Source organism: Argentina silus (assembly GCF_951799395.1).
Source record: "Argentina silus genome assembly, chromosome: Y".
Classification (NCBI taxonomy): domain Eukaryota; kingdom Metazoa; phylum Chordata; class Actinopteri; order Argentiniformes; family Argentinidae; genus Argentina; species Argentina silus.
Window position 1 is genome coordinate 18,262,285 of NC_139654.1, and position 72,089 is coordinate 18,334,373.

Genomic DNA, 72,089 nt, shown 5'->3' on the forward strand with positions numbered 1-72,089 from the left:
GGTATTGATAACCATCTCTCTGCTAGCCAGGCCATGGACGTTGCAGATTTGCAAGCTAAGTTCGCGGACGTGTTCTCTCCCCTGCCCGGTCGGACTACGCTTATCGACCACCACATAGAAACGCAGCCGGGTTTAACGGTGCGCACGCGTCCCTATAGGTTGCCGGTACACAAACGAGACATTGTGTGCAGGGAATTGGAAGCCATGCTGGAGCTGGGTGTGGTCGAGGAGTCCCGCAGTGACTGGTGTAGCCCCATCGTGCTTGTCAACAAGCCGGATGGGGCTATACGGTTCTGTGTGGATTATAGACGGGTTAATGCGGTCTCCAAGTTCGATGCCTACCCGATGCCCCGGGTTTATGAGCTCTTGGACCAGATTGGCACGGCCAAGTATTTCACGACGTTGGATTGCACGAAGGGATACTGGCAGATTCCACTCTCGCCGGTATCCCGGGAGAAAACTGCATTCTCCACTCCGCTCGGGCTATTCCAGTTCACGGTGCTCCCTTTCGGGTTGTTCGGAGCCCCAGCCACTTTTCAGCGCCTCATGGACCGCATTCTGCGGCCGCACTCTGCCTATGCTGCGGCCTACCTGGATGACATTGTCATTCACAGTGACACCTGGGCGCAGCATGTGCAGAGTGTGGCTGCTGTTCTGCGGTCCCTGAGGCAGGCGGGGCTGACGGCCAACCCGAAGAAGTGCGTGATCGAGGGAGATCCGGTATCTGGGCTATCACTTGGGTCGGGGGGAGGTGCGGCCGCAGATTGAAAGAACTGCGGCCATCGCAGCCTCTCCGCGGCCCAAGACGAAGAAGGAGGTGAGGGCCTTCCTGGGGCTGGCTGGCTATTACCGGCAGTTCGTGCCGGGGTTTTCAGAGCTGGCCAGTCCCTTGACGGACCTCACCCGGAAGGGTGCCCCGGATCCGGTCCAATGGTCGGGCCAGTGCCAGGGGTCGTTCGAGGCCCTTAAGGGAGCTCTTTGTGGAGAAACGGTCCTGTATGCGCCTGATTTTAACCTCCCTTTCTCCCTACAGACGGACGCGTCGGATAGAGGGCTGGGAGCAGTGCTGACCCAGCGCGTGGAGGGGGCTGACTGGCCGGTGCTGTACCTGAGCCGCAAGCTGTCGGAGAGGGAGGGCCAGTACAGCACGGTGGAGAAAGAGTGCCTGGCCATCAAGTGGGTGGTCGGCGCCCTCCGCTACTATCTGCTGGGTCGCGCTTTCACCCTCTACTCCGACCATGCTCCCCTCCAGTGGCTCCACCGCATGAAGGATGTGAACGCGAGGATCACCCGGTGGTATCTCGCGTTGCAGCCCTTCAACTTTTCGGTCGTGCACAGACCGGGGGCGCAGATGGTCGTGGCAGACTTCCTCTCCCGTGCAGGGGGGGGAGAGTAGGTTGTCGGCCGTCGTGTCCCCGGCCTGTGTCGGGCGGTGGGGGTATGTGGGGGGACATGCAGCGTTCGGCCTGTAGAGGGAGCTACAGGACCGTGGCCAGGGTGACGTCGGCGAGGCTCCATTGCACACCTGTTGCAAATGAAGCCTCGTTGACTAGATGGTTTAAGATGTGTGTGCCTCGGCGTTCGAGGAGGAAGGAGGACGACTGGAAAGTCGCTGAGTGGTTGGGTTTCTACGAATGGAAATATATATATTACGAACATTTTAGGAATAAACGGGATTTTCCCAGACCACACCACCTCGACTCCGCCTCTGTGTCACGAACTTGTTACAATATGACTTTAGTTAAATGAACACCAACACATCTGTAAGAAAAGTAGTTCAGAATATAGTTGTTGGAACATACAAGGAGGAATAGAGATATTTTATGCACCAAGAAATCGGTCATATATGAAGCTAGCTTTAGTTCAGACAGGACACTTTAAGTTGAACGGTGCAGCTGTCCGTCAGCCCCGACAGGACAGCTGGTTCACACGGATGCAAAAATATCTTCAAAAAAGAAGGCTTAAGAGCAGTTTTACACCCCACCATAGTTAAACAGTGTGTACTGGCTATGAGAGTACATTTTGTGGAGTTGTCCCACCCATCACCCCAGCCTCCACCTGCTCAGTCGCTCTGTATTTAGCCTACCTACGAGGGGTTTGATAAGTCCTAGGCTCCCTGCCATATTGTTATTTGTATGTTATGGTCGTTTAAACTCCAGGCAGGGAGCTACACAGATTATGCCAAGCATAAATGTATTACCATTCTCATTGAATAAATGGTAAAAATGACGTGAGTGTCATGACTGAAATGGAAACAAATGCAGTAACATTTACATTTGACATTTAGCAGACGCTTTTATCTAAAGCGCCTTACAACCCGCCTTACAAGTACATTTGTCTAAAGTAAGTGAATCATCTACACTCACCAGCCACTTTATTAGGTACACCTTGCTAGTACCGGGTTGGACCCCCTTTTGCCTTCAGAACTGCCTTAATTCTTTGTGGCATAGATTCAACAAGGTGCTGGAAACATTTCTCAGAGATTTTGGTCCATATTGACATGATAGCATCATTGCTGCAGATTTGTCGGCTGCACATCCATGATGCAAATCTCCCGTTCCACCACATCTAAAAGGTGCTCTATTGGATTGAGATCTGGTGACTGTGGAGGCCATTGGAGTACAGTGAACTCATTGTCAAGTTCAAGGAACCAGTTTGAGATGATGTGAGCTTTGTGACATGGCGCGTTATCCTGCTGGAAGTTGCCATCAGAGGATGGGTACACTGTGGTCATAAAGGGATGGACATGGTCAGCAACAATACTCAGGTAGGCTGTGGTGTTTAAACGATGCTCAATTGGTACTAAGGGGCCCAAAGTGTGCCAAGAAAATATCCCCCACACCATTACACCACCACCACCAACCTTTGAGTTACTGTTGCCTTTCTATCATCTCGAACCAGTCTGCCCATTCTCCTCTGACCTCTGGCATCAACAAGGCATTTTCACCCAGAGAACTGCTGCTCACTGGATATTTTCTCTTTTTCGGACCATTCTCTATAAACCCTAGAGATGGTTGTGCGTGAAAATCCCAGTAGATCAGCAGTTTCTGAAATACTCAGACCAGCCCGTCTGGCACCAACAACCATGCCATTTTCAAAGTCACTTAAATCACCTTTGTTCCCCATTCTGATGCTTGGTTTAAACTTCAGCAGGTCGTCTTGACCATGTCTACATGCCTAAATGCATTGAGTTGGTGCCATGTGATTGGCTGATGAGATATTTGCGTTAACAAGCAGTTGAACAGGTGTACCTAATTAAGTGGCCGGTGAGTGTATACATCAGTCATCATACGCAAAAATCTAAGCTATGACCAGATGCCATTGGCAATCACAATGCTAGAAGAAGGAAGGATTACTTTTTAAATGTTTTATTATTAACAGTAGAGGAACTATAGAGAGGGGTAGTGGGGGGTGAAGAGGTCTTTAGGAGGGACAGTCAAGATGTAGCCTGAAGGTCTTCAGTCTATGGTAGAAGATAGGTAGTGACTCTGCAGTCCTGACAGCAGTGGGAAGCTCGTTCTACCACCGGGGCGCCAAGACAGTGAAAAGTGACTGAACAGCGTGACTGCTGCATCCTCGTAGAGGCGGAAGAACGGAGTGATCGGGCAGGGTTTTGGGGGCTGACCATTGCTTGCAAGTAGGGAGGGGCTGTTCCCTTTACCGCCCGGTAGGCGAGCACCAGGGTCTTAAATCTGATGCGAGCTGCTATCGGGAGCCAGTGAGGGGTGTGGAGGAGGGGGGTGACATGAGAGAATTTGGGGAGATTGAACACCAGACGGGCAGCAGCATTCTGGATGAGCTGCAGAGGTCTGATGGTGGAGGCAGGGAGCCCGGCCAAGAGTGCGTTGCAGTAGTCAAGGTGGGAGATCACAAGTGCCTGGACCAAGAGTTGTGCTGCTTCTCTCATGAGGAATGGACTTATCCTGCGGATGTCATAGAGGAAGAATCTACAGGAGCGCACTGTCGCTGTGATGGTCATGGTTGTCAAGGATCACCCCAAGATTCTTGGCTGTCTGGGAGGAGGTCACAGGAGAGTTCTCAACTGTGATGGAGAAGCCTTGGAGAGGGCAGGTTTTCCCAGGAAGGAAGAGCAGCTCAGTCTTGTTAAGGTTGAGCTTGAGGTGGTGGGCTGACATCCAAGCAGAATAGTCTGCAACACACGCAGACACACGTGTCGCCACCTGTGAGTCAGAGGGGGGGAAAGAGAGAAAGAGTTGAGTGTTATTAGCGTAGCAGTGGTCGGAGAAACCATGTGAGGAAATGACAGAGTGAGGAAAATGTGGAGAACAAGTTCAAGTTCAAGTTTATTTGTTACGTCTCAAACACAAGTGCAGGGAGTAAGACTCTTGGGCTCGGTTCCTTGACAATGCAGCATACAATACAAATAATACAAATACGCAGTAGTGCAATGAGGTAGGACAAGATAAGTGACAGTGCAAGATAAGTGAGACAAGACAATAAGTGACATAATACAATCTAAGTGAGACGGTTGGACAGTGACGATTGTTGGGGACACAAGACAATAGACATGACACTATTACAGTATAAATAGTAGAGTAAAAAAGTAAAGTGGTTCAGTGGAATGTCATTATTATTGCACTGTGCTGTTGGTGTAAGAGGTGTTGTTAAAGTGACTATGTGCTGGTAGAGTCCATTCTGTGGGTGTGCTGGGGGTAAAGTCATGGGTTCGGGGTAGACTTGTTCATGAGCCTGATGGCCTGGGGGAAGTAGCTGTTGGAGAGCCTCTGAATTTTCGCCCTGAGGCTCCGGAGGAGGCTCCGTATTTTGGACGGCAACAGTTCAAACAGGCTGCTGGGTCTCTGATGATGCCCGAACCGCCTGCGCACATCTGCTTCGGTGATGACCAGGGCGCTGGCAGTGCTGTCCGCGGTGTGTGTCCTCTCTGGTGGGATGGCATTGGAGTTCTCGAAGCAGGCGTAGAAGCTATTCAGCTCGTCCGGGAGAGAGCTAGCTACAGTAGCTGTGCAGCCAGGTCTCCCTTTGAAGTCTGAGATGGTGTGTAGCCCTTGCCACATGCTGCGTGGGTTGTTGCTGCATAGTTGTGACTCTATCTTATTGCTGTATTCCCGTTTGGCTACCTTGATCACTCTGCGGAGGTCGTAGCGGGCTTTTTTTGTCGCTGGTGGTGTCACCGGATTTGAAGGCTGTATCTCTCGCAGTGAGTGCAGCTCTGACTGCACTGTTTATCCACGGTTTCCGATTTGGAAACAGCCGGACAGTCTTTGTGGGGACAACTTCCTGAATTCCAGGTTGTATGAATCCCATGACTCCTTGCGCGTACCATGTAGGTCGTCATTTATCTCGCGGTAGATTTCCCAGTCCGCGTTGTCCAGGTAGTCTTGTAGAACAACCTCTGTCTCCTTGGACCAAACCTAGACCGTTCTCACGGTGGGTGGAGCGAGTTTCAGCTTGTGTCTGTTGGCGGGCAGAAGCAGGATGGAGGAGTGGTCTGATTTGCCGAACGGAGGTCGAAGGAGGGGTTTGTAGGCATGACGGAAGGGGGTGTAGCAGTGGTCAAGAATACTTCCGGCACGTGTGTTTACATCGATGTGTTGGTAAAGTTTGGGAATTGCTTGTTTCAGCGATGCCTGTTTGAAATCGCCCACCACAATGAGAGCGGCCTCTGGGTGCTTGTTTTCTGTGTTATTGACAAAGTCATAAAGTTCGCTAAGCGCTGTACTTGTGTTAGCTGATGGTCTAATGTACACCGCTATTGCCACAACGACAGTGAATTCACGGGGTAGCCAGTGAAGGCGACACAACAACGCTCGGTATTCTATCTCCAGGGAGCAGAAAGTCTTTAGGGTATGAACACTCTCTGGTTTGCACCAAGTGTTATTGATCATAAAACACACCGCACCTCCTTGGGTCAGAGGCAGAGGATTGAATTTTGGAATGGTAGTAAGAAGCTTTAGCAGCTGATGCAGAAGAGGTGTAGTTGAGGAGGAGAGAGAGATAAGGTTTTACGTCATCAGGGAGGCTGGTTTTACTCCAAGGAGCACATAGGATCATGCTGGCCTTGTGGTCAGTGGACAGAGAGAGTCAAAGGATGAGGAAAGAGTGGACAGGAGGGTGGAGGAGGCTGCATCAGTAGATGGGAGAAGGATTCAACAGAGGGTAGGGAGGATAAGATAGAGGAATACAGAGGTGAGGGAGAGGGTTCGCAGGTTGCGACGAGTGGATACAGTATGGGTAGAGTCTGATTGGGAGATGATTTGAGGGGAAGGGAGAAGGATTCAAAATGATGGTCAGAAACTGGAAGAGGGGTAACAGTAAGGTTGGAGGTATGGGAGGATCTGGTGAAGACAAGGTCGAGCTGATTATGAGTTGGAGGAGAGTGGGGAAGGGTAAGGTTGAACAAGGAGAGAAGGTTAAGAAGGCCAGACGAGTGAAACTTCTCTGACTGGATGTTCACCCAGTGGTGTGAGCAGTGTGCCGTCCTCAGGAAAGAAGCTGAGAAGGACATCCATCTCTTCCAAGAAGTCACCAAGCTGACCTGGGGGACGATAGATAACAACAATGTGAAGTTTGACAGGGAAGGTGACAGAAACAGCATGGAATTCGAAGGTGGATATGGACAGGTGTGACAGGGGAAGGACATTATATGATCACTTCGAAGATCCCTGTGCCACCCCCTCGACCAGAGAGTCTAGGGGAGTGAGAAAAGGAGGAGGCATCATAGAGGGCGGCCGGAGTAGTTGTGTTTTCCCTCCCACTGGCAATTGACAGTGATTGGCTTCAAACACAGTGTATTCTCAACAGAAACTAGCACCCTAGGCTTCTGGCAGGATAACTACAGCAACACACTGAGTTTAAACAAGATTAATTTAATTTACTAGTGTTGAGACAGATGTTCATCACTAAAGTCAAAATGTACTTTGTAGTAACAATACCATTGTCAATTGTAACCCTACCCTGTAGTTACTTCTATACCTACATTGGGCCCCAAAGCTTAAAATTGAAGAGGTCTCTTCCAGTTAGTTCAAACTCAATACCTTTGGATGCAGTTCACAATAAGCACACAGCATTTCTGTTCCAAGTATCTCAAGGTCTGAGGCAGATGTTTTGTGTTCCCTGTGTTTTGTTATACTTGTCTTCCCATGTAAAGACATTTAAGCTTTTCCAGCAAACACAACAGCCAGATGTTAAGATAAGATAACAAAGCGGTCTTTAGAAAACATAAATACTGTATCCTGCCTCCCTAAACTATCTCTAACATGTTGAATTTGCTGAGAGATTCATTTGTTTATATGAAAGTAATAAGATATCATAACGGTTCAGTAATTTCTTTGGAAATTGTTCAACCTGGCATGTTTCTGTGAGACATTTTGTTTTTGGGAGATTACAAGCTGTTCAAAGACTATGACAACATACTAAGGTATGTTGGTTTGGAAGGCTCATGTTTTTCCACAGCAGTACATGGTATTGTAGTTAATTCCCATTTTTGGCACAGATAGTATATCTGCTGCTGAAAAACATCTCTTCATTGCCAGAAGCTGTTTATTTTTGGTGAGAGCTGTTACCCAAAATGGATATTCAGCTACTGCGGTGTCCATGTTGTCCTAACCTGGACAGTTTAAAGACTAAACTTTAAAACATTATTACATAAACACAGAAAAAGAACCCACCCACACACATAATGTGATGGGGTTTGTTTGATGCAATGTAATGGCAGGAAGGTATACTAAGAGCAGAGCCGTTGGAGGGGGGTGGGGATTTTGACCCATGCTCACTGACCACCATGACACTGACTAAGTAGTATGAAATTAGGTCATAGTGCAGTGTGTGCTTTTCTGACATGACATCTTACTGATGGCACTACTCCTGTGATGACAAACAGTGGCTTCGACAACACTTTTAGTGGGTCTGCTCTACGTGACACATTGCACAGTAAGTTAAAGTGCTTTTCAAAGAACAGAAATATATATACGTATTTGCTATTATCTTCATGGATAAGGCTATGCCCTCAAACAATACAACAATGTAGAAAAAACATTTACAATAATAGTCAGTGTATCAGTGTATTGCACCTTTATAAACAAAAAAGAAATTGTGTTGCAGTGATAAAATGTCCTTATTCAGGTAATCATTTAGCTTTCAGTACACACAGACAATGGTGTCAGAAAATATTGCATACAGCAGGGAAACACAGTGGAGAGGGTCTAGAGTGTGGGTGTCCCTGTGAAAGGTTAACGCTTGGCTCAGAGCTTTCATTTCCTGTTCTGTTTCATCTGAACAAACAAGGCGGGTGACCTGACCACCTAAAACCAAACAGAGAGGGAGAGGGAAAGAGGACAAGCAGACCACGTGACGGTGAAAAGCCTGCAGGCTGCTGTGCTGGAAAGGCAAACATCCCCCCTTATTGATGCTGCCGCTTCAGCACAACACCAGTTCTGGGAAATGGAGGCTGTCCGTACTGTACCCTAAGTACTCCCATTCAGAATCAGAATCAGAATCAGAATTATTTTATTTGGCCAAGTATATTTGCACATACAGGAAATTGACTTGACAAGAAATTTACAAAATAGCAAAGTATGAACAAAAACAACAAATTTACAAATTTACAAAAAAGAGCAGCAGAACAATACATCTTGTAGGCACAAGAGGCTGTGAAATGGTTATGGGGTATGTACACTATAAATGAGAATCATTTTAAATAATTATAAATTACACTGTCAGTGCGTTGTTTGTGTGACAGGGGGGGGGGGGGGGTCAGAGAGAGGCAGGGGGCTTGGTTGTGAGCCCCAATGCCATGGGGAAGAAATTGTTCAGGTGGCGCGATGTTTTAGTCTTGATTGACCGGAACCTTTTGCCGGATGGAAGTCCCTGGAAGAGCTGATGACCAGGATGGGAAGGATCAGTGATGATCTTTCCTGCTCTCTTACTGGTCCTGGAGTGGAACAGGTCCAGGAGAGATGGCAGGTTGCAGCCGATGACCTTCTCGGCTGACCGAATGATCCGCTGCAATCTGCCTTTGTCCTTGGCAGTGGAGGCAGCAAACCAGACGGTGATTGATGAGCTGAGGATGGACTCAACCATCACTTTCTGCGGCATGTTGAATTTCTTTAGATTAGATTAGATTAGATTAGATTCAACTTTATTGTCATTGTGCAGAGTACAAGTACAGAGACAACGAAATGCAGTTAGCGTCTAACCAGAAGTGCAAAATAGCAGAAAGTGCAATGAACAGTATTTACAGGTAGTGCAATATATGATCAGTAGTAGTGCAGTATAATATAGTATAGTATAAGCAGTATGTATAGCAGTGCAGTATAGCAGTATGTGAGTAGCAGTAGCATTATAGCAGAATAAATAGTTACAGTATGAGCAGTGTAGCAGCATATGAGCTGTATAGGTAATGCAGTCTAGCAGTATATATGTATTAACAGTAACATGAGGTAGATGCAGAATAAATATAAATATGGAATGCCGTATAAACAGTATAAACAAGTATCTACAGTATGTGCAGTAGTATTAAAGAAAATATAGGATATGTGCATTATGTGCATTATGAACAGTATGAACAGTATGGACAGGTATGTACAGAAGAGCAGTGGTATTGAGTAAGAGTAAGAGCAGGGGAGGGGAGTAATAGTGCAATAGTGCAATTGTCCGGGTGGGGGGGGGGGGGGGGGGGGTTGCGGGGGTAGTAGGTTGTCAGGTAGGTGTAGTGTTCGTGTTCAGCAGGGTGACAGCCGCAGGGAAGAAGCTGCCTCTGAACCTACTGGTTCGGGTGCGGAGAGACCTGTAGCGCCTCCCGGAGGGGAGTGGGGTGAAAAGTCTATGGTTGGGGTGAGAGATGTCCTTGACGATGCTGCGTGCCTTACGCAAGCATCGTTTGCCCTGGACAGCCTCGATGGAGGGGAGTGAGGAACCGGTGATGCGTTGGGCAGTTTTCACCACCCTCTGCAGTGCTTTCCGGTCCGATGCCGAGCAGTTGCCATACCATACTGTGACACAGTTGGTAAGGATACTCTCGATGGTGCAGCGGTAGAAGTTCACCAGGATCTGAGGAGATAGATGGACCTTCTTTAGTCTCCTCAGGAAGAAGAGACGCTGGTGAGCCTTCTTTATCAGGGTGGAGGTGTTGAGGGTCCAGGAGAGGTCCTCAGAGATGTGGACACCCAGAAACTTGAAGCTGGTGACTCGCTCCACCTCAGTCCCGTTGATGAGGATGGGGGTGTGTGCGCCAGCTTTAGACTTCCTGAAGTCCACAATGAGTTCTTTGGTCTTCTTGGTGTTGAGAGCCAGGTTATTGTCGTTGCACCACACTGTTAGGTGCTGGACCTCCTCCCTGTAGGCCGACTCATCGTTGTTGCTGATGAGACCGATCACCGTTGTGTCGTCTGCAAACTTAACAATGGTGTTTGAGCCATGTACAGGTGTGCAGTCGTAGGTGAAGAGGGAGTAAAGGAGGGGGCTCAGCACACAGCCTTGTGGAACGCCGGTGTTCAGGGTGAGGGTTGAGGAGGTGTGGTTGTGAAGCCTAACAGACTGCGGCCTGTTGGTCAGGAAGTCTAGAATCCAGTTGCAGAGGGAGGGGTTGATGCCCAGTTGCCTGAGTTTGGAGATCAGTTTGGAGGGGATGATGGTGTTGAATGCTGAATTCTTCAGCTGCCGTAGGAAGAACATCCTCTGCTGGGCCTTCTTGATGGTGGAGGTGATGTTCTCCGCCCACCTGAGGTCCTTTGAAATGATTGTCCCCAGGAATCTGAATGACTCCACAATGTTAACTGGGGAGTCACACATAATGAGGGGGGCGGTTGGGGCTGGGCTTCTCCTGAAGTCTACTACCATCTCTACAGTTTTTAGGGCGTTCAGTTCCAAGTAGTTCTGGCTGCACCAGGAAGCCAGGCTGTCAACTTCCTCCCTGTAGGCGGCCTCATCACCATTGGAGAGTAATCCAATGAGGGTAGTGTCATCCGCGAACTTCAGGAGTTTGACAGAAGGGTGGCTAGAAGTGCAGCTGTTGGTGTAGAGGGAGAAGAGTAGAGGAGAGAGCACACAGCCTTGTGGGGCTCCGGTGCTGATGGTCCGGGGCTCCGAGACAAGCTTGCCCAGCCGTACCTGCTGCTTCCTGTCTGTCAGAAAGTCAGTGATCCACCTGCAGGTGGGGTCAGGCACGCTCAGCTGGGATAGCTTATCCTGGAGGAGAGCTGGGGCGATAGTGTTAAATGCAGAGCTAAAGTCCACAAACAGGATCCTGGCGTAGGTGCCGGGGGAGTCTAGGTGCTGTAGGATGAAGTGAAGTTCCATGTTGACTGCGTCGTCTACAGACCTGTTGGCTCTATAGGCAAACTGCAGTGGGTCAAGGAGGGGGTTGGTGATGGCCTTGAGGTGGGTGAGCACGAGGCGCTCAAAGGTCTTCATTACCACAGAGGTCAGGGCGACTGGTCTGTAGTCATTAAGGCCTGTGATCCTCTGCTTTTTGGGAACTGGGATGATGGTGGATGTTTTGAAGCAGGCAGGTACCATGCATTCAGCCAGTGAGGTGTTGAAGATGTCCATAAACACTGGAGACAGCTGGTCTGCACAGTGCTTCAGTGTGGAGGGGGAGACAGCATCTGGTCCAGCTGCCTTGCAGGGGTTCTGTTTCTTTAACAGTTTGTTAACATCTCTCTCCTGGATGGAGAGAAGTGCGACAGGGGGGAGGGGGCTGTAGAGGTTAGTGTCTCTGTCCAGGCTGGGAAGGAGAGGTGTGATAGCTGTGGGGGAGGGTTGGTTTTGTGGGTCAGAGTCAGGGCTGCTCCATTGTCTGTCGAATCTACAGTAGAAGTCGTTCAGGTCATTTGTAAGTCTGAGGTCATCCATAGAGTGGGGGGATTTGGTTTTGCAGTCTGTGATCACTCGAAGGCCTTTCCAGACTGACAAGGAGTCGTTGGCTGCAAACTGTTGTTCTAGCTTCTTTGAGTACTGTCATCTGGCCTCCTTAATCTCCTTGCCAAACGTGTACTTAGCTATTCTCTCTCTCCATCTCCCTCTCTTTATGTTTTGCTTACAAGTCCTCTTCTTGCTCTCATCCATGTGCGCAGTCTGAGAGAGAGAGAGAGAGAGAGAGAGAAAAACAGGAAGGCAAAAAAAAAAAACAGTAAGAGGAAGAGAGTCAGAAAAAAACAAAGGGATAGAATTAAGAGATAGACAGGGTGCTAGGGCAAAAGCAGTCTCGACCAGAAGTGCTTAAGACATGGTGTGCATTCTCCCAGGAGGCCTGTCTGTGCAGTCTATAAATGGAAATAGCAGAAAAACACCAGGCTTCCCTCGCTCACCCAGGACTAGGTTATGCCTTATGACAGTGTCTACTTTCTTTATCCTAAAAATGCAACTCCAATGTAATCTAGTCCACATTTGCTGCAAGTATCACTATTCAAATTAGTTCATACTATAAGTGACATGACCTACTTTGATTGGTTCTCTGGTTTTCATCCTGGTAATGCCTATCCCTGTTGTAGACGTGCCCTAGATTGTCTCGTTGTGCTGTGGCGTTCACCGCATATCTAGGACAGCCCATATCTGACAACAATGACACCTAATGCAATAAAGGTCTTTGTATCTTTGTGAATGCACATAATGTATAACATGTCCTAATGTGTTCAAAACTTTAATAAAGACCTGCAAATAATATATCAGAAGATTCAACCTTCGCTAAGGAGAAGATATGTTGATACTGAGATGTTATGCTATTGTTATCATAGCACAATCTGATAGTTCATTGAAGTCATGGTGTAGTTGTCATGTCAAGTAGTTGTCATGTCTCTGTGTTGTATTTGTTTTAAAATGTAAATGTGATCTAGAAACGTAAACAATATATGTAAACAATAAAATTCACATATCTTGGTATCACCTGCGTAAGAAGCACTGGCCCTATATTAACAAAACATTTAATTAAAACAGAAACAGTCTGTCTGGTGTGAATGGCGGCTCTCTCTTCCCCCCGTTGAACAGGTGACTGTGCTGAGTCCATGCCTGCCCATACCTGTGTGATTGCATCAGCCTCAACATAGCCTTAGGGCCTGAGGGCTTTGGGGCGTCCATCACTGGCACCACACCACCTGCTAACCTCATCCCCCACCCAATCTGCCCACCTGCTCCAATGGTGAGCAGACACACCCTGCTCTCCCTCCCTCCATTCTGCAGCTAATGACAAGCTAGCCTAGGCCAGGACCACAGAAAAGACACAGAGACAGAGCTCCAGCATTCCTGGCCATAACACAAGGAGGAATCGACAGCACTGCAGGCCTTTTGTTTAGCTGCCGGTAACTCCTGTGTTTTGTTTGGTCGTTTACCTCTTCCATCTCTCTCCTCTTTCAGGGTTAATTCTAGAATGTGTCCTTTGAGGCAGTAGTGATTTTATCTGAGGAAAGAAAGACAACAAATCTGAGAAATACGTGGTTTTGAGTGTCTTGGTAAAAACATACAGAGGCCCTTTGGCTATTGTTGTAAGGTTTAATGAACATTTCAGGAGGGATTATGAAAAGAAGAGTGAGAGAGGCAAGGAGCCACACCTCTGCTGTAAGGACTAAGTCTGTGCTCATCTTTGTCATCATTGTTTTGGTCATGATACAACAGTATGTGTTTATCTGGAGCTCATGTCCTCTTTCCCTTAGTGACAAAAAAATATTTGATTCTGGATGTTTCCTGGTCTGTGATTTCTGATTTCCAGGTTTGTTATAATATAAAAATATATAATTTAAGATTGGCAAAACCTAGCTAGAAAATAATATGTAGGTCTATGCTTTTTTTTCACATCCGCATCTAAGAAACTTTATTTTCATACTCCAAACTTAATTTCAAGAAGATTGTTACCTAAGAGAAATCATTTTACTTTAATCTGTACAGGATTTTTGGGTAATTACTGCATCCTACATATCCCTCTATCAGTGGCAGAAAGGAGTATGTAATGTAATGTTGGGTTAAGTAATGATAACAGCTATAACTTGGTCTGCATTTCTCTCTGGGTCTTTATTTGTTTTCCCTACGGTCTAAGGTGAGTAATACTGGCTCAGCGTTGAGTAAACAGCCTGGTTGTTCTTGTGCTTAAACAAGGCCCACATAACAACCTGCTGCTTGAGGTGGAGGTCTGTTTTTCCCTGCGGCATATCGGTCACCCTGAGCCAACTATGAATCCTTACAGTCAAAACATATTGACCAGGTGACAGATTCTACACAACCACAAGTCAAACACTCCATGGGCTGCAAAGCTACACAGGTTGAACCTGAACTAACATGATGTCACTGACAGATAATTAACTTAACAAATTGAACTTGTTTCACAAAAATGTTGTCAAGAATGTTCTTCAGAGGCGAACTACACTACTCATGTAGACACAAGACTATGAGGAGGGAAGGAAAAGGTTCTGATCAGGGCTAAGGTATTTCTTTGATTCATCTTGACACTTTGCTTTCAGTAATTTGTAAAAGACTGCTGACCCAGTAAGGCACCACTGCACCATCATAACTCACAAAGAATGGGAGAAAATCAACAGAGGTCGTTCAGCAGGGTTTCAGACACTCAAGAAGCACGTGGAGAGGATTGTGCTGGCCTTGATGTCAGTGGACAGAGAGAGTCAAAGGATGAGGAAAGAGTGGACAGGAGGGTGGAGGAGGCTGCATCAGTAGATGCCCTCAAACAGTAGGGAAAAGGATTCAGCAGAGGGTAGGGAGGATAAAACAGAGGAAGAGACAGTGGTAAGGGAGAGGGTACGCAGGTTGCAACAGTGTGGGTAGAGTTTGACTGGGAGGGGGTGGATTTGAGGGGAAGGGAGAAGGATACAAAATGATGATCAGAAACTGGAAGAGGGGTAACAGTAAGGTTGGAGGTATGGGAGGATCTGGTGAAGACAAGGTCAAGCTGATTGCCTGCCTTATGAGTCAGAGGAGAGTGGGAAAGGGTAAGGTCGAACGAGGAGAGAAGGTTAAGAAGGCCAGACGAGTGAAATATCTCTGACTGGATGTTGAAGTCACCCAGTAGTGTGAGCGGTGTGCCGTCCTCAGGAAAGAAGCTGAGAAAGACATCCATCTCTTCCAAGAAGTCACCAAGCTGACCTGGGGGGACAATAGATAACAACAATGTGAAGCTTGACAGGGAAGGTGACAGAAACAGCATTGAATTCGAAGGTGGATGTGGACAGGTGTGACAGGGAAGGACATTATGTGACCACTTAGGTGAAACGAGGACCCCTATGCCACCCCCTCAACCAGAGAGTCTAGGGCAGGGGTGCCCAACCTTTTTTGACCCAAGATCTACTTTTCAAGTCGCCAACCTCCCGAGATCTACCAGTCCAGTGTCAACATCGATAACCCACACACATCGTTTCCAGCCTGCAGTAACTAACCTCACAACACTTTTTCTTGTTGTCACACAACCACTAGACATCACATCACAAACCCTCCCTCTCTCAAACACACACACACAGACAAATTCCTCTCACACAGTTGCCAGTTTGCATAGTGTGCTGTAGCACAAACCCGCTCTCTCTGCTCCTCTCTCTCTCTCTCACACACACGCCAATCTGCATGATGAGCAATAGCCATAACTGACCTTAATATGAACCAAACAGAAAAATAAACCAGATACAAAACAGGTAGATCTCTGTGTTACGACTCCAGATGAAAACTCGTCTACGTCTAGGGGCGGTAGAGGAGTCGCAACAAAAAGGTAGTACATCAGACTTATTGTAGGAATTAAACAACCACAAACCACAATTCAACTATGTACAGTTATTTATTTCCTCAGGGAAAACACAACACAAGACACACGCCAAGGAGAAAAGGGAACTACGAGCGGTGCCAAAGCAAAGAAATCATAAACAAAAGTGATGTCCTAAACTAGTGCAATAGTAAGCTATACTATCAGGGCTATGCTAAAGTGCTATGCTACACTAGATTAGGACATACATGGGGCGGCACCCACTCCTAACCTGGTGAATTGTAACAAAGGTGAGCCTGAGTGTTGGAAATGTAAACCCATGGGTCTCTTACCTACTCACCTTACCCCTATGGCGTACAATTAACAGACAGACAAATTATGAGAAAAACAATAAGTAAACAATGACGTAAATATAAGATAGATGTAAACAAGTACGTCGGAGGTTTCGATCAACCAGGCAACAGTGAGTCGACAGCAAACACAAGACTACGGTGAAAATGGGTTGACTCCCGAGGGGAAGTCCAGCGGAGCTTTTAAAGGACACGGACAGCCCTCTGATTGGTCAGGAACAGTGATGAGTGATGGGGACGAATGGCCAATTGCTGACGGACACCTGAATGTAGAGTGATAGGGTAAGGGAAAAACAGAAGGAAACACAAAACACAACAAGGATACACACACATGTAGGAGTGGGAACGTAACACTCTGAGTTTGAAAAAAGGAAATCACTTCCTACCTTAGTGGGAGACCTGGCACTGGGAGGAGGAGGCTAGCTTCTCGTAGTCAGGAGTGTAGGAGCTGGTTGCAAGGCGTAGGCAGGCTGCAAGGTGGTCATCAGTCATTGTTGATCTGTACTTGGACTTGATGATTTTCATGTGCGAGAAAGCAGACTCGCACAAATAAGTTGATCCAAAAAGAGCTGTCAGGTTCAAGGCACATCTTCTGAGATTGGGATACTTCTCCTCCACCAGTAGTTTCCAGAACACTACATGCTCTCCAGGTTGAGCGGATGTTGATCTGGCTTTGATCTCAATGTCATTTTGCAATGTCAAAATCTCATCCTCAAGAGCGGAGCTTTCCAAGTCGAAAAGTGATTTGACTTTGTCGGCAATGTCACCAACATCAATACTTGCACCAAATGGATAACACATATAGCTGGCTACAGGCTCGATGGATGCAAAGTCAGTAAAACGCCTCTCAAACTCTGACGAGATGCTCTGAACATGCTCCTCATAACGTGCACTGTCAAGCTGTATCACACCTTTACCTTGACGTTGTAGTTCTGCTTGCATGTGAGGGAAGTTGCGCAGGTTACCACGCTGCAGCCTGCTTGACATCAGCTGTAGCTTGCTTTTAAACGTGTTCACTGAACTCATCATGTTGACTACATCTTTATCCTTACCCTGCAGCTCTAAATTCAATTCATTGAGCTCGCCAGTGAGATCAGTGAGGAAAGATAAATCTAAAAGCCACTGGTGGTCCTCTAGCTTTGTATGGTAATCCACATGTTTTGAAAGCTTCAGGAAGTCCTTGATTTCAGGCAACAGCTCCGTAAATCTGGCCAAAAATGTACCTCTGCTTAACCACCTAACATCCGTGTGAAGCAGCAGGTCTGTGTGCTCAGCATCATTCTCCTCCAAGTGAGCACGGAAAAGCCTTCTCTGCAGACTCCTGGCCCGAACTGAACACACAATCTTCATTGCAATATCCATCACTTCTTTCATATTTGAAATCTTTCCACACAACGCTTGCTGGTGAATTATACAATGATAATTCAGGATATCTGGGAAAGATTCACTTTCTTTGCACAGTGCAATGAACCCACTGGTGCGGCCCATCATAGCAGGCGCCCCATCAGTTGTGATGGAGATCAGCTTGAAGAGCGGCAGTTTTGTCTCGCTAACAAATCCCATGAAAGCATTAAACATATCCTCACCTCTGGTGTGTCCTTTTAATGGCAAAATGGTGAGTAGCTCTTCCTTGGCGCTCATGTCTTCAAAAACCATCCTGATGAAAACACACAATTGTGCCACATCCACCATATCAGTCGACTCGTCAAATTGGAGGGAAAATGCTCCTCCACATCCACAGCCATTCCCTCACATCGCCTTGTAGTCGTATTGCGGGAGAGTTGCACTTCTTTAATAGCCTTCACGATCTCTGTTTTATTTTTAAAGTCGTCAAAAAGGCTATCCGCTGCCTCGAGAAAGGCTTCCTTCACAATATCGCCGTCTTTGAATGGCTTCTTGTGTTTAGCAAGGACGTGACTGACGCGATAGGAAGCAATAGTTGCGGCCTTACCCTGGGTCTTCGGTTTGGTGAAGATTGACTGCCGTGCTGCTAGCTGTGCTTTCAAATCCTGCACTTTTGTGGCGCGTAAAGGCGTTTTTGCAGGGAAATCCCTCTCTTAGCTCCCGTGTACCGTTTTAAAATGCCGCTCCAGATTCCCTTTCTTTGCCAACGCCACCGTTGCATTGCAGATCAAACAAACAAAAGGCTTTGAATGAGAATAAACAAAAAAATAATCTTCCTCCCATTCAGGGTGAAAATGGTAGGTCTTGGCTCGTTTCACCTCAGACATGTTAAAGTTTAGGAGTGCGTAACCGCTCTGATCGCTAGCTGCTAGCTACTGTTGACAGCTGTCAACTTCCTATCATGCATGTCACGCGCTACCGTAGGTTAACCGTGACCTACTTTTTTATTTTTTTTAATACTTTTGTGGACGTGTTTAAGAGACTGATAGGGTGCGCAGGCAAGGACTCATGATAGGCTGTAGTGTACATTTAATACAAAATATAACACACACACACACACCCACAAAACATATCCAACGACGCATAACTACAACAAAACAAAACATACAGTTACACATAAAAAAAACTTTTATTTTTTTCATTTTTTCCTACACCCCTCGCGATCGACTTGGGATCAGTCCGCAGTCTACCAGTAGACCGCGATCGACTGTTTGGGCACTCCTGGTCTAGGGGAATGAAAAAAGGAGTAGGCATCAGAGAGGGCTGCCGGAGTAGCTGTGTTATCCGGTGTAATCCATGTCTCTGTGAGAGCCAGGAAGTGGAGGGACATGAAGCAGGCATAGGCTGAGATAGCCTCTGCTTTCCGGACCGCTGACTGGCAGTTCCAAAGTACTCCCGCGACAGTGAGGTTGTGGTCAGTTTGGCATAGTGGGTAGACTAGATTTGATGCGTTGCGAAGGGGAGTATAACGTCTGTGTGTCCTCCTGAGGGATGAAATAACAGGAATGGGGAGAAAGCACATTGTGGTGTAGACGGATTTTGGTGGCACCAGCCTTGATTTCAATGTGTATAACTATTTACAGTTGAATGAGCCTGGCAGACATCCTGATGAAATCGCACCCTCACTATTTGTCAATTCCTTTGCGATTGTAATGTATCTCACACCTTGTCCTTTGTTGGGAATGATATTTAAGGAGAGGGACAGTGAGATATTCTTTGAGTTCACCCGAGTTAGGCCCACGGCCACCGGTCTCCCGTGTTGTTGGAACTTAGTCAAATGTTGCTTTGAAACTGTTAAATTGGTTAATTTGTACTTTATTCTCATTCTTAAAGGTTCTGTTAAAACAGCACGATATAATCGTGACCATAATCATGTTATCACAGAGTTTACCATTAATGTCTAATGTTCACATGCATAGTTAGCAACACGTAGACTCGAGTCATCACATCAGGTATTTGATCATGTGTAAACTCCTCACGATTTCTTCTGACTTAAAAGCATGGTCACAGCATATTGGGTATTCTTAATGGAATGTGGGAACAGATATGGTCGATTGTCTGTCACACCGGGATGAGCAAAGCATTATCAGCCATTATTAACCATGAAATATCTTTTGGAGTCAGATATAACGTAATGTTAACGTGTTGTGGCGCCCGCCCCGTGCCTAAGCCCATGCGCGAGTGTGGGAAGGTGGTAAATGGAGTGTATATCTCGCCTCGCTTTGTCTCTGCTGTCCCTCTCTTGCCCCGTGTTGTCTTTGGCAGGACCATGTATGGAGTTCCTGCGCCCCAAGGGGCCACAGCTGCAACCCGTGGAGATAATCACCGTATGCCCATACATGGAGTTCCTGCTCGTCAAGGCACAGCTGAAGGGCATCAGCAGGAGCAGCAGAGACCGTACAAAAGGAGCCAACGGAGCACCCAGTGGAGGGGAGTTGCTACGGCGAACCAAGGAGCAGTTGATGAGAGAGAGAGAGAGAGAGAGAGAGAGAGAGAGAGAGAGAGAGAGAGAGAGAGAGAGAGAGAGAGAGAGAGAGAGAGAGAGAGAGAGAGAGAGAGAGAGAGAGAGAGAGAGAGAGAGAGAGAGAGAGAGAGAGAGAGAGAGAGAGAGACCATTGTCCAGTGTATGACCCCTGACCATAGGAGAGCCCCATTTGAAGCCCGACCCCGAGAGCCCGCTACGTTGCCAACCTTCGCCTGTCTGACTACCCCGCTGCCGCCCCGACCTGGAACGTAAGAGGACCACCCACCGTGTACCGAACCCCCCTGCTATCTTCACGACACGACGCCTTCTCACCCCCACCCTCTCTCTATCATTTCCCTCTCCCCGCTAACCGAATAAATATCTTTGATTATAATTCTGGTGTGGACCTCTCTGCTTACACTGTGTTTGGGTCCGTGACGCGCCCGCACACCCCGGCGGCCGTCACAGTTGGTGGAGAATGCGGGCATAGCGACCCGGGACCCAAACGCAGTGAACCGCAGAGACACCAGGGGGCCAAGCACCGGGAAACCAGTCCAGACCCCGCCATTGCCACTGGTACGGATTTCCAGGCGCTGATAGCGCAGCTCGTGGACCTCAATGTCAAGCAGCAAGCCCGCCATGAGGAGCTCGTCGCTGGCCAAGGGCCAGCACAAGTCCGCCACTCCGGCCCAATTCCTGGTCAAACAAACGGGGGACGACGACGTGGAGGCGTACCTCCAGATGTTCGAGAGGACAGCACAGAGGGAAGGCTGGGCCCCCGATCAATGGACAGGCCTGGTGGCGCCATTTCTGTCAGGCATGGCCCAAAGTTGCTATCAGGACCTCTGCGCGGACGGGCTTGTGCCATACCCAACCTTGAAGACGGAGATCGTCAAGCGGCTCGGCCACACCCTTTTGACCCGGGCCCAACAGCTCCACGAGTGGACCTTCGACCCGGCCGCTTTCCCCCGGGCCCAGATGCACGAACTGACTCGGGTGGCCAACAAGTGGTTGGTATCTGACCCCCCTTCCCTGGGGCCGGTGGAGAGGGTGGTCATGGACCGATACATGAGGGCACTGCCCCACGAGGCCCGGAGGTATGCGTGCCAGAACAACCCCCAGTGCGCCGAGCAGCTGGTATCCCTGGTGGAAGGCTACCAGGCCGCCCAGGGCGTGATGAGGGTGGCCCGGACACCGAAAAGAATCCCGCCCCTGTTACCGACAAGTCGCCCGGAGGCGACGGCCGACCGGAGACGCTGTTTCTCCTGTGGTGAGGTGGGTCATCTGTCCTGGGCCCCACGCCCAGGAGGCGTCCATACACTCGGCGAGCTACCCCGGACGGCCCTGCGGGCTCCTGACGGCCTGTTGGGCTCAGCCGACGGGAACACCCCCGATCACCCCGGTGCGCATCAACGGGCAGGACGCCACGGCGCTCGCCCGGCCCCAGTACACCCAACGGCCCTACCTACCCGAAACCCTCGCCGTAACCTGTATCCATGGGGAGACCCGGCATTACCCCACTGCCCACGTCCGGCTCCAAACCACCCGGGGCGTCTTCCAGGGGACGGTCGGAGTCGTCCCGGAGCTGCCCGTGGAGGTGCTGATCGGGAGGGACACTCCCCTATTCCAGGAACTGTGGAGCCACATGACCCGAGAAGACCCGGCCCGGGGGGCCCACCGAGGGAAGAGAACCCCACGACCGCCCAAACTGTGCGCCGTGAACGAGGAGGGAGCGGGAGACTCCACGGACCCCATCTCCGAGGGCGCCGGCAGCGCCGCCGCAGAACGGGCCTTCGCGGAGACCCAAGCCGTCGTCACGGACAGCGACTCACCCTCCCCTGACGATGGCGCCGACTTAATGGGGATGTTCCTGGAGGATTCCGACGCCGCCCCACTGCCCGCCCGCCTGAAGGGGAGGTTCGGGACAGCTCAGATGGAGGACCGCAACCAAGCCAGCGTGCTGCAGCAGGTGAGCGTGGTTGATGGGCAGCGGATGGACGGGGTAAGGGACTTGCCAAACCCCCATTTTGCCATTAAGAACAGTCTAATGTATCGTATGAACGTGACTAACGGGGCCAGACAGGAACAGCTGGTGGTGCCCAAAGCCTATATTCCCTCAGTTCTCCAGATGGCCCACACCCACCTCCTGGGAGCGCACCTGGGGGTAGCGAAAACCCTGGATCGGATTCAGGCACGGTTCTACTGGCCCGGAGTGAAGAAAGCGGTGGAGACTCACTGTCGGCAGTGCCCCGAGTGCCAAATGGTGGCGCCCCGTCCCCATGTACGAAGCCCCTTAATCCCCCTCCCTATTATCTCTGTTCCTTTCAGCCGCATTGCGATGGACCTGGTCGGGCCCCTCCCCAAGAGCAGCAGTGGGTACCAGTACATCTTGGTGATAGTGGACTACGCAACCCGGTACCCCGAGGCCATTCCCCTCCGCACTATGGCCACCAAGGGTATCGCCAAGGAGCTGGTGGTAATGTTCACGCGGGTCGGCATCCCCAACGAGATCTTAACTGACCAGGGCACCCCATTTATGTCCAAGATTATGAAGGATGTGTGTCGACTCCTGCGCATAACGCAAATTCGCACTTCAGTATACCACCCCCAAACAGACGGCTTAGTGGAAAGGTTCAATCAGACACTAAAACAGATGGTAAAAAAGGTGATGGAGTTGGATGGGAGGAATTGGGACCAGCTCCTCCCCTTCCTGATGTTTTCCATACGGGAGGTGCCCCAGGCTTCCACGGGGTTCTCACCCTTCGAGCTGCTGTACGGGAGACGGCCCCGCGGACTGCTAGACCTGGCTAAGGAGGCCTGGGAGCGCCAGCCATCCCCCCACCGCACGATGGTCGAGCACGTGGAGGAGCTCCGGGAATGGATGGCCACCCTGTGGCCCCTGGTAAGGGAACACATGGAGGCGGCCCAGACCGCACAGGCCCGAACCTACAACAGGGGGACGCAGCCGAGGGAGTTTGTGACGGGAGACAAGGTCCTTGTCCTGGTACCTACCTCCGAGTGCAAGTTCCTGGCAAAGTGGAACGGGCCGTACGAGGTGATGGAGAAGGTAGGACCAGTCAACTACCGGGTAAGACAGCCGGGAAGGCGGCAGCCCACCAAGATTTATCATGTGAATTTATTAAAGAAATGGGTGGCCCCCGCCGCCATGCTGTCTGTGTCAAACCCCCTCTCCACACAGAAACCCAAGTCGGAGGACGTGCCATTCGGGGAGCAGCTGACCGAACGACAACGACACGACCTGACCGAGGTGGTCGCCAGGCACCGCGACGTCTTCTCCACCGCCGGGCGCACCACCCTGATCACCCACCCCATCATAACAACCCCAGGGAAAACGGTAAAACTCAGGCCCTACCGTATCCCCGAGGCCCGAAGGACGGCCATAAACCAGGAGGTGCAGGCGATGCTGGAGGCTGGCATCATAGAGCGGTCGCGGAGCACCTGGAGCAGCCCCATCGTGCTGGTGCCCAAGCCCGACGGGAGCATTCAGTTCTGTAATGACTTTCGCCAGCTCAACGCGATCTCACAGTTTGATGCCTACCCAATGCCACGGGTCGACGAGCTGATCGAGAGGCTGGGCAGGGCCCGGTACATCACCACCCTGGACCTCACTAAAGGGTATTGGCAGGTGCCCCTCGCACCTGAGGCAAGAGAGAAAACGGCGTTCTCCACCCCGGACGGACTATTTCAGTTCGTGCAGCTACCGTTCGGGCTTCACGGGGCGCCGGCCACGTTCCAGAGGCTCATGGATCACGTGCTCCGTCCCCACCGCGAATATGCGGCCGCCTACATCGACGACATCATCATCCACGGAGAGGAGTGGGGGGCCCACCTGAAACAGATGGAGGCTGTGCTGCAAGCCCTACGAGAGGCGGGGCTCACCGCAAACCCAGCCAAGTGTCGGCTCGGCCTCCAAGAAGCAAACTACCTGGGGTTCACGATCGGGAGAGGGTGTGTCAAGCCCCAGGTAGGGAAAGTCGAGGCGATCCGCGGGTGGCCCCGCCCCCAGACAAAGAAACAGGTACAGGTTTTCGTAGGGCTTGCCAGCTATTATCGGCGCTTTGTTCCCCACTTCTCTTCCCTGGCAGGACCCCTCACCGACCTCACCCGCGCGCGCATGCCGGATCGGGTCAAATGGACGCCGGAGGCGGAACAGGCGTTCGCAGGGCTGAAGGAGGCACTCTGCACGGACCCAGTGTTGGTGACCCCGGACTTCCAACAACCGTTAGTGGTACAGACGGACGCATCGGAGACCGGGGTGGGTGCCGTCCTTTCCCAGCTAAGAGAAGGCGAGGAACATCCCATCATGTATATCAGCCGTAAATTGTTCCCAAGAGAGAAAAATTACTCAACTATAGAGAAAGAATGCCTGGCCATTAAATGGGCACTGGAGTCCCTCCGGTATTACCTACTGGGGCGGCAGTTCACCCTGGTCACCGATCACGCACCACTGGTCTGGATGGCGAGGAACAAAGACAGCAACGCCCGGGTCACCCGCTGGTTCCTCTCCCTTCAGCCCTACTCCTTCGACGTGGTCCACCGAGCCGGGGCCGCGCATGGGAACGCCGACGCCCTCTCACGGCGGGACGCACTAGGAGGCTGGGCCGCCCCTCCCGCGAGGTCGGAGCTCAGGAGGGGGATATGTGGCGCCCGCCCGGGAAGGTGGTAAATGTGTATATGAGTGTATATCTCGCCTCGCTTTGTCTCTGCTGTTTCTGCTGTCCCTCTCTTGCCCCGTGTTGTCTTTGGCAGGACCATGTATGGAGTTCCTGCGCCCCAAGGGGCCACAGCTGCAACCCGTGGAGATAATCACCGTATGCCCATACATGGAGTTCCTGCTCGTCAAGGCACAGCTGAAGGGCATCAGCAGGAGCAGCAGAGACCGTACAAAAGGAGCCAACAGAGCACCCAGTGGAGGGGAGTTGCTACGGCGAACCAAGGAGCAGTTGATGAGAGAGAGAATAAGCCAAGTCACCATTGTCCAGTGTATGACCCCTGACCATAGGAGAGCCCCATTTGAAGCCCGACCCCGAGAACGTCCGAGAGCCCGCTACGTTGCCAACCTTCGCCTGTCTGACTACCCCGCTGCCGCCCCGACCTGGAACGTAAGAGGACCACCCACCGTGTACCGAACCCCCCTGCTATCTTCACGACACGACGCCTTCTCACCCCCACCCTCTCTCTATCATTTCCCTCTCCCCGCTAACCGAATAAATATCTTTGATTATAATTCTGGTGTGGACCTCTCTGCTTACACTGTGTTTGGGTCCGTGACGCGCCCGCACACCCCGGCGGCCGTCACAGTGTGTTAGTTGGTCATGTGACCACTTGTGTTGAGTTTGCTTCATCATGTCTTATGTTTGACCCGTCCTCTATTCTTCAGTGTTTTATTTTCATACTCTTCAGTGGTAGTTACAGGTATAGAGTTAGAGGGTTTGCAAGGCAATACGAGATGCAGGTAGCACTAAATACACTCAAGAGTAGCAAAAACAAAAAAACAAATACTTCTCTCAGGCCTTCCTCGATGGACTCCCGCAAGATTGACTCCTTGTAATGACTGTTGACCAAGGCAGAGGACTCAATCGCACGACTCGGAACAAAAGCTTAATCCAAAAGAATAATGCTTTAATTCCAGAAAAGAGTTCGGGACACACAGGTAGACAATTAGTAGGGAGGCAGATATCCAAAAAGGGGTAGACAAGGCAGGGTATGGTATTCGGGTAGTCAGTCAAATAGGAGGCAGATAATCCAACAGGGAATAGGCAAAAGACAAACTAACAACGATCAAAAACCAGGTAGACAAGAAATCACTAAGAAAATCACTGGGACGTTTTGACACTAAGGCACAAAGACGAACTGGCAACGAGACAGGAGAAACACACAGACTAAATACACAGGGAATGATGATGAGGAACAGGTGAATCCTATCAGGCCGGGGTAAACGATCACACAGGCGGGAAACACACAAGGGCAGGTAGTGAAGTGTTTGGAACGAGAGATAAGGTGAGAGACACAAAAATAATCAGTGACCAAAAATAATTAAACAAACATGAAACAAAGACAAACAAACTTACGAACAAGACATAACACTCCTTCATCTTTGTGTCAGGAGGCTGTCGCTCTTAGACAGTCAAGACAGAAGTACAGATTCTGTAATTGCTGATAACCCAGCAGTTGCAGCCCCTCCCACCCAACGATCGGTTAACAACCAGCTAGTCTAGAGACAGAGTTCCCCACTAAAGTCCAAATGTACTGTATTTGCTGCCAGCCACTGCTGCCAGCCACTTAAGTAGTTAACAAAGTTTTCAGCCCCTCCCATGGCAATTGACAGCAAATGGCTTCAAGAGATACAGGATAGAACAACAGCAACACACTGAGTTTAAACAAGATTAATTTAACTTAATTAGTCTAGAGACAGAGTTCACCACTGAAGTCCAAATGTACTTTGCCTCTTTGTCACTACAGCACATGGCAGCTAGGATTCCTGAAAACTAGGAGCAAAGATGGCGTCACCCCAGCAGTGACTCAGAGACAGAGAGTGTGCCCTGGCTGAACTTCCTGTTTCAGTCTGCGGCAGATATAGGGTTTCTCCAGCCTAGCCACACAGGAAGTGAGTCACACTTATTCACCAGCTATCTGAAGACTGCAGACTCCGCCTGCCCCCGAGTGACAGGCCGTGGAGGAGGCCCACTCCCCCCATGCCTCCCAATCCCTGTCCCCTCCTTTAGGGTAGTGTACCGTTTCAGAGCTCTTCCCTGCGGTTTTGAAAACACTCCACTGAAATCTCATCATGTCCCTTAGAATTCCTGACATACATTCTCCATCAAAAAACTGCAGTGTGTTAGACAGCTCTGGAACTGTGGCCCTAAAGGTGAAAAAATAGTCCTGGCTCACTGTAGTACAGCACTTTCCCTCATCCTTGTTATTGCCATTGCTTGCCCAACTGTGACGATGGGAGCATTTCCAGTAGCAATTTGCAATCACTTAAGACTCTAAAGGCAACACAGTTAAAGCAATTATCCCTTTGTGCAGTTTTTCTGATTTTAAGAGAGACTCAAATACAGAAAGTGCAAATATACTGTACAAGCTTATGCAACACAATTCATTCTAAAGCCAGAAACAGCTTTCACTGGGTAACTCCTGCCTTTTATTAAACAAATACAGTAGACCTATATGTTCTGCATTTCATAAATATTCCCATATGTACTGTGAGCTGCTTACTGAAAATTGGGGCTTCAAAATGAATAAGTAAAGAACAGAAATAACATTGAGAGAGGAATTGGAAGCTAGCTTGGAATTGGCCTTGATTTTCTGTTATCCTTCTATACTTCCTAACATCCTTTCTAACATACTTCCAGACCTGCATAGCTATTGACTCCATGGAAAAATGGATCTGAGAAGTGGAAATGTAATCCCAAAGGCCTGAACAGCCAGGAAGGGGGCTGGCATCTGATGAGAGGCAGGGAGGCGCTTCTACAGAACCTACCCACATCCTACAGTCGCACACACCCCAGAACCATTCAGGCTAATGGAAATGCACACATTTAACTGAATTAAAGGCAAAATCACACAGTATAATTAAAAACACAGTTGAGATAATTTTCCTCAAAAATATGCCAATATAAATAGAAGTAATAGTTTGATGTTACATAGAGTATGATCTATTTTGAGTGGTACTGTCGTAGAATTTAAATCATAGTATTTTGAAATAAAATACCGTTACCCAGAGCTGTTGATTCATTCAGAGACTCTATTCACAGAGAACGAAGCTGGGTCTGGTTTGCAAAGTTGAACCCCTTTCACTTCCGTTACCTGTCCTTTTATAAACATCACACAGGTCAACGCCCTTCATTCAAATTCCTGTCTACTTACACCAATGATATTTAAGAACTACATTTCGTCATCCAGGGGCTACTCCCACCTGACGTGGTGTCGGTCCGTCTGTGGAGAGATCAATTGACCTAGGCTGTTTACAACTGTGTTTATTACTCATCTATCCTGTTTCTGCAGCTTTGATCTATTGTACTCCATTGTGTTCATACCCACTAGTCAACCCCCACTTATCTGATCTCACCCCTTCTGAGTTCCAGGACCATCTGGTGTCCTTGTGACCTTTTCCCCTAGGTGTGGGATTACAACCCTTATATTGTCTTTAAATTTATCATATACTCCCCCCTTTGGGACTTAATAGTCCCACATCCTATATTAATAAGTTGTAAATGATATACTAATAAAACAGGTAAGTGATTTTAAGACAATCTACATAGGCAACTCACAGAAGTAAACATAACCTGTATGGCATCATCAATATGACATTCTATTAGCTCCTGGGGACACGCCTCCTTTACAGGTGGGGGCGAAAAACCCCAGCCTCATACATGGGAAAATTCCCCCACGGTTCTCACCTTATCCAATCATCATTGAGCAACCACTTTACAGGTCTGCAAATGAGCACCCGTCCCCATGAGCAACAACTTAACTACATTTAAATGACTACACAAATTGTTAAAAATGTAAAACATCACACAACACATCAACCTATAATGGGACTTTATGTCCAACACAGGGGACCATTCCCTGTCTCTGAACCATGGCCATCCCATTGTGCCTCTATGCATACATTCAACATGGTCATTCTATCAGTACTATACACAATAATTGTTACACATAACACTTTAAAACACATCTGTGGGGGGACATGCAGCGTTCGGCCTGTAGAGGGAGCTACAGGACCGTGGCCAGGGTTGTGTCGGCGAGGCTTCGTTGCACACCTGTTGCAAATAAAGCCTCGTTGACTAGTGCTTAACATGTGTGTGCCTCTGCTTTTTCAGGAGGTGGGCTGGGAACGACAGGGGTTTCTTCCGAGACAGACGACTGAAAAGTCGCAAGAACTTTGAGACGGGCTGAAAAGCCGATAGAGTGAATGTACGTGCTAATAAACGGGACAAAATCCCTCACTACGATACTGCGTCTGCCTCTGTGTACAACGAACTGTGTTACATTGGCGCCCAAACTGGGACACAGAAATGGAGACGCTGACGACGGCCATATCAAGGATGGTGCTCATACTAAAGCAGCAGACCATCCTGCAACAGAGCCAGCAGGCCGCGGTGGGGGAGATGACAGCGGCGAGGGCTGAGGACCGTGCCCTCCTCCAGGACCTCGCCAGGGCCATCAAGCCGGCGCCGGAGACCGGGTCGGCACAAGGTCCCCCCAAGATCCATCTCCAGAAAATGGGGGACCAGGACGACCCGGAGGCGTTCCTCGCGGTGTTTGAGGGGACGGCGAGGATCTCGGGGTGGCCGGACGGAGAGTGGGCCTAACATCTGCTGCCCCTCCTGTCAGAGGAGGCGCAGCTCGCGGCCCACAGCCTACCAGCGGCCGCCCAACGGGACTACCCGTCCCTGGCCCGGGCAATTCGGGACCGCCTGGGCCTCACACCGGAGGAGCACCGTCGCCGGTTCCGGGCCCTGACTATGGAGGAGGGGAGCCGGCCCTTCGCCTACGCCCAGCGGCTGCGGGACAGCGCGTGGCGGTGGCTGGACCCAAGGAACAGCTCGGCGGAGGAGGTCGGGGACCGGGTAGTTCTGGAACAGTAACTCACGGGGCTCCCGGCCCGAACCGCTGCCTGGGTCCAATACCACCGCCCCCAGGATCTCGAGGCCACCGTGGGATTAGCTGAGGACCATCTCTCCCTCCCACCGCGGGATCTGCGACGACCAACCCCGGCCCCGCGCCAGGGGGCGGGGGGCCGGCGCCCAGGAGGAGCCGAGGGACCGGAAGGGGAAAGGCCGGCGCCCGCCCCGAGGACGAGATGGCAGGGGCGCACCCATCCGGAGCCAGCCCTGGCCCCACAGGTAGCACCCCGAGCGACAGGGGGGGTGTGTTGGCGATGCGGACGGCCGGGCCATGTGCAGGCCGAGTGCCCGGTGATGGAGGTGGGGCAGGTCGTCCACATCGGCGACATACCGGGCCCTCCCCCCAGACCAGGAGCGGCGTATCGTGTTCCGGTAAGGATACAGCATGATACGCACCAGGCGTTCTTGGATTCGGGCTGCATGCAGTCCATGATCCAGGAGCGCCTGGTTCGACCGGGGGCATTGTTGAAGGCGTCGAGGGTGTTGGTGAAGTGTGTGCATGGGGACGTTCACGAATATCCTGTGGTCGCTATCAAAATTCATTATGAGGGAAAAAAACATAGTGTACAGGCGGCGGTTAGCCCACGCCTCACGCATCCCCTGATTCTAGGTGTAGATTGGGAGGGGTTTCCTCAAGCGGTAAAGAGGGCTACCGGGGTGCGTGCACCACAGCGAGGGAGGTGTGAGGCGTGTAATGTGCTCTGCGCTGAGGCGGCGCCTCACGACATTGCCGGGGAGCCGGAGCCGGCGGGGGGGTCTCACCCCGAGATTTCCCCGCCGAACTATCCGCTGCTAGGCGACTTCCCCCTCGAGCAGTCTCGTGACGAGACCCTAAGATCGGCCTATGACCAAGTGATAGCAATTGATGGTACTTTGGTACGGCCAGACACAGTGCGCACCCACCCCTATTTTGCGATTATCAGCGACAGGTTATATAGAGTAAGTCGTGACTCACATAGTCAGGAGGAAGTAACCCAGTTGTTGGTTCCCCGCAGCCGCCGCGAAATGTTCTTCCAGGCGGCTCATTTCAACCCCATGGCGGGCCATTTAGGGTATGATAAGACACTGAACCGTATAATGGTTCGATTTTATTGGCCGGGAATTCGGGCAGAGGTGCGTAGGTGGTGCGCTTCTTGTCGCGAATGTCAGTTGGTAAATCCCCCGGCCATTCAACGGGCCCCCTTGCGGCCCTTACCATTGGTCGAGAACCCATTCGACCGCATTGCGATGGATATTATCGGGCCATTTGATCGGTGTACACAGGGATATCGATTTGTGTTGGTCTTGATAGATTACGCAACCCGATGCCCCGAGGCAATACCGCTGCGCAATATCTCCGCCAGGAGTGTAGCGCAGGCATTGTTTCAAGTAATCTCCCGCGTGGGAATCCCGAAAGAGATTCTCACCGATCAGGGCACTAATTTTATGTCACGCACCCTCAAAGAACTGTATGGCTTGTTGAACATCAAGGCGGTTCGAACCAGTGTCTACCACCCGGCCACTGATGGCCTTTGTGAGAGGTTCAATCGGACCTTGAAGTCAATCATCCGGAAGTTTGTACACGAGGACAGTCGGAATTGGCATAAATGGCTAGATCCCCTGTTGTTTGCGGTACGGGAAGTCCCCCAAGCTTCCACCGGGTTTTCCCCGTTTGAATTACTCTACGGGCGTAAGCCCCGGGGTGTCCTAGACCTTCTTAAAGAAAATTGGGAGGAAGGGTCTAGCGACAGTAAAAGTGAGATTCATTACGTCCTGGACTTGCGCACAAAGCTCCACGCCCTAGGGGTTATCTCACGCGAGCATTTGCTGCAAGCCCAGGAGCGTCAAAAGCGCCTATACGACAGGGGAACTACCCTACGAGAATTTACACCAGGAGACAAGGTGCTCGTACTGTTACCCACCTCCAGCACGAAATTACTCGCGAAGTGGCAAGGGCCGTTTGTGGTCACACGTCGCATGGGGGACGTGGATTATGAGGTAGTACGCTCGGACCGGGGGGATAGCTTGCAGGTGTATCACGTCAATCTCCTAAAAAAATGGAACGACGTGGTCACTGTTGCTCTGGCTACAATAATTCCAGAGAGAGAGGAGTTCGGTCCGGAAGTCCCAAAATCGAAAGTTAGCACTCCGGTCGGTATTGATAACCATCTCTCTGCTAGCCAGGCCACGAATGCTGCATGTCCCCCCACAACATCATTGTCCATTCAAATTGTCAATATTCCCAAAGGGAATATAGTCCTTGTATGGCCAGGGTTTCGTCTTCCTTGATGATTGTGGCCATGTTCCTCCCCTGAAGGTGTAGCTTTTAGCGCTTGCTAGTCCTGGCTGGGAGTCTAGACGATCTCGTCATCATCGGATGAGGGGGCAGAAGACTCACTGCTGCCTCCCCAGTCGAGAACAGGATATAGGTCTAGTTGGCCTCCCATTCTGTTGAGTGCCATTGGAGCTATCCCTCTGGTTACACTCATCTGCTTAATTGTGCCCTGTATAAAAAGGATCTCAAAACAGGCATTATACAACAAAATAACAGTCCTAACACTACAATCACAACCATTATTCCCATTCTCGCCAACATTCCTCCCCATGATCCTAGGATGTTGTCAAACCAGTCTAGTTTCCCAAAGTCTGTGCCCTCATTTCTTCGGTGCTCCTGTACGATCTCACCCATTCCGTCGTCTTCTTCTCTGGTTTGCCTGAGTTCTTGCCTCGGGACCCTGGTGCCGGGGTTCAAGTGGTACCAGGTTAGACTCCCTCGGACTTGTATTGCAGTGGGGGTGGCTCTCACTACCTCGTACAATCCCTCTCTCCTTGGCTCGTTCCACTTCCTTCTGAAGACTTTGATGTACACCTGGTCTCCTGGAGTTCTAGGATTGGGCAGGGGTGTCTCCGGCTCCAGCTGCTTGTTTTTTTCCTGTGAACATATAACTTTGTTTATCTCAGTTAATCAATTAATATATTGTTTCAATTCTATCTGGCGTTGTTCAAGTGGTGGTCCTTTGTAAGGTCCTCTTATTGTTAGCACTGGCATGGGTCAACCCGTAAGCATTTCATGCGGTGTTAAATGCGTGTTTCTGTTAGTCTGCATGCGATAATTCATTAATACAAGTGGCAAGGCATTTACACAATTAAGCTTTGCGCTGGCACATATCTTATTCAGCTTTGTTTTGAGGGTACCATTTATTCTTTCTACCATTCCTTGTGATTGTGAATGGTAGACACAACCCAATCTTTGCTTTATTCTTAACTGCTGTATGACTTGTTTCACAGTTTTCTGAATAAATGCTGCACCGTTATCTGAGCTAATCTCATTAGTTACTCCAAGTTAGAAATGTAACCACTGTTCCTTGCTTCTACCCATCTGCTGAACCTATTTATAACAACAAGCATGTATCTCTTTCCAATGACCTTTTTTATCATGTCTCCATAGTCCATTACCAAATTTGTAATTTAAATGTTTTTAATTAATTAATTTATAAGTTTAAATGCATTTTCTACCATTGCCTGTACATAGGGTGCCCAATACCCTTGGATTTTTATCTTTCTCACAACTTCCCCCCTTGCGCAATGGTCAAAACCATGCGCACCAGTGATCAAAATCCCCAGTAGCACCATAGGCGCCACTATAGTACCCTCATATGATCTCCACAATCCTGTAGAGTCTACCTTCGCCCCCCTTCGGAGCCACATGGATTGCTCAAACGGCCCTGCCATCTGTCACGCCTGAGGGTTCTGTCTGGTGACTCTGGCGCCCCCCTCTGGCCACACAGGTCAGTGCCTCCCAATCTGCCGGGATTCACCCTCATCCGCTTCACCTGTGTGTTCCCTCATGTCCTTGTCCGAGATTCTCTCCGTTGTTTGCTAGTACCCAGTCTGTCTGTCTGTTAGCTTCGCTATTGTCGCCTGTCCCTGTGTTCCCCGTTAATATTACCTTCCGCTTATTAAGTGAGTACCTTTGTTACGGAGCTGGTTTTTTCTCCGCCTTTGTTTTATCGTTTTGATCCCAGTGTTTGTTTGTTCCTGTGTCCCTACCCGTTCTTATTAAAGATTACCCAGTTCTCGTACACTTCACGCTGTGGTCTGAGTATCTCTCCGCTTTTGGGTCCACCACACTACCACCCAGCCCTAACAGAATCTCGGACCAACATGGACCCAGCGGAGATACTCAGGCTGCGGGAGGACGCCGCAGCACAGCGTGAAGTGTTAGCTCAGCATGAGCTAGGGATGCAGCAGGTGGCCGAGAGCCTCCGCCAACTCACCGCCATGGTCCACTCCATGTCGGAGGCTCGGGAAGCCGCCGCTGCACCCACACCAACACCGCCTGCTCCAGCTCCCCAGATCCCAGCACGGGAGCCCCGCCTACCACCGCCTGAACGCTACGGCGGACATCCGGAGGGCTGCAGAGAGTTCCTCACCCAGTGTTCCCTGGTTTTCAGTCTGCAGCCCTCATCCTTTCCCACAGAGCGCTCCAGGGTTGCCTACATCATCACCCTGTTGACGGGCCGCGCCCTCTCTTGGGCTACGGCCAAGTGGGAGCGCCAGACACCGGCGTGCTCCGACGTCACGCTGTTCACCCGGGAGATACGGAAGGTTTTCGACACCTCCCGGGCGGCGTCGGGGCAGGAGGCCGGTCGTCGCCTCACGGCCTGTCGGCAGGGTGAGCGCTCCATGGCGGACTACGCCATGGAGTTCAGGACCCTGGCTAGGGAGGCAGGTTGGGAGGAGAGCGCGCTGGTCGTCCTTTTCGCCTGTGTGAGGGGCGCTGGACCGTCCAGAGCCCGGACCGGGATGGCCTCCGTTAGCTGGATGAGTGGGACACCCCATCCAGCCGCCAGGCTCGCGTCCATCAGGTTCCCCGCTGCTCCAGAGTCGACCAGGGCGAGGACCCTCTGTTGGCCGGAGCCCCACTGCACTGCGCTCCGGAGAAAGGTGCGGGGGTCTCCAGGCATGGAGGGTGGATCCCGTCCCGCTCTCCAGACAGTTCGACCCGGTGGACCTTATCCTCGCCCCTGTGTCCTGGGGCGGGAGCCAGACCCCGGGGGGAGCCCGCCAGGGAGACTCTACGTACCTGGGTTCACGCGTCCCCCCTCACGGGTCACCCAGGGGCCGCCAGGACCTTGGAGTTCATCCGGAGGAGGTTCTGGTGGCCCACGGCAGAGGGGGGTGCGCGCGCAGCAAGATCCCCATCCCCAAGCGTCCCTGGTCCCACATTTCCCTGGATTTTATTTCGGGCCTTCCCCCTTCCGACCGGTTCACCACTATCCTGGTGGTGGTGGACCGGTTCTCTAAGGCGGCCCACTTCATCCCCCTTCCCAAGCTGCCCTCGGCCCGGGAGACCGCGGACCTGATGATGCAGCATATCTTCAGGATCCACGGTCTCCCCCAGGACATGGTGTCGGATCGGGGTCCCCAGTTCGCCTCCAGGTTCTGGAAGGCGTTCGCCAACAGCCTCGGCGCCTCCGTCAGCCTCTCCTCCGGTTTCCATCCCCAGTCCAACGGGCAGACGGAGCGCGTCAACCAGGATCTGGAGGGCGTGCTGAGGTGCTACGTCTCCGGGAACCCTGCGACCTGGAGCCGGCGACTGTCCTGGGCCGAGTACGCTCACAACACCCTCCTCTGCTCCTCCACTGGCCTGTCCCCTTTCCAGTGTCAGTACGGATACCAACCCCCCCTGTTCCCTGAGCAAGAGGCGGAGGTGCCCTCGGTCCAGGCCCAGGTCAGCCGGTGTCGCAGGACCTGGAGACGGGTGCGGGCGGCGCACAAGAAGGCCTCGGCCAAATCCCAGCTCCAAGCCAACCGCAAGCGTCGCCCGGCCCCGGTCTTTCGCCTGTCGCTGAGGGCGAGTCTAGTATGGCCTTTCCCCGGCCTGAACATCACTCCCAGAGTTACCCAGGTTATAGCGGGCTAGGCCCAAAGCCTGAGAAGGGTCCTAACACAACGGGTAAGGCTACAGGTCGCGCTGAGTATATGCTATGGGTGTGTACTCCGGAGGAAAAGCCGAAGGATGAGGAGGCAAGGAACACCTTCGTTATTAGAAAAGGGCCACCCGAGATGGAGACGAAGGCACAGGCCGGGCCTAGTGAAAAGAGGGCATCCACCAAGAAGGAGAAATTACCCTTGAACACCCAGGAGATGGAGCCAAAAACGATGAAGGACAAGGCTACAGATACCGCACCGGTAAGCATTAGACGCGAGTTAAGGCCACGTCGACCCGGTGGACCACGACGACACAGTGGGCTGGTCTATACAACTGATTCTGACACCGAGTCGGCTGACTCCGGGTCTGCCTCTGATACCTCTGAATATAGGCCGGAGGCTAAGCCCAGCAGGCACACCTACTATCGGCCGAGATCTGTGATGGACAAACGTATGGGTCGCAAAACTCCCGGAAGGACCACTAAAAGCCAGGGGGTTCGAGAAAAGAAGGTGGTTACACCACCACCCCCGCCAATATCACCAACCTCCTCGGATACGTCGGAGGAGCATTTAGCCAACAACCTCCAATACCACCCAGCGGAAGATGAGGCAATGGAGTATATAGAACTACCACCCGGCTGGGTGGTATTGGACAAAGTAAACTCCCTTCCCGGTTCACCTGTCCAAAGCTGTTGGACCCTAGACACTCCTGTCTCAACTGACTCCCCTGGTATGCCTTTTGCCTCTCTCCTCTCGCCTGTCTCCCCCTATTGACCTCCGACGACTAACCGATGTCATTCAAGAGCCAGGGACCGACCCGGTCCCGCTTGAACAGATGGAGGAAGAAGGTAAAACTGAGTATATGTCAGTGATTGTTATATCAGAGGAGGACCCAATGCAAAACCCCACTTTAGAAGCGGAGACCATACAGGAGGCTATGCTACAGACCCCCCCTCCAGAAATATATTGCGAGATCGATCTCACTGATCTCTACGAGTTTTTCCTGCCACAGCTGGAGATGCCAGTCCTGGCCATGGAAGAAAGGATGGAGCCGTTCATCAGCCCTGCCTTCCCGGATCAGTAAAATGATAAGTTGATGCAAAACATATGTAACCACATAATTGCTTAAAGAGGATAAAATGATTCATAAATAGTGTAACTGCATAAATTACCTACAAATGATGAGTAGAAATCAAAGATAATGAAATTGAAGTGATAAGTTGATTCAAACATGTGTAAACCGCTTAAACTGCTTAGACATAACTAGAATGTGAGTATATGACCCTGTGTCACTATATCTGCTTAGGCCTCGTTGTAATGACGGCCCGCTAACAAAGAAAGTGCTAAAAATATAAGAATAACCATGTTTGACTGTGTGATCTTGCTCAGAATTAATCACTGAAGTAAGACACTATATTACTGAAAAGCTGTAGTCATGGGTGCAAAGTGTAACCACTGTAGGAAAGGAGATGTGGAGTAAGGCCCGCCGGGAGGGGCAGGTCAGGTGGTGGAAAGTCCCCAACTGAAAAGTACCATGGCGTCCAAAATTAAGTGTGAACATGTTAAGAAATGTGTAATACTAATGATATGAAGAATAGAACGATTTACTGGTTCTAGGTCCTTTAAAATGATTGATTACTATATGGTTATACGGTTAGAGAATGTGTTGATGTGATAGGGCCTAAAAGCCATACTTGCTGAGGGACAGAAAATGGCCTAACCACAGTGTTGCGAAACCTGGTATCATAGCAACCCCCCTTCCTCTTTTTATTTTTATAGTCTCTGGAGAAAATGCACTGCAGGCCTGCTATGCAAAAACAGAGATACACACTATACAAAACAGAGACACACAATGTTCTGACATAGACACACATACACAAGGTAGGGAGGTACCTTAGCCAGGGTATAAAACAAGCTTTTCGGGGCATTTCGCTGGTCATTCCCCGCTGCGGAGCATATGAACCTGAAGCATCGGAGCAGGAGAGAGTGTGTTGGAGACCCGGAGCTCATACTCTGATCAAATTCTGACTCACGAATTGCAACCGCTGAACAGCTATTGAAGACGAGTTTTCTTGACAGTACTTGGACAACATTTTAGTGACTAGACCCCACTCTGAAAACTCCACAGTTCCTCTCTCAGCACGGGGCTCCTCCCTTAGCTGTTGAGGCTGTGGCAGTGAGGAAGACTGGGGGCTATTATTATAGGTTTTCACAAATTCCTGGATCACATTTAGACATATTATTATAGGATTGATACTTGGACACATGATTTCAGGATCTTCAAGATTTCAGGTTCATCCAGAATTCCGGATACTCGAGATTTCAGGATCATCCAGAATTCAGGATTCTTCAATCAATCAAAGAAAAATAATTTTAGTAGATTTTCTAGGTTTTACTCGTCAGGGGCAAAGCTGAGGCCCCCCGCGGGGAATCAGAGCGTCTTGGCTGGGTAGAGGAAACTTGAGCTCACCACCACAACCACGGCGGAAAGAGGAAACGGGCCTGCTCCACGAAGTGGAACTGGAGCCTCTCTAAATTTCACTGACGAACAGTAAAACAGGCAGAGTAGGGATAGAGGTATGGCTTTATTTACTTTTAGGATTTTTACCATGTTTCTATATTTTATCTGATTAACATTTTAGAACACTGTCTGTAACCCCATTTTATGATATTTTAGCTATGCTGTAATGCTTTGAACCATTATTAAAGATCATATCCTGCATTCAAAGCAACAATGTCATGAAATTTAATGGTTTATTATTTTTACTTTAAATTGTATAACTCAGTATAAGTCATATATTTCCTCCTGGTAATGTGAAAGGTTATAGGTTACTGTGCATGTGTTATCATAGGATCTGAATGGTTATATCTGACCCATTATTATTACCTCCTTTGGGTATATTATACATACCGATAAATCTTTTATCCGCAACCACACCAACTTGCACTCGTTAAGGTTAGAGCAGTCGTTCAACCATAGAGATTGCCCACTTCTGTGTACGGTTTTATAGGGGTGAATTTTCAGTACATTTGAAGTGGGTGAAGGAAGCTTATATGGAGGAACTATGGGATTCTTAGACTGTTAACAGCGGAGTGAATCTAACCGCCACCGACCTACACCGGACCTAAGGTCCAGACCTGTTATTAGAGGGTTGGTACCGGAGCCCTGTAAGGGGCTTTGAGTTCTTTTTATTATTTTTATATTTTTAATTCGAACTCATCTGCCGGGAGACACGCCCGGGCCAGAGGGTGTGGCTCTCGACCCGGGACCTTCCCCTCCGGGTCAAGTCTCAGAAGCTGTCCCCCCGCTTCGTGGGCCCCTTCCCGACCTTCCATGTCTCCCTCCTCAAGCCGGTCGTCCCCTGGCCCCCCCACCTCGTCTCATCGAGGGACAGCCAGCCTACACTGTGGACAGGATTTTGGGGTGTAGAAGGGTGGGGAGGGGGCTACAGTACCTGGTGGATTGGGAGGGGTATGGCCCGGAGGAACGGACTTGGGTGCCCCGGCGGAGTATACTGGACCCTGCCCTGATTACGGACTTCCACCGCCTGCATCCCGGGGCACCTAAGTAACGGCTGGTGCCGTTCGTCGGGGGGGGGTACTGTCACGCCTGAGGGTTATGTCTGGTGACTCTGGCGCCCCCCTCTGGCCACACGGGTCAGTGCCTCCCAATCTGCCGGGATTCACCCTCATCCGCTTCACCTGTGTGTTCTGTCCCCTGTTTGCTATTTAGCCTGTGTGTTCCCTCATGTCCTTGTCCGAGATTCTCTCCGTTGTTTGCTAGTACCCAGTCTGTCTGTCTGTTAGCTTCGCTATTGTCGCCTGTCCCTGTGTTCCCCGTTAATATTACCTTCCGCTTATTAAGTGAGTACCTTTGTTACGGAGCTGGTTTTTTCTCCGCCTTTGTTTTATCGTTTTGATCCCAGTGTTTGTTTGTTCCTGTGTCCCTACCCGTTCTTATTAAAGATTACCCAGTTCTCGTACACTTCACGCTGTGGTCTGAGTATCTCTCCGCTTTTGGGTCCACCACACTACCACCCAGCCCTAACAGAATCTCGGACCAACATGGACCCAGCGGAGATACTCAGGCTGCGGGAGGACGCCGCAGCACAGCGTGAAGTGTTAGCTCAGCATGAGCTAGGGATGCAGCAGGTGGCCGAGAGCCTCCGCCAACTCACCGCCATGGTCCACTCCATGTCGGAGGCTCGGGAAGCCGCCGCTGCACCCACACCAACACCGCCTGCTCCAGCTCCCCAGATCCCAGCACGGGAGCCCCGCCTACCACCGCCTGAACGCTACGGCGGACATCCGGAGGGCTGCAGAGAGTTCCTCACCCAGTGTTCCCTGGTTTTCAGTCTGCAGCCCTCATCCTTTCCCACAGAGCGCTCCAGGGTTGCCTACATCATCACCCTGTTGACGGGCCGCGCCCTCTCTTGGGCTACGGCCAAGTGGGAGCGCCAGACACCGGCGTGCTCCGACGTCACGCTGTTCACCCGGGAGATACGGAAGGTTTTCGACACCTCCCGGGCGGCGTCGGGGCAGGAGGCCGGTCGTCGCCTCACGGCCTGTCGGCAGGGTGAGCGCTCCATGGCGGACTACGCCATGGAGTTCAGGACCCTGGCTAGGGAGGCAGGTTGGGAGGAGAGCGCGCTGGTCGTCCTTTTCGCCTGTGTGAGGGGCGCTGGACCGTCCAGAGCCCGGACCGGGATGGCCTCCGTTAGCTGGATGAGTGGGACACCCCATCCAGCCGCCAGGCTCGCGTCCATCAGGTTCCCCGCTGCTCCAGAGTCGACCAGGGCGAGGACCCTCTGTTGGCCGGAGCCCCACTGCACTGCGCTCCGGAGAAAGGTGCGGGGGTCTCCAGGCATGGAGGGTGGATCCCGTCCCGCTCTCCAGACAGTTCGACCCGGTGGACCTTATCCTCGCCCCTGTGTCCTGGGGCGGGAGCCAGACCCCGGGGGGAGCCCGCCAGGGAGACTCTACGTACCTGGGTTCACGCGTCCCCCCTCACGGGTCACCCAGGGGCCGCCAGGACCTTGGAGTTCATCCGGAGGAGGTTCTGGTGGCCCACGGCAGAGGGGGGTGCGCGCGCAGCAAGAACCCCCGTCGGGCCCCGGCGGGTCTCCTCCGCCCCCTTCCCATCCCCAAGCGTCCCTGGTCCCACATTTCCCTGGATTTTATTTCGGGCCTTCCCCCTTCCGACCGGTTCACCACTATCCTGGTGGTGGTGGACCGGTTCTCTAAGGCGGCCCACTTCATCCCCCTTCCCAAGCTGCCCTCGGCCCGGGAGACCGCGGACCTGATGATGCAGCATATCTTCAGGATCCACGGTCTCCCCCAGGACATGGTGTCGGATCGGGGTCCCCAGTTCGCCTCCAGGTTCTGGAAGGCGTTCGCCAACAGCCTCGGCGCCTCCGTCAGCCTCTCCTCCGGTTTCCATCCCCAGTCCAACGGGCAGACGGAGCGCGTCAACCAGGATCTGGAGGGCGTGCTGAGGTGCTACGTCTCCGGGAACCCTGCGACCTGGAGCCGGCGACTGTCCTGGGCCGAGTACGCTCACAACACCCTCCTCTGCTCCTCCACTGGCCTGTCCCCTTTCCAGTGTCAGTACGGATACCAACCCCCCCTGTTCCCTGAGCAAGAGGCGGAGGTGCCCTCGGTCCAGGCCCAGGTCAGCCGGTGTCGCAGGACCTGGAGACGGGTGCGGGCGGCGCACAAGAAGGCCTCGGCCAAATCCCAGCTCCAAGCCAACCGCAAGCGTCGCCCGGCCCCGGTCTTTCGCCTGTCGCTGAGGGCGAGTCTAGTATGGCCTTTCCCCGGCCTGAACATCACTCCCAGAGTTACCCAGGTTATAGCGGGCTAGGCCCAAAGCCTGAGAAGGGTCCTAACACAACGGGTAAGGCTACAGGTCGCGCTGAGTATATGCTATGGGTGTGTACTCCGGAGGAAAAGCCGAAGGATGAGGAGGCAAGGAACACCTTCGTTATTAGAAAAGGGCCACCCGAGATGGAGACGAAGGCACAGGCCGGGCCTAGTGAAAAGAGGGCATCCACCAAGAAGGAGAAATTACCCTTGAACACCCAGGAGATGGAGCCAAAAACGATGAAGGACAAGGCTACAGATACCGCACCGGTAAGCATTAGACGCGAGTTAAGGCCACGTCGACCCGGTGGACCACGACGACACAGTGGGCTGGTCTATACAACTGATTCTGACACCGAGTCGGCTGACTCCGGGTCTGCCTCTGATACCTCTGAATATAGGCCGGAGGCTAAGCCCAGCAGGCACACCTACTATCGGCCGAGATCTGTGATGGACAAACGTATGGGTCGCAAAACTCCCGGAAGGACCACTAAAAGCCAGGGGGTTCGAGAAAAGAAGGTGGTTACACCACCACCCCCGCCAATATCACCAACCTCCTCGGATACGTCGGAGGAGCATTTAGCCAACAACCTCCAATACCACCCAGCGGAAGATGAGGCAATGGAGTATATAGAACTACCACCCGGCTGGGTGGTATTGGACAAAGTAAACTCCCTTCCCGGTTCACCTGTCCAAAGCTGTTGGACCCTAGACACTCCTGTCTCAACTGACTCCCCTGGTATGCCTTTTGCCTCTCTCCTCTCGCCTGTCTCCCCCTATTGACCTCCGACGACTAACCGATGTCATTCAAGAGCCAGGGACCGACCCGGTCCCGCTTGAACAGATGGAGGAAGAAGGTAAAACTGAGTATATGTCAGTGATTGTTATATCAGAGGAGGACCCAATGCAAAACCCCACTTTAGAAGCGGAGACCATACAGGAGGCTATGCTACAGACCCCCCCTCCAGAAATATATTGCGAGATCGATCTCACTGATCTCTACGAGTTTTTCCTGCCACAGCTGGAGATGCCAGTCCTGGCCATGGAAGAAAGGATGGAGCCGTTCATCAGCCCTGCCTTCCCGGATCAGTAAAATGATAAGTTGATGCAAAACATATGTAACCACATAATTGCTTAAAGAGGATAAAATGATTCATAAATAGTGTAACTGCATAAATTACCTACAAATGATGAGTAGAAATCAAAGATAATGAAATTGAAGTGATAAGTTGATTCAAACATGTGTAAACCGCTTAAACTGCTTAGACATAACTAGAATGTGAGTATATGACCCTGTGTCACTATATCTGCTTAGGCCTCGTTGTAATGACGGCCCGCTAACAAAGAAAGTGCTAAAAATATAAGAATAACCATGTTTGACTGTGTGATCTTGCTCAGAATTAATCACTGAAGTAAGACACTATATTACTGAAAAGCTGTAGTCATGGGTGCAAAGTGTAACCACTGTAGGAAAGGAGATGTGGAGTAAGGCCCGCCGGGAGGGGCAGGTCAGGTGGTGGAAAGTCCCCAACTGAAAAGTACCATGGCGTCCAAAATTAAGTGTGAACATGTTAAGAAATGTGTAATACTAATGATATGAAGAATAGAACGATTTACTGGTTCTAGGTCCTTTAAAATGATTGATTACTATATGGTTATACGGTTAGAGAATGTGTTGATGTGATAGGGCCTAAAAGCCATACTTGCTGAGGGACAGAAAATGGCCTAACCACAGTGTTGCGAAACCTGGTATCATAGCAACCCCCCTTCCTCTTTTTATTTTTATAGTCTCTGGAGAAAATGCACTGCAGGCCTGCTATGCAAAAACAGAGATACACACTATACAAAACAGAGACACACAATGTTCTGACATAGACACACATACACAAGGTAGGGAGGTACCTTAGCCAGGGTATAAAACAAGCTTTTCGGGGCATTTCGCTGGTCATTCCCCGCTGCGGAGCATATGAACCTGAAGCATCGGAGCAGGAGAGAGTGTGTTGGAGACCCGGAGCTCATACTCTGATCAAATTCTGACTCACGAATTGCAACCGCTGAACAGCTATTGAAGACGAGTTTTCTTGACAGTACTTGGACAACATTTTAGTGACTAGACCCCACTCTGAAAACTCCACAGTTCCTCTCTCAGCACGGGGCTCCTCCCTTAGCTGTTGAGGCTGTGGCAGTGAGGAAGACTGGGGGCTATTATTATAGGTTTTCACAAATTCCTGGATCACATTTAGACATATTATTATAGGATTGATACTTGGACACATGATTTCAGGATCTTCAAGATTTCAGGTTCATCCAGAATTCCGGATACTCGAGATTTCAGGATCATCCAGAATTCAGGATTCTTCAATCAATCAAAGAAAAATAATTTTAGTAGATTTTCTAGGTTTTACTCGTCAGGGGCAAAGCTGAGGCCCCCCGCGGGGAATCAGAGCGTCTTGGCTGGGTAGAGGAAACTTGAGCTCACCACCACAACCACGGCGGAAAGAGGAAACGGGCCTGCTCCACGAAGTGGAACTGGAGCCTCTCTAAATTTCACTGACGAACAGTAAAACAGGCAGAGTAGGGATAGAGGTATGGCTTTATTTACTTTTAGGATTTTTACCATGTTTCTATATTTTATCTGATTAACATTTTAGAACACTGTCTGTAACCCCATTTTATGATATTTTAGCTATGCTGTAATGCTTTGAACCATTATTAAAGATCATATCCTGCATTCAAAGCAACAATGTCATGAAATTTAATGGTTTATTATTTTTACTTTAAATTGTATAACTCAGTATAAGTCATATATTTCCTCCTGGTAATGTGAAAGGTTATAGGTTACTGTGCATGTGTTATCATAGGATCTGAATGGTTATATCTGACCCATTATTATTACCTCCTTTGGGTATATTATACATACCGATAAATCTTTTATCCGCAACCACACCAACTTGCACTCGTTAAGGTTAGAGCAGTCGTTCAACCATAGAGATTGCCCACTTCTGTGTACGGTTTTATAGGGGTGAATTTTCAGTACATTTGAAGTGGGTGAAGGAAGCTTATATGGAGGAACTATGGGATTCTTAGACTGTTAACAGCGGAGTGAATCTAACCGCCACCGACCTACACCGGACCTAAGGTCCAGACCTGTTATTAGAGGGTTGGTACCGGAGCCCTGTAAGGGGCTTTGAGTTCTTTTTATTATTTTTATATTTTTAATTCGAACTCATCTGCCGGGAGACACGCCCGGGCCAGAGGGTGTGGCTCTCGACCCGGGACCTTCCCCTCCGGGTCAAGTCTCAGAAGCTGTCCCCCCGCTTCGTGGGCCCCTTCCCGACCTTCCATGTCTCCCTCCTCAAGCCGGTCGTCCCCTGGCCCCCCCACCTCGTCTCATCGAGGGACAGCCAGCCTACACTGTGGACAGGATTTTGGGGTGTAGAAGGGTGGGGAGGGGGCTACAGTACCTGGTGGATTGGGAGGGGTATGGCCCGGAGGAACGGACTTGGGTGCCCCGGCGGAGTATACTGGACCCTGCCCTGATTACGGACTTCCACCGCCTGCATCCCGGGGCACCTAAGTAACGGCTGGTGCCGTTCGTCGGGGGGGGGTACTGTCACGCCTGAGGGTTATGTCTGGTGACTCTGGCGCCCCCCTCTGGCCACACGGGTCAGTGCCTCCCAATCTGCCGGGATTCACCCTCATCCGCTTCACCTGTGTGTTCTGTCCCCTGTTTGCTATTTAGCCTGTGTGTTCCCTCATGTCCTTGTCCGAGATTCTCTCCGTTGTTTGCTAGTACCCAGTCTGTCTGTCTGTTAGCTTCGCTATTGTCGCCTGTCCCTGTGTTCCCCGTTAATATTACCTTCCGCTTATTAAGTGAGTACCTTTGTTACGGAGCTGGTTTTTTCTCCGCCTTTGTTTTATCGTTTTGATCCCAGTGTTTGTTTGTTCCTGTGTCCCTACCCGTTCTTATTAAAGATTACCCAGTTCTCGTACACTTCACGCTGTGGTCTGAGTATCTCTCCGCTTTTGGGTCCACCACACTACCACCCAGCCCTAACAGCCATCTGTTGCATGCGTATTATATCCTCTAACTGCGTTATTGGTTCTATTAATTGATTATCTGACTTTTCTTTCATCTGACCCTGTCGTTTAACCAATATGGCTACTTCCTGTGGTATATATTATTTTATTAATTCCTTGCCTGCAGAATGTTTTACCAATGGGTTACTTGTTTCTTTCCAATTACTTTTTAATGCGGTTCTCATCATTGGTCCCAAGACTCTTGCTCTATACCCTTTATTTACCATTAATGACACATGATGAGCAGCATTAGGTATATTATACCATTTTTGTACAAATTCTGATTCATCTATTTGTATAGCTGCTCCCTGTTTTCCCCCTATAATATATTGTGACATTAATGGGACAACCCGATTTTTGGTTTGCTCCTGCCAAACTTGTTCTTGGCAGGAGTTGCAATTTAAGTCAAATCGTGGTCTCCTTGCATCTGGCAATTGGGCTTCAATATATTTTCTCCATCTTAACCAATTTTGCTCTATTTCATAATTTATTTCCCCTAACCAGTAATCATTTGCGCTAGCAGTTATTGGTATTTGTTATTGCCATATTATCTACATATACACCTTCTGGGGAACACCATATTTTCATCCCCAGCATGCATAATGCATCCCTCCCCAAGAGATTCACCGGTGACCGGTCAGAGGTCAGTATGGGCAGGGTTGTGGCTCTGTCTCCTATCTTCTATTTGAACCTACAGCATTGGTTCTTGATCAGCTTCTGTGGTTAATACTGGAAGCTAGTAACCATAATTTAGTCCCCTATATGGGTTGGCCGGTCCTTGTGGAGGCCTCTGCTGCTGCTGACCATAGCCCTGTTTACTATTCTCCCTCGACTTCGGATTCGTACAATCCCTTTGGAAATGTCCTGGTGTTTGACATCTCCAGCACACGTCAGATGGACCTTTTGGGTTTGTTCTTTGGAACCGTCATTGGGGTCTCTTTCTGCCCTTCCCTGGCTTACACTGCTGGGGCTGCTGGGTATACACCTGAACTACAGGTACGGTGGGTTGCTCTTGTCCCTGAGGTCTCAGCACTCGAAGTGGTTCTGGTATGGCTCTGTATGGAACTGGTTTCTTGGTTTCGGCGCCCATTACGCCTTGTGCCTTCTTTTTGTTTCGTTCTGTGAGTTCCCCCAGCTGGAGCTGTGTTAACTTTCTCTGGTCCTCCTTTTCTTGCTCCTTTAGCCTTGACTCATCCTTGTGTGTTTTGGACGTGAGTCCCACCACATCCTCTAACCTGCTTTTCACCGGAGGGGACATGGCATCTATCACTGCGGTTCTGAACAGAGTTGTCATCAGTGGGTCTCCCTCTGGGCTACTTCAGTCTCCAGTTTCCACTTCTTTGGTTGCTGGTGCAGGTATGTGGCAGGATCCTCAGTCTCTCCCAGTGGGTCTCCCTTCAGGGTTTTAATATCCAGCCTGTGTGGATATTCTTCTCTCAGGGTTGTCCACATCTCATTTCTGGTCTGGTCAAATGACATCCCATCGGCTCTGGTATTGCCCTGTGCTCCTCCCAGTCCACAGCTTATGAGGATGTCTTCCATCTTTGCCACCCCCAGTACCTTGGCCAACAGGGCTTTGAGGTCTCCCACCGCCAGCAGTTTCCCTGCAGTCTCTTCCTCAAAGCTTCTAATCCATGTACCTGCTCCATCATGTATGTCTGGTAATCTGTTAACTATTCCCTGCATGTCCTGTATACCCCAGGGCACATTGTGTCCTTGATTTCCTTTTATCAGGATGGGGCAAAGATATCTATCTGGGCGACCTATCTTTCCCCTACCCCTCAACTCTCGTTCAGTAGTCCTGGATTCTTCCTTATGTCTTCAACTATTCCACTATCAGCTTCCAAGTCACTGAGTATTTCATCTATTGTTTGTGCTTGGTCTATCTCCCTCTGGCTTATCCCAGACCTCCTCTCCTCCTGTTCCTCATCACCGGACCTCGGGTCATCTCTTGGGTCATCTCTGGGTGTGCTGTATAGCTGTTTCTCTGGTCGGCGTGCGCTTGGTTTCGTCCTCTTCTCTGTCTTGTCCACCCGCCTTTGTCTACCTGGTGTAGGGTTTCTTTTAGTTCTGCATAACAATCAAGCTCTAGGGGGCGATTTGATCCCCTTCTCACTTCACTTCCCTTCTCTTCTTTTAACATTGCTTCCCCTTCTGTTTTGAACAGTTTCAACATGTCTATTTCTCTCTTTCTTTTCTCCTGTCTCTTTTTTTAATTTTCTTGAGGTTTGTGGTTTCTTATCAGTGTTCCCATTTCCTTACATACTGCAACATCAAATGTCCCTTCCTTAGGCCACTTAGTATAATTCTTACTGGTTCGTTTTTCCCATTTTTCTGACATCTCTTTTATTTGGTTATTTAAAAGAGTGTTTTTATTCTCTAATACTTCTACTGGAGTTACCATGGTAATCCCTTTCTCCATTTTTCCTTTTGCAGTAATTATTTTTAGGGTTATTGTAAAATGTCTTAATTTTCACTCTTTTCTGTAATTTGTCAAAAGAGAACAATATTGTATTATTGGTTATCTAGGATATCACTTTAAAATTAAAGAAATAAGTTAAGAAACAGCTTTGGAATCAGCTTCAGATATCCTAATCACAATTGATGTCTTACACCCTGGGAATCAAATATAGGTATAACCAACAACTGGTGTACTTGCATGTATGTATGTGCGCTTGAGAGTATATTTGTATGTATGACAATGTATGAATGAGTGTGTGTCTATATTGGTATAATTATGTGTATGTGTCTATGTGTGTGAGTGTGTTGTGTATGTATGAGTGTAGTATGTGATGTGTGTATGTCTATGTGTGTGTATATGAGTGTAGTATGTGATGTGTGTGTGTGTGTGTCTATGTGTGTGAGTGTGATGTGTGTGTGAGTAGGGATGAGGGGGAGGGGTATGTGTGTGTAGAGTGGGTGTGAATGTGAGGTGTGTGTGTGTGACCCTAGAATGTGAATTAAATCAGTGTGAGCTTAGACATGAATCTCTTCAATTAAAAATCACTTTCACTCAGCATATACTTATACAATAAAATATTCTTATTTTATCTTATTTATTTATTTCATTATCTATTTATTCATTCATTTATTCATCCTAAACCTAACTGCTGTGGAGTCTATTGTTATAATACGCACTCAACCCACTCAGTTGGTTCCCTCCCCCTTTTATAACAATACCGCCCAACTCGGATGACGTTTCAAGATGGCGGTCCTCCCGTTTTTCTGTCAACGTCTCCCCACTTTATTACAACTGTCTCTCACAATTCTTACTTTTAATTATTTAGTTTTTAGAAGAAGTAACTTACGTTTCCTTTAAGAGGCACCGATGGCTTTCTTCCAATTCCGTATACACAGATGTACTATATATCACACTGTATTCTCATTATTCTGTACTCTGGGAGGCCTAAAAAGTTCACACATTGACCTGTTCTCTAAAAATATATACTCTTTATTCTTCTATATTTAATTTCTATAATATATCTAATTGATTTATGTCTCTCTCTCTTATGTTATATACTAACTGTAGTCCTCAATTCCCGACCAACAGTGTTTATACAGAATATCACTCTCTCCACACAACACAGCGCTTTTCACAAACACTCACAACATAGCAATTTTACAAACATTTTCACAACACAACACAGCGTTCCTACACTAAAACTACAAGCGGCACTTCTACAAAACTACAAGCGGCACTTCTACAAGCGGCCATCTACGTCCGTTACGTCACAATACTAATATACACCGCAATATTTCCCTTAAACTACAGGCGGCAGTTTTCTTTCATAACACAGCGCTAACAAGTACTTCTGTTATCTACGTCCGCCTATTTAATACTTCTATCCAGCACTTCAACAATGTATCCGATACACTTCCTCAACACGAACACAGAACTTAGTCACTTAGCTTCGGCCTATACTATCAACTTTCTGTCAATACACCTCCTCAACATGACAGCTAACCTTTCTGTCAATACACTTCCTCAACATGACAGTTAAACTTATTTACAGTACTAACAGTTACGCATGCACATTTTCTGAAATCCTCAACAGCTCTAGTTCAAATCCTAAATTTGGTTTCTTTGTTGGTAAGATTCATGCACGTGTCTTACCGTAGAGGCCGGAAATCCAGAACGATTTATACACATTTTCTATACTAAAAGCAGGAATTCTGCTTACCTTTTTTGAGCTCATTAAATTTGCATAAATCGTCCGGTCTCCTCCTCAACGATAGTTCACGATGCGAGCCTTATTTATCCAATCCTGTTCGTGACGCCAATTATGTCGTAGAATTTAAATCATAGTATTTTGAAATAAAATACCGTTACCCAGAGCTGTTGATTCATTCAGAGACTTTATTCACAGAGAACGAAGCCGGGTCAGGTTTGCAAAGTTGAACCCCTTTCACTTCCGTTACCTGTCCTTTTATAAACATCACACAGGTCAACGCCCTTCATTCAAATTCCTGTCTACTTACACCAATGATATTTAAGAACAACATTTCGTCATCCAGGGGCTACTCCCACCTGACGTGGCGTCGGTCAGTCTGTGGAGAGATCAATTGACCTAGGCTGTTTACAACTGTGTTTATTACTCATCTATCCTGTTTCTGCAGCTTTGATCTATTGTACTCCATTGTGTTCATACCCTCTAGTCAACCCCCACTTATCTGATCTCACCCCTTCTGAGATGTTCCAGGACCATCTGGTGTCCTTGTGACCTTTTCCCCTAGGTGTGGGATTACAACCCTTATATTGTCTTTAAATTTACCATAGTACTTGGATGTAATACAGTGCCCTGTGTAAGTAATGGGACAGTGAACCATTTTCTCTTATTTTGGCTCTACACTTCAGAAGTTTGGATTTTGAAGTTAGTTTGGAACACTTTTTATAAATAGTCCCCCTGTTCTAGGGTACCCAAAAGTAATGGGACAATTGGCTTGACAGGTGTTTCTGGTAAGTCAGGTGTGTTCCGTCACATCATTTGTGCAGGCATAAAAGAGCTGTCAATATCAAGTATTGATTCTAGGCTTTGCATTTGCCTTTGGAGTTTGCTATTGGTGTCTGTTAACATGAGGACCAAAGAGGTGTCAATTAAAGTCAAGGAAGCCATTATTAAGCTGAAAAATCTGAAAGAAAAATATCAGAAACATAGCCAAAACCTTAGGCTTGCCAAAATCAACAATTTGGAACATCATTAAAAAAAAAAAGAAAGCCACTAGTGAGCTCAGCAATAGCAAACGGGCTGGTAGGCCAAGGCAGACTTCCACAGTGGATGACCAAATAATGCTCACCATAATATAGAAAACACTTTCCAGGAGGTAGGCGTGAATGTGTCAGAGACTACCATCCGCAGAATACTTCACGAGCCAAACTACAGATGCTTCACTGCAAGGAAAAAAAGAGGATGGTTTTCTAAAAAGTACCTTAAAAGCCTGCAGAGGGAAAAGGGTCTTGTAGACAGATAAGATGAATATTATCATGAACCAGAGTGATTGCAAGAGGGAAGTTTGGAGAAAAAAGGATCTGCCCAAGATTTACAGCATACCACCTCATCTGTGAAACACGGTGCAGGGGTATTAGGTTTGGGCATGTATAGCTGCTTCACTGACCCACTTGTCTTTATTGATGAATGTAACTGCTGATGGCAGCAGCAGAATTAATTCTGAAGTGGGTAGAAACGTCTTGTCTGCTTGAGTGCAAGCAAATGCCTCCAAATTCATTACAGTAAGACAATGATCCAAAACATACTCCAATAGCAACTAGAGAGTTTTTCAGGGCCAAAATCTTGACCTCAAAACAAACAACAACTGAAGATGGCTGCAGTACAGGCCTGGCTTAATTTGAACATTTCATAAATCTGTCCTGTTACTTTTGGCTACCCTGAAATACTACTGTGCATAAAAAGTGGTGTAATTTCTGAATGGTGAAACCAATATTTACACCAATACCATCAAATCAAAGCTGAAAATCTCTACTTTAACCGTATGGTAATTGTTTGATTTCAAATCAAACAAGTCAAAAGAGTCAAAAGAAGAGAACATGCTTCACTGGCCCATTACTTCGCAGGACACTGTATGTCTGCCTGACATTTCTTTATGTACTGTAATCTACCACCTAAATCCAACCTCCCCAATAATAATAATGAAAAAACAACAAATTTAAAACAAGGAAAACAGGAAAAAGCATGGCTGCCAGAATCACATCATATCTGGCAGTAGCCGCATGGAACAGATAGCAGTGCAGGCAGACTATGTTAAATGTATCTAATGAGTCAGAGCATGCATGATCTCATGCAGCTTACTTCCATTCTTAATCTCTGTACATGACATTAGTGTGTGTGTGTGCGTGCGTGTGTGTGTGCATGCACATAATGCACTTATGCAGGCTATTATTTCCTGAGCTTCTTGAAAGCCCTCCCCTTCTCTCTGACGGTGTGACTTCACCAGGGGATCAATAAGTATTCTGAGACTTGCTGTGTGACCGTGGTTCACATTGACACTGTTTTCTAAATTAGGCCCTGCATGCACAGGAGGGAAGTGAGTCCTGCACCCATTCTTCTCCTTCACCCCAGGGCCATCATGCAGACAGGAAAGGCCACAGAGACATTTGACTTGACACACTCTCCAGTGGGTTAAGTAGGTTAAGGGCACACAACTACTCACAGAAATACCAGCTTCAAACCTGTTTAACTCATTTGCTTCTGGATTAAATTGCAATTACATCACAATTGACCATAATGGCATTAGAATATGGTTGGAGGTTGCTCAAATACCAATTTTGCAAGAGTGAGACATATTTTACAGATATTATCAATAGTCTATGCTTATATTGCATCGTCATGGAAACTGAAATCATATACGTAGGATGTACTGAAGTATTTCATATGATCTTAGAAAGGAAATTATGTACAGTAGCTGCTAGAACTGTAGACAGAGAATTCATATCACCTGCTTTAACTGAGTTTCGTAAAGTCTAATCCATATTACGTTAAACCCTCTATGTTCCTCCAGTGCTCGTGTTCATCTTTCCCATAAACACAGGTTTCTCATGAAGAGATTCTTTAGCCTGACTAACAGTGCAGGTAAATGCTGCATATATTTTTCCTGGCTGTTTGGCTTGCTGGAAGGGAACCATGGGGAGGATTGTGTTCTGGAGTACTGAGAGAGTGACGGGGAGGCAGCGATAGGGGGTCGCTGGTGGGTTATTACATGGCCCTGGGGTGCTGATTTAAACAACGGCTTGTCTGAGCTCAAACACTGTTATTGTGCTGCAGCTGCATGCGACACAAAGGGCGAGAGAGGGGCCTGGACACTGCCATCCCTCCTTCTCAATAAACAGCACAAACAATACCTAATGGGAGAGCCCAGTGAGTTTTTCTTCTTTTGGCTCTATACTCCAAACGTTTGGATTTGAAATCAAACAATTACGATGAGGTTAAAATAGAGATAAAGTAGAGATTCTTAGCTTTTATTTGAGGGTATTCGTGTACCCTCTTTCACCATTTAGAAATGCCAAAATGTTTTATAAATAGTCCCCCTATTTCAGGGAACCAAAAGTAATGGGACAATTGGCTTGACAGGTGTTTCTGGTAAGTCAGGTGTGTTCCATCACATCATTTGTGCAGGCATAAAAGAGCTGTCAATATCTAGGCATTGCATTTTGCCTTTGAAATTTGCTATTGGTGTCTGTCAACATGAGGACCAAAGAGGTGTCAATGAAAGTCAAGGAAGCCATTATTAGGCTGGAAAATCTGAAAAAAACAAACAGAAACATAGCCAAAACCGTTAGCTTGCCAAAATCAACAGTTTGGAACATCATTAAAAAGAAAGAAAAGCATTGGTGAGCTCAGCATTCGCAAACAGGCTGGTAGGCCAAGCAAAGATTTCTACAGTGGTAGACCGAAGAATGCTCACCATAATTAAGAAAATCCCCAAAACAACTGTCCCACAGATCAGTAACACTCTCCAGGGGGGAGGTGATAATCAGAGACCATCCACAGAAAGGATGGTCATGTTTGCTAAAAAACACATAAAAAGCCTGCAGAGGAAAAAGGTATTGTGGACAGATAAGATCAATATTATCAAGTACCAGAGTGATTGCGAGTGGAAAGTTTGGAGAAAAAAGGATCTGTCCAAGATTGACAGCATACCACCTCATCTGTGAAACGTGGTGGAGGGGGTGCTATGGTTTGGTATAGCTGCCACTCGAACTGGCTAACTTGTCTTAATGATGTTACTGCTGATGGCAGCAGCAGAATGTATACTGAAGTGTACAGAAACATCTTGTCTGCTCGAGTGCAAGCAAATGCCTCAGGCTAGGACTGGGATGTTAGTACTCGCATAGTTTGAGCAGGTTAAAGATGCATCATTAGTGTCTCTCCATAGTCTACGCAACCTTGCGAGGTTGTCACTAAAGGGGCTTCCCCGTTGTGTGTGCTGGGTGCGCAACTAGCTCCTGGCTGCAGAGCAGATTTGTAACTTGCGTGGCTATACCTCACACAGCCCTTGGGTTAGGCACCCTTTCTGGATTTTTTGGCAGCACACATTAGGACTGGATTGGATTTCCCACATACTCAGTGATTGATAACTGTGGCATTGGCCAACGTTACACATTAATTCAACAAGAAAAAGGACCCCTCATCATTGCAAATTACTGTAGATGGTTCCATATTTGGATGGCTCAGAAACTTATTTTGTGTTGACAAGCTTAAAAGCAGATTCAAGACTGTATGTAGCCTAGTGATCTTCCTTTACGTTATAGCCTCGACAAATATGTCTGTGTAATAATGTCCTTGGACACAGAGGCGGACTCAACAGGTATGGATCTCCCTCCGCCCGATCACGCACTTTTTCAGGTTGGCCGTCAGCCCCACCTGCCTCAGGGACCGCAGAACAGCAGCCACACGCTGCATATGCTGCGCCCAGGTGTCACTGTAAATGACAATGTCATCCAGATAGGCAGCAGCATAGGCATAGGAGTGCGGCCGCAGAATGCGGTCCATGAGGCGCTGAAAAGTGGCTGGGGCTCAGAACAACCCGAAAAGGAGCACCGTGAACTGATACAACCCAAGCGGAGTGGAGAATGCAGTCTTCTCCCGGGATACCAGCGAGAGGGGAATCTGCCAGTATCCCTTCGTGCAATCCAATGTCGTAAAAAACCTGGCCGTGCCAAGCCGGTCCAAGAGCTCGTCAACCCGGGGCATCGGGTAGGCATCAAATTTGGAGACCGCATTAACCCTTCTATAATCCACACAGAACCGTATAGACCCATCCGGCTTGTTGACAAGCACGATGGGGCTACACCAGTCACTGCGGGACTCCTCAACCACACCCAGCTCCAGCATGGCTTCCAATTCCTTGCACACAATGTCTCGTTTGTTTACCGGCAACCAATAGGGACGCGTGCGCACCGTTAAACCCGGCTGCGTTTCTATATGGTGGTCGATAAGTGTAGTCCGACCGGGCAGGGGAGAGAACACGTCAGTGAACCTAGCTTGCAAATCTGCAACGTCCGTGGCCTGGCTAGCAGAGAGGTGGTTATCCAGACCGACCGGAGTGCTAATTTTTTATTTTGGGACTTCCGGTCCGAGCTCATCTCTCTCTGGAATTATTGTAGCCAGAGCAACAGTGACCACGTTGTTCCTTTTTTTAGGAGATTTACGTGATACACCTGCAAGCTATCCCCCCGGTCCAAGCGTACTACCTCATAATCCACGTCCCACGTGCGACGTGTGACCACAAACGGCCCTTGCCACTTCGCGAGTAATTTCGTGCTGGAGGTGGGTAACAGTACGAGCACCTTGTCTCCCGGTGAAAATTCTCGCAGGTTCGTTCCCCTGTCGTAGAGGCGCTTTTGACGCTCTTGGGCTTGCTGCAAATGCTCGCGTGAGATAACCCCTTGGGCGTGGAGCTTTGTGGGCAAGTCCAGGACATACTGAATCTCACCCTTCCACCCGATTTTTTTTAAGAAGGTCTAGGACACCCCGGGGCATACGCCCGTAGAGCAATTCAAACGGGGAAAACCCGGTGGAAGCTTGGGGAACTTCCCGTAAAGCAAACAGCAGGGGATCTAGCCATTTATGCCAATTCCGACTGTCAAACTCGTGCACAAGCTCACAAAGGCCATCCATGGCGGGGTGGTAAACACTGGTTCGAATCGCCTTGATGTTCAACAACCCGTACAGTTCCTTGAGGGTGCGTGACATAAAATTGGTGCCCTGGTCGGTGAGAATCTCTTTCGGGATTCCCACCTGGGAGATTACTTGAAACAATGCCTGCGCTACACTCCTGGCAGAAATATTGCGCAGCGGTATTGCCTCGGGGTATCGGGTTGCGTAATCTATCAATACCAACACAAATCGATATCCCTGTGTACACCGATCAAATGGGCCGATAATATCCATGGCAATGCGGTCGAATGGGTTCTCGACCAATGGTAAGGGCCGCAACGGGGCCCGGGTAATGGCTGGGGGATTTACCAACTGACATTCGCGACAGGAAGCGCACCACCTACGCACCTCTGCCCGAATTCCCGGCCAATAAAATCGAGCCATTATACGGTTTAGAGTCTTATCATAACCTAAATGGCCCGCCAAGGGGTTGAAATGAGCCGCCTGGAAGACCATTTCCCGGTGGCTACGGGGAACCAACAACTGGGTTACTTCCTCCTGACTATGCGAGTCACGACTCACTCGGTATAACCTGTCGCTGATGATCGCAAAATAGGGGTGGGCGTGCACTGTGTCTGGCCGTATCAAAGTACCATCAATCGCTATCACTTGGTCATAGGCCGGTCGTAGGGTCTCGTCCGAGACTGCTCGAGGGGGAAGTCACCTTGCAGCGGGTAGTTCGGTGGGGAAATCTCGGGTTGAGACCCCCCCGCCGGCTCCGGCTCCTCGGCAGTTTCGCGAAGCGCCGCCTCAGCACAGAGCACATCTCACACCGCCCTCTCTGTCGTGCACGCACCCCGGTAGCCCGCTTTACCGCTTGAGGAAACCCCCCCCAATCTACACCCAGAACAAGGGGATGCGTGAGGCGCAGGCTAACCGCCGCCTGTACACTATGCTTTTTTTCCTCATAATGAATTTCGATAGCGACCACAGGATATTCGTGAATGTCCCTATCCACACATTTCACCAACACTCTCGATGCCTTTAACAATGCCCCTGGTCGAACCAGGCACTCCTGGATCATGGACTGCATGCAGCCCGAATCCAAGAACGCCTGGTGCGTATCCTGTATCCTTACCGGAACACAATACGCCTCTCCTGGTCCGGGGGGAGGGCCCGGTATGTTGCCGATGCGGACGACCTGCCCCACCTCCATCACTGGGCAATCCGCCTGGACGTGGCCCGGCCGCCCGCAGCGCCAACACACCCCCCCTGACGCTCGGGGTGCTTCCTGTGGGGCCAGGGCTGGTTCTCGACGTGCCTGCCCCTGCCATCTCGTCCTCGGGGCGAGCGTCGGCCTTTCCTCGTCCGGCGCCACGGCTCCTTCTGGGCACGGGGGTGCCCAGAAGGAGGGGTTGGTCGCCGGGGTTGGTCGCCGGGGCTCCCGCGGCGGGAGGGAAAGATGGTCCTCCGCCAAGGTAACGGCGGCCGCGAGATCCTGGGGCCGGTGGTACTGGACCCAGGCAGCGATCCGGGCCGGGAGCCCCGTGAGGAACTGCTCCATCACCACCCGGTCCCCGACCTCCTCCACCGAGCTGTTCCCTGGGTCCAGCCACCGCCACGCGCTGTCCTACAGCCGCTGGGCGTAGGCAAAGGGCCGGGTCCCCTCCTCCATCGTCAGGGCCCGGAACCGGCGACGGTGTTCCTCCGGGGTGAGGCCCAGGCGGTCTCGAATCGCCCGGGCTAGGGAGGGATAATCCCGCTGGGCGGCCGCTGGCAGGCTGTGGGCAGCGAGCTGCGCCTCGCCTGACAGGAGGGGCAGCAGGTGGTACGCCCACTCGCCGTCCGGCCACCCCGAGATCCTCGCCGTCCCCTCGAACACCGCCAGGAACGCCTCCGGGTCGTCCAGGTCCCCCATCTTCTGGAGGTGGACCTTGGGGGGACCTTGTGCCGACCCGGGCGCCGGTCCCGCTTTGATGGCCCCGACGAGCTCCCGGAGGAGGGCACGGTCCTCAGCCCTCGCCGTCGCCATCTCTCCCACCGCGGACTGCTGGGCCTGCTGCTCCAGGATGAGGGCCATCCTTGCGATGGCCGCGCTTAATGTCTCCATTTTCCTTTACTGTCCGCCTTTCCTCTGTGCCCCACATTGGGCGCCAATGTAATAATGTCCTTGGACACAGAGGCGAACTCAACAGGTATGGTGAGGGAAAACCCTGTTTATTTTCTTAGTGTACACTAATCGCTCCTATATGTCAGGACCTTGTCGACTTTTCAGTCACCGCTTTCCAGCAGCCTCCCTGAAAGCAGAGGCGCACACATCTTAAACCATTTCGTTAACGAGGCTTCATTCGCAACAGGTGCGCAACAAAGCCTCGCTTCCGCACCTTGGCCACGGCCCTGTACCACCCTCTACAGGCCGAACGCTGCAAAGTCTGTCAGTACATAAAGCCTTATTTGAATAACTGAATGTGAACCCTTGGGTCAAATTACATTTAGTCTGAGGCTGCTAATTTCCCCAATGGCGTTTCCCTGTATATCTTAGTCTAGAGCTACAGTCATGAGAAAAAGTTAGGACACCCTATGAAAACCTTTGTCTTTTTCAACATATTCAAACATATGGACATTTGATATTCATTTGAACAATATTGAAAAATTGAGGTAATATAACTAAACAAATACAACTGAAACAAATTATTTAAAAAATGATTGGTAAAATGTAATTAATAGAAATGCAATCTTCTTGTGAGGAAAAAGTTAGGAGACCCCCACATTTAGTTCCACTTAAAATGCCTAAAATTATAATCAAGAGCACCACATCAGGTGCAAATGATTAGAACATCGTTACAGAGGATTTAAACCTCAGACATTTAGTTTGGTTTGCTCTTGATTGTTGAAGTGAGTTGCATCACCATGGCGAGATCAAAAGAGCTCTCTGAGGCCTTCAGAAGAAAAATTGTAGATGCATATGAGTCTGGGAAGGGATATAAAAAGATCTCCAAACAATTTGAAATTAGCCATTCCACTGTCCGGAAAATAATTTACAAGTGGAGAACATTTAAAACCACCACCAACATGGCCAGGTCAGGCCGCCCAAGCAAGTTCAGCCCAAGAGCTGACCGAAAGATGCTTAAAGAAGTCTCCAACAATCCCAGAATGTCATCACGGGACCTACAGGTATCTCTTGCCACAATTGATGTCAAAGTATATGCATCCACCATAAGAAAGAGACTGAACAAGTTTGCATTACATGGGAGATGTGCAAGGAGGAAACCCCTGCTGTCAAAAAAAAACATCAGGGCAAGACTAAAGTTTGCCAGAGAACACCTAGAGAAAGACCAGAACTTCTGGAACAATGTGCTTTGGACAGATGAATCCAAAGTTGAACTATTTGGGCACAGTAAGAGTAGACATGTTTGGCACAAAACCAAGACAGCATTTGAGAACAAGAACCTCATACCAACTGTGAAGCATGGGGGTGGAAATGTCATGGTTTGGGGCTGCTTTTACTGCAGCAGGGCCTGGTCAGCTCACCATCATAGAATCCACTATGAATTCTGTATTGTATCAGAGGGTGCTTGAGGAAAATGTGAGACCATCTGTTCGAAAGTTGAAGCTGAAGCGGATGTGGACCATGCAACATGACAATGACCCAAAACATTCCAGTAAATCTACCAAGGAATGGCTCAAGAAAAAGAAATTGAGAGTTCTGGAATGGCCAAGTCAAAGCCTGGATCTTAATCCTATTGAGATGCTGTGGATTGATTTGAAACTGGCTGTGCATGTAAGACACCCCTCGAACATCACACAGCTGAAAGAATTCTGCAAGGAGGAGTGGGAAAAATGTTCTCCCAATCGATGTCAGAGACTTGTAGACAGTTATAAGAAACGTCTAATTGAGGTTATTTCAGCCAAGGGGGGCAATACTAGCTATTAGGGCATAGGGTGTCCTAACTTTTTCCTCAGTAGGAATTGGCATTATTGTTAATTTTTCGTTAAATAAATGATTACAAAGTTACATTTTCATTGTTTTTTGTTCAATTACATCCCCTTTATCTATAGATATTGTTAGAAAGAAGATAAAATATTGATATGTCCATATTTTTAAGAGAATAACTTAATATTTTGGGGGGTGTCCTAACTTTTTCTCATGACTGTAGCTACATGTTTTGTAGCCTATTTTCCTGATTCTAGCTCAGGAAAGACCACAATAACTCTGCCTTGGATCTTTATTGGAGCTTTTAGCTATCTTTCAAGCTTTGCAAAGGGACGCTTATTAGTGAAATATGATTTGTGAAATATTGATTGAAATATGTTTGATTAAGCAGGGTGTAGGAGTCGAAGGGAACAAAGGAACCGGAGAGTTCTTTGCAGTGAAAAGCCCAAATGTTTATTTTCACCTAGCACAACTAGCATCAACCCCCCAGTGAAAACCCACATAAAAAAATGCGTGACCAACTGCGACCAAGTCGTAAGAGGCACTAGCCCATATAACACAATACAAACATGCTGGTGAATTATGTCAGTGTCTCTAAGTAGTGTCTGCTACATACGTCCCCCCAGAATTCACCAGAACTGGCAATGTCAACGTGGAGGGGCCCGGATCACCCGTCCGAAATGGCTCCGTAAAACTGGAGCGGGGACCGGGGGGCCCACAGGAGGCTCCTTAGGAGCTTTGTGGCGGTCTGGGGGAAAGGCTGGAGGACGACCCCGCCGCAGGGGTTGAGCCAACGCAACGGGTTGGTCCAGATCCAGGTGGGCTGGCTTGAGGCGGTCCACTGAAATGTAGTCCGGCTTAGAACCGATGTCCACCAGGAAAGCCTTGTCCCCGGCCTCCAGGACATGAAATGGACCTTCATAGAGAGGGTGAAATGGTCCTTGGTGGTCGTCATGGCGGATGAACACATACTCCGCAGGCTGGGCGGGACATGCGACTGCGGGAGACCGTGCTGCGATGTGGGCACAGGTGCGAAAACCTTGGTGCTGTCTTGGAGTGTGGCTCGCTGTTTGGCTGCCGACCAGGGATGAAATACCCTGGAACTCGCAGCGGCTGCCCATAAACCAGCTCGGCGGATGAGGACTAAAGGTCATCCTTGGGGGCGGTCCTGAGACCCAACATGACCCATGGGAGCCTGTCGACCCAACTGTCGTCCTTAAGGCTGGTCCGAAGCATGCCCTTCATGGAGCGATGAAACCGTTCACACAACCCGTTAGCCTGTGGGTGATATGCAGTGGAGCTTCACACCCAGGCCTCCAGCGATCGCGTTCCAGAGCTCAGACGTGAACTGTGGTCCTCGGTCAGAGGAGACATCAGATGGGGCGCCAAACCGGGCGACCCAAGTGCCAATGAATGCTCGAGCCACCTCGGCGGACATAGTTGCTGATAGTGGGACGGCCTCTGGCCATTGGGTGGTTCTGTCAGCCATCGTGAGGAGGTAGGTGAACCCGTGGGAGGGTGGCAGGGGCCCCACCAGGTCCACGTTAACATGGTCAAACCTCCTTTCGGGCACCAAAAAATGTGGCAGTGGAGCTTTTGTATGGCTATGCACCTTAGAGCGTTGGCATACCACACAGGTATTAGCCCAGTCCCGAATGTCTTTTTTGAGCCTGTGCCAGATGAAGCTGCCACAAGCTTTTGAGACAGTTTCCTACCTGGGTGGGAAAGGCTGTGAATGGCGTCGAAAACCTGCCGTCTCCACCCGTCCGGCACGATGGGCCGTGGCACAGGAGCATGGTACCGGTGTCGTCAAACACAACGTCCTCCAACTGGATTCCCGTGACAGCCGTCCTGAAAGCCTGAACATCCAGGTCGGAGGCTTGATCGACGGGTGTAGTCGATGCTAAGGTGGACGGCACTGGCGATCAGCAATGTGGTTGTCCTTACCCGCAACATGTTGGATGTCTGTGGTAAATTCCGAGATGAAGGACAAGTGGCGCTGCTGACGGGCAGACCACGGCTCAGAAACCTTCGCCATATGCGAAAGTGGTCCACGAAAGCTGTGAATGGCTGGGCCTCCAACAGGAAACGGAAGTGTCGAACGGCGAGGTAGAGGCCGAGGAGCTCCCGATCGAAGGTAGAAAGGGAGCGGCTGCCAGGCGCTGTTTACCAACTGCTCATGCACAGCACCGACTGCATAGTCCGAAGTGTCCATGGTGATAGCAATCGGTGCATTAGGTAAGGGATGCGCCAGCATGGTCGCATTAGCCAAAGCTTTCTTGGTGTCTGTGCTCTGTCCCTCTATACCCACTATTGTCAAAGTGGGGTACGTGGATCGATCTAGGGGGTACGCGAAATAAATCTGTGATTTACCTTCCCAAACAGTCCTGCTGAATAGCCGACTGCAGTCTCAGTACCAAAAATAAATGCATGCACCCTATTCAACCGAATAATATAATCACAATGTCTAATATGTAAGGGATAATGTTCATAGAATATCAATTAGGCTACAAAATAACCGACAGGGGGTACATGACTGTTAAAAGTTTGGGAACCACTGCTCTATGCGGACCAGTCGACGGCGTGCTTGACGGACTTGCCTTTGAGAGCCTCGTAAAGGGGCTGCATGAGCTGAGCTGCTCGGGGAACAAAGAACTCAAAAACTCCTGCAGGGCCTTCACCGTGAGTTGACGAGGGAAATCCGTCACGGTGTCCACCTTCGACGGCATTGTCCTTTGTGATGCAGTGTCCGAGGAAGTCGATGGAAGTCAGCCTGAACTGGCACTTGGCCGGATTGATAATCAGGCCGTGCTGGTTGAGCCGCTCAAAGAGAGTTCGTAGATGAACAGGAATGGCAGGTCTTGTAGCACGGTGTCGAGATGTGATGTTCAACCCCGTGCTTGGTGGCGGAAGACAAGAAAGTGGGCTCTGTGAGGTCCGGGGATTCACCAAGGAGGTGGGAAAACACATCAGAAGTCGAGAGCACGCTAGATAGCTTTGTCGTACCCGAACCACTAAGTGCACATGCGAGCAAACTAAAACTTTGTCCTCTGAAACACAGCGCCACACTCCGCGTCCCGAAAGTACGGATGGGGCTGCCGTTGGCGGCTTCAAGGGCGGGGCTTTGGCCATCACCCTGTATGTCCATGCGTGATGCGGGCAGGACACTCACCTGAGCCCCCGTGCCACAAAGGAAACGTCGTCCAGAGTCAGTGATAAACAATATGCTACCTGAATGACTGACGCTCATGGCAGCTAATGAGCGCCGGCCCTGGCGTTTCCCGATGCACTGAAGTTGCATGGGGGGGGCACTTCCTATCTTTGGGGACATACTGCGCGTGGTAGTAGCACAGGCCCGTGGGTTGCTGTCGTTGCCGGCAACGGCTACTGTGTCCCCAGGCAGCGATGAGTTGACGTGGGTGTGGTCTAGAATCAGCCTCCTTAGCTACTAAAGATTGCCGTGCTCTGACTGTGTTTCTTCTTCCCTGCGGCTGTCACCCTGCTGAACTTGAACACTACACCAACCTGACAACCTACTACCCCCGCAACCCCCCCCCCCACCCGGACAATTGCACTATTGCACTATACTCCCCTCCCCTGCTCTTACTCAATACCACTGCTCTTCTGTACATACCTGTTCATACTGTTCATACTGTTCATAATGCACATAATGCACATATCCTATATTTTCCTTAATACTACTGCACATACTGTACATACTTGTTTATACTGTTTATACGGCATTCCATATTTATATTTATTCTGCATCTACCTCATGTTACTGTTAATACATATACTGCTAGACTGCATTACCCATACAGCTCATATGCTACTACACTGCTCATACTGTAACTATTTATTCTGCTATAATGCTACTGCTACTCACATACTGCTATACTGCACTGCTATATTATACTGCTTATATTATACTATATCATACTGCACTACTACTGATCATATATTGCACTACCTGTAAATACTGTTCATTGCACTTTCTGCTATTTTGCACTTCTGGTTAGACGCTAACTGCATTTCGTTGTCTCTGTACTTGTACTCTGCACAATGACAATAAAGTTGAATCTAATCTAATCTAATCTGTGTTAGCTAACGCTGCCCGAACCTGCAATTGGTAGTGTTCTGGAATTCTATGCTAAAATACTTTGTAAAAAAATGCCAAAGACTAGAGCTGATTAAAAAAAAGATGACTTTTATTACAAGTTACAAACGCCGAGGTGGTTCGCGAAGCATCCTCTCGTTTGCCCCTCAGCACACCATATTTATACAGTTTCCAATCCTTATCAAATTTCGGTTCCATTCCTCATATGTAAATCATTTACACCTTCTGGCTGTTCGCCACCAATATCTTTTACCTGGTTCCTACACCCCCTCACGGTTTGGTTTCTCCTCCCATTTCTAAAGTCAGTCATCAGGGTGTAACAACATTGGGGCCGAGCCCATTGTGATTATCTAAAAAATATTACATCAACTCCACTCCTGGTACTGCTCCTGCTCTTAACCTCTGGGTACCTCTTGGTAGTACATTTACATTACATTTATGGCATTTAGCAGATGCCTTTATCCAAAGCGACTTACAACAAATTTGTTTAAGTAAGTGAATCATCTATCCATCAGTCATCATAAGAAAAAGTAATCAATACTCGGACCAGGGGCCATAGGCAGTCACAATGCTAGAAGAAGGACATTTATTTTATTTTATTTTTTTTAACAGGAGAGAAACTTGTACAGGGGGGTAGTGGGTACGAAGAGGTCTCTAGGGTATGGGGTAGGGTTAGTATAGGGGGGGTAGTGGGGGTGAAGAGGTCTTTAGGAGGGACCATTAAGATGGAGCCTGAAGAGATGGGTCTTCAATCTACGGCGGAAGATTGGTCGTGACTCTGCAGTCATGACAGCAGTGGGAAGCTCGTTCAACCACCGGGACGCCAGGACAGTAAAAAGCTGTGACCGAATAGTGCGGCTGCTGCATCCACGTAGAGGCGGCAGTGCCAGGCGACCAGCCGAGGTGGAAGAGCGGAGTGATCAGGCAGGGGTATGGGGGCTGACCACTACTTGCAAGTAGGGAGGGGCTGTTCCCTTTGCCGCCCGGTAGGCGAGCACCAGGGTCTTGAATTTGATGCGAGCTGCTACTGGGAGCCAGTGAAGCGTTCGGAGGAGGTACTACTCCCTCCATACAATACTTATCACATGATTATACATTATTTTGAGATACAACTCAAGGGTCAGGTCAGATGGTTCCCAGCATTACATGGCCCTTAACGAAGACAGTTTATGATCAAATGTATCTGGTTGGACAGTATCTTGTTTTGGTTGGACAGTCTTCAAAAATTAATTAAGGAGACCTTGAGTGCTTACTGGTGCCGGACAGTAAGCACTTCAAAGACCATCTTTTGCACACGACTCTTGCATTCAGCACACCTCCTGGCTGTTCGCCACCAATATCTTTTACCTGGTTCCTACACCCCCTCATGGTTTGGTTTCCGCTCCCATTTCTAAAGTCAGTCATCAGGGTGTAACAATATTGGTGTCGAGCCCATCGTGATTATCTTAAAAATATTACATCAACTCCACTCCTGCTCTTAACCTCTGGGTACCTCTTGGTACTACTCCCTCCATACAATAATTATCACATGATTATACATTATTTTGAGATACAACTCAAGGGTCAGGTCAGATGGTTCCCAGCATTACACAGCCCGCCAGCAGTTTATGATGAAACGTATTTGGTTGGACAGTATCTTGTTTTGGTTGGACAGTCTTCAAAATTAATTAAGGAGACCTTGAGTGCTTACTGGCGTTGGACAGTAAGCACTTTTGCATTCAGCACGCTTCCGCATTAAAAAAAAAAAACAGTTCAGTGAAAATACAGTACAGTATTCTAAGTTAACTTTTCCTACAATCTATTAGGTACTAATCATCTAACATTCTTTTTTCCATCTACACTCTATGATTTATGTAATACATTATTGGGCATGCTAGCATATTTTTGTACACTACGGAAATTTACCATGTATTCCCCCCTTTGGTACTTTACAAGTCCCACATTACACACACATAATTGTTCTGTCAGAAAATAAAATGTGAAATCAGAATGTCCGTGTACATGTGAACACATGAGCACATAACACGATTGCAGGCAGGGGCAAAAAACCTGGGCCTTTCAATACAGCCTTACTGATCGCCAGGAAAATTCCCCTGCGGTTCTCATACCATCCAACCAATCCTGAGTAACCACTGTTTCAAGTCTGCAATCCGGCACACACCCTCATGAGTGACCAATTATTTTACACATAGTCATACAAAAATTAGAAAGAAAAGAAAGAAATAAACAACTTGTAATGAGGCCTTTAACTGACAATGGAAAGGATCATCTGTTGTGTCCCTGAATCTGCAACCTTCTTCTTATTACCTCAATTACACAACTCTAATATTGGCAGTAAACAGATAATAAGAAAACAGCCACTGTCAAAATATCAAAGATGCAATACTCGTTACAAATGTGATGTAAGCATGTTTTTAGCAGTATTTCTTACACACTAGCATCTTGCCCACCAGTTGCGGCGGTTGTGTGTTTATAAGGCTATGTTATTTAATCATTCAATAAATTTTGCTTTCATAATTTCCAACCTGGCTTTAAGAGCCACAGATTTCTTTTCTTCCCAAATTTTACATCCACCATTCCATAATGAAACAACACTCAATGTTCCTGAGCACAGGTAGATTTCATGTCGTCCACTAAAGTTCTTTGGGTTCAATGAGTGGAGAAAGTAGGCTGAAGCAGGGCTAGGGAATTTTGCCCAGCACTGCAGGACGACCTGCCTCTGCAGTTTGTAGTCCGTCCATGGTATTTTGTGGCCTTGGTATTTTAGTTTCTTCAATGTCCTCAATCTTTGTAAGGTCACGAAAGTGTCACGAAAGTCAATAGAGAATATAGTATTCACCTTCTGTCAAAAGGTGATGACGTCACATGAATTTAATCATCAAAAATAATACTTGAAAATTATAAGTCCCGCTCCTTTGGGCGGATGTGGTGGGTGTTGATGCTTGCACAATGAGACGTTGGTGAGAGGACAAGGTGTTCTGCTGTTTGTGAAATTAGATTTAGGAACTTGACAGTTTTTTGAGGATGTGGTCACCCCCATAGGATATAGAACCGTTAGAACGGTTGGATTAGGGGCCTTTTCTCTTTCTAGGAAACCAGGGGCCCTGAACTGGCTGAAGACCAACCAAGGGTCAGCTAAAGTTTGTCACTGATAAGTGCTGTGTGATGTGTTGTGATGACTTCATGCCGCATACATACATCTAGACACACATACTATAAACGTTTATTGCATATGAGGCTTAAAATAAAAGCTCAATACTGAGGGTTAAAATGTGCAATTAAAAAAAAGGCAATTAAAAAATGGTTAGGCTGCTACTCTAGTGGTAGTAATGTGTTCAATAATGAAGAATAAAATGGCGAATTAAAAAATGGTTACATTTTTAAAAATGTTTAGTTTCAAACATGGGTATGACACATGTCGCGGGCGTGTCACTGATAAGATCACGTGTTTCCCGGGCAAAAGGTGTATATATATGACCCTGAGAGCTGGTCACAACTGATCAAAGACTTGTGACAGCTGCATCAGATCGATCTCTCTCCACCATGGAAGATGTACGGAAGTTTTTTTTTCCTATGTGTTTCCCATCCTGTGGGTGTAAGGGAGGGTTTCTGTGAGAGAGGTAATCTTTAATCTTTCCAGATCAAACAATTGACTCTTCAAAGCTTCATTTGTCACCTCGTCGTGAACGTCAAATAGCACGTGTTTCTCCATATCGCCACTGGAGGGATGCTCCAGGTATGTTAAATAAATCAATCAATAAATCAACAAATTATTAAATTCATAATTAAATAAAAACTAGCTGTAACCTGCTTCTCTTCTTTTTACAATGGAACCAGAGGGTTACAACGATGAAGATTCTGGACCCCACGACACCTTCATGCTCTTCCATTCGCCAGCCAGCGACAGCGGGGCCTATTTGCCGACGTCACCACGGCCTTCTCTCTACAGTGAGGGTGCACAGCTGCGAGGTCTGAACCATCTAGAGGAGAATCGTCAAGGTTTTTATGATGTTGATGATGAAGATGTTCAAATGTCTCCCACCCTCAGTCAAGATGAGCATGTTGATAGTGGTCGCATTGATGCTGTTCTCTCAGCTTATTGTGAAGGTATCGATGTTGGTATGGATATAACTACAGTGTCTGATGAAGGTGGTTCAGAGACCGATTCTGTGAATAGTCTAGATTTTGAGCGTGCAAACGGCTCGGTTGTTACGTGTGAGATCCAGAAATATAGCTCACCCTAATGATCGGCGTAGTAGCCTTAGACAGATACGAAGGCGTACAGGCCTATTGAGACGTATCGTAAAAAATTATTACAATAAAAAAAAAAGAAAATGAATCTGACAGGGTTAATCATCATGATATTCCTCTTGACCTCATGCAAATGGTCAATGATCTTAATACGTCTAGTGTTGTTAGAGAGTTTGATCATGTAAATCCTCCGATACAACCCTTAGAGGGGCTTCCCGTTGTCCCTACAAACAGGCCGCAGGAGCACTACTTCCTCCCGTCCGTGGAGGCGCTAGATGATATACTCGACGCTTATAGATATCCTTTATCTGACACGCTTCCGCCGCCTGCCTGTATGCAGGAAGGGGCAGAATCGCCCGAGGGTGCTATGGAGGCCAGTCATGATTTGGACATGGATTGGAGTCCCATTCCTCTTTCACAGATAACTGACTATGAGACCGCATGTTGGAGTCCTATTCCTCTTTCACAGATAACTGACTATGAGACCCCATGGATTCCTGCAGATAATGTATGTTGTCAAGCCCTCAACGATGTTGAAACTCAACACGGGAGTGGTGGGGGTGATGGAGATGGTGAAATTAATGATATTGTAATGGGTAATAACAACCAGCAATTACCAGAGGGGGATGAAGCCGGCGTGTCTGTACCGCTCAATAATGTAGGTAACGGGGAGGATCTTGCGGAGCGTATGGAAATTGACCGAGTCTCTTTTGACACGCATGATGGCATGCAGGTAATAAACAGAGATAGCTTCAATAATGTTGAGGTGAGAACATTTTTAAATTTCCCAATGCCGAATAGGTCACATACCAACCCAAATTTCGGGGAGTTTTACCAGGCTGTAGTAAACGGTTTTCAGAACCGAATGTCTGCGATAATCGAAAGAGTTGGTGTAAACCCTCGTGATATTATTCAGCTCAATTTACGAGCTGATAGTTTACAAGATGATGTCTCAATGACAGTGCGATACGGTGATGAGGGGGTAGAACTCATTGTAAACTTTGTGAGGGCTCCAGGGGGGTCGGGTAGGCGGAAGATTAATACATTATTTATTACGGAGACCCTCCAAAAAAAAAGCAAACATTTATTTGTAATTCCAAATCAGAACCAAGCATGCTTCGGAATAAACCTAGCTCTACTTGCAAATCCCGGTTTAACCTTTGAAGAGGCTATGCGCGAGGGTTACAATATTCATATCGAGGCCGGGCTCGGGCCTAATGATAGGACCACATTCGCGGATGTGATCAAATTTGAACAGCTGTTAAACTGTAAAATCGTTATTTTTTACAGAGCCTCAGATAGAGATAATCTGATTACGTTCCAAACTGAAACAGAGTCAGAGACAATCCGTTACATGCTTTTACACGACAATCATTTTTACGGAATAAAAAATGTTAAAGGATTCCTTGGCTGTGCATACCTCTGTGTTCACTGTCACACGGGGTATAGCCGAGAAGGTGGACACTTCTGCGAAAAAGCTTGCAACGTCTGTCTTTCAGACTGTAAACAACAAGCTGCATTTCAAAAAATCCGTTGTAATGATTGCAATCGTAACTGTTCAAATAGTGTATGTTATAGGATGCATAAAGTGTGCAGATGGCGCCCAAAAGCTGAAAAGATGGCGAGCAATTGTCAAATAAATAAAAAATGCCTTAAATGTGGATTTACATACCGTATAAACCTCACAGACTCTAAACCCCATGTCTGTACAATTCAAGTTTGTAACATCTGTAAACAACCCCTTCAGACCGCTAAACCGCCACCTTCATCATCTGTTCAGACTTCTGAAGAAGTGTCTGAGTGCGTAGATATTCATCAATGTTACATGCAACCTAAACCTCGTGCAGCAGAGGAGGAGATTAATCAGAAGCTGGTATTTTATGATTTTGAATCAAGCCAGACAACTGGAACACATATCCCTGTCTATGTGGCTACACAATCCTTGCAAGGGGATAGATGGGGTGCACAGGGCCCTGATTGTGCTCTAATGTTTTTAATGTATTACCGTAAAAAAAAATTCAAAGGCACAGTGTTCTTAGCACATTATAGCAAAGGTTATGACAGTTATCTAATTTTAGATGCTTATGTAAAACAGGGGATGACACCGTTCGTCATAGCCCAAGGGAGTAAAATCATACTCATTATAGATAGACAATTCCGGCTCAAATTCATTGACACATATTCCTTCACCCCCATCCCCTTAAGACAGTTTCCAAAAGCGCTCGGTTGTAAAACGGAAGCAAAAAAGGGATATTTCCCTCATAAAATGACCGATTATTCAAACATGTTAAATAACTACAAAGGTCGGTACCCTGCTGCTGAAATGTACGGGTGTGATGAGATGTCTGTAGATCAGAGAAACAGTTTCTTTAAGTGGTATAACACAGTAAAAGATCAGGAATTTGACTTTTTAACCGAGGCTTCAGGCTCGGTTATAAAGGCTTATTGTCAGAATGATGTGGAGATTTTAGCCGAAGGTGCCACCAATTTCCGCAATGAATTTATAAAGACAACTCGATGCGACCCTTTTGAGAGCGTGACAATTGCGTCAGCAGCTTTAGCTGTTTTTCAAAACAACTTCTTAATCAAAAACACAATCGCATTACCCGATGCTAACAACTACAGACGACAATTCAAGGCATATTCCCATGCTTCGATACAGTGGCTTGAGTATCTAGCGTCTTCACGCGGCATTGACATTGAACATGCATTAACACCGCAAGGTGAACGTTGTTTTGGTCCTCTTCATGTCGATGGATTTGCCGTGATAAAGGGTGTGAAAACAGCATTAGAATTCTATGGCTGTTATTTTCATGGTTGTCCGACTTGTTATAACCCTCATGACATATCACCGCTTACAGGATCAGAGTTTGGGGTGATGTACTCTAACACCATGAAAAGGCTAACTCGGTTAGAAACAGAGTTTAAGCTGAAAACAGAGGTTATATGGGAACATACATGGAATTCGATGAAACAACAGCAACCTTCTGTTAAATTGTTCCTAGAGAGATACCATGCTAAAGTTCACCCGCCGAGGCGTTTGTTTTTCTCTGTGCTACCTATGAAAAATGACGAAGGTAAACTGCTTTTTACACTCTGTCGAACATGTGGGATTGAGAATAATCAAGCAACGGCGTGCATGCACTCACAGGAAAAGAGAGCGCTTCAAGGTGTATGGGTTAGTATTGAGTTAATAGAAGCACAAAAAAGAGGCTACATTATAGCTGAAATTTATGAGGTCTGGCAATTTGAACAGAGATCCGATAAATTGTTTAAAGATTACATCTACACATTCCTTAAGCAGAAGCAGGAGGCCTCTGGGTATCCTGATGAGGTTACAGACGAGGTTAGTAAACAGGCTTACATAAACGATTATATAGAGAACCAAGGTATCCAACTTGACCCTCATAAAATTGAGTACAACGCAGCCAAGCGTCAGATCGCAAAACTTTTACTTAATTCCCTCTGGGGAAAAATGGCTCAAAGATCTAATCAACTTACAACCAGCATAGTGAAAGAACCCAGAGAGTTCTTTCAGTACCTCTTTAGCAGTAAGTATGATATAAGCCAGTTCCATTTCATAAATAATGATGTTGCAATCATTCAATGGCGTCATAATTCCAGGTGTGTCTTACCACCCGGTGAATCAAATATTTTTTTAGCTGCGTTTACGACAGCATATGCGAGAGGTGAATTATACAAACACTTACATTTATTGCAAGAGCGAGTCCTATACTATGACACCGACTCAATCGTTTACCTCTCTACCCCTGAGGATCTTTATACCCCTCCGAGAGGCAATTATTTAGGTGATATGACATCGGAATTAGCGGCTGATGATTATATTTGTGCGTGGACAGCAGCGGGGCCAAAATCCTACGGCTTTCTCACCCAGCAAGGAAAGGTGTGTTTGAAAGTCAAAGGTTTTATCCAGAATTATGAAAATTGTAAAAAACTTAACTTTAATAATTTGACTGATCTGGTAGAAGACTATATTATAGATCCTAACACGCGACGCGAGATCCCTGCCCGTTACAATAGAATTAAACGTGATATCAAAGCTTTTTCGCTCACTAATAAACAACAAGTGATCAACTTGTCAGTTGTTTTTGATAAGAGACGCCTTCTCCCCTCAGGTAGAACACTGCCGTTTGGTTACTGAGTTGTTATTACCTGTTATCACCTGTTATTACCTAGGTTCACAATAGACTGTGTTCACAATATTACCGGGTGTTTTCTATAGTTCTGTAGGAACATTATTTGAAAAAATGTATTCTAC